Source organism: Schistocerca nitens, chromosome 10, assembly GCF_023898315.1.
Source record: "Schistocerca nitens isolate TAMUIC-IGC-003100 chromosome 10, iqSchNite1.1, whole genome shotgun sequence".
NCBI lineage: Eukaryota > Metazoa > Arthropoda > Insecta > Orthoptera > Acrididae > Schistocerca > Schistocerca nitens.
In genome coordinates this window covers 32,709,230-32,781,318 of record NC_064623.1, presented here as the reverse complement: position 1 = coordinate 32,781,318, position 72,089 = coordinate 32,709,230, and the positions used below count along the sequence as shown (strand labels likewise).

At 42.0% G+C, this 72,089-nt stretch overlaps 1 long non-coding RNA gene across 1 annotated transcript; it reads right to left on the bottom strand.

Annotated features, from left to right (window-relative positions):
• Window positions 1-27,840: 27,840 nt before the first annotated feature.
• Window positions 27,841-52,926, bottom strand: LOC126210292 (uncharacterized). The gene is made up of 3 exons (XR_007540646.1): window positions 52,866-52,926; window positions 35,613-35,829; window positions 27,841-28,901 (listed from the first exon to the last, which is right to left on the bottom strand). It is a non-coding gene; the product is annotated as an uncharacterized LOC126210292 (long non-coding RNA).
• Window positions 52,927-72,089: the final 19,163 nt, after the last annotated feature.

Here is a 72,089-nt window from a genome sequence, read left to right as displayed (position 1 = left end):
GTTTGCACTTACAGATGCAAGGATGTTCTATACCAGCCATTTAGAAATTTACTGTGGAAAGCAAGTGGATAGGCCTTATCTCTGTGATAACACACCTCATGCTATTGTCAAAAGAATGGTGAAATGCATATCCAAATCTGGCAGAAAAGTAACATGTGATAATTGGTTCACATCAATTCCACTTGCGGCTGACTTGTTGGAAAATGAAAAGCTAACAATGGTTGGAACAATTCGAAAAATTGACAGTAGCAAAAGATCGTCCTGTGGAATCCAGCATTTTTGCATTTAGGAAGTACATGACACTGGTTTCATATAAACCTAAGAAAGACAAGGTTATTCTGGTACTGTCTACTTTACATGATGATGACAGTATTGGCAGTGATTCGGAAATAATAACATTTTACAAAGAGACTAAATCTGGTGTGGATAGAGTTGATGAGATGAAACGTAAATACTCTGTGACAAGAATTACCAGAAGATGGCCATTTATAATTTTTTCCTCTCTTCTAAATATTGCTGGAATCAATGGATAAATAATTTACAAGAGCAATTCGGATTCAATAATTCCCAGAGAAGACTATCTAAAAGTTCTTGCCAAAGAACTGTTGCAAGATTATATGACAATGAAGGTCAATCATCTAAGTACACCGGTGAACATCAAGAATCGTATCAAGGAAATTTTGGGATTACCAATAGCTGAAGCTCTTCCTAGACCTCCACAAACAACAGCTCGAGGAAGATGCAACTTCTGTGATAGGAAAAAAAAAACCAGACCGACGAGATTTTCCTGCAATGTATGCAATAAATTTGTATGCCTGGAACATGTCGGTGCATATCTGTGCAGTGAAAGTGGCAACCACCACGAGTGATTTACTCGAATTGACAGTGAGGCTGTAAAACTATAGTTTTCTGAAAAAGTTTCTGAACTAATTTACTTAAGATAAGTGTTAGTTAATATTCATTTGGAAAAACAGTGAAAAAAAAGAATGATCGTAAATTTCAGCGTGTACAATAAATGTTCTTATTGGTTTACAGGTAAATTATGAGTTAAAATATTTTATGTCCACTACTGATGCTGAAATACATTGTGTTCACGAATTCATTGTTTTATTTATGTTGTCCAGACTCGAGTATATTACATTTGCCAACTGTAATGTCAGAATTGTTCATGAAAATGGAATAACACACAACGCGGACTCTCAGTGTAGTGGAAGTAAAGAAATCGAGCGTGTAGCGGAGGGTTAAAATTACCTAGAAGCATGGTGCGCTGTGCGGTTGCACCGTCTGCAAATACCTGAGACCAGCGCTGTCTGCTGTTTTAGAATAAACCTACGTGTCATTAATGCCAGGTTCTCATTCAAAATAGCCGAAAATTCGTTTGTACTGCATGTAAGGTTTTGTAATCAGTGAGTTACCAAACTTCCTACAGACCATTGTTCGAACCACTGTAACTGCCGCCGTGGGACGCTCTCAGGCGGAGACGTTCGGCTCAGGTAGAGAACTTCTCGTGCCGTGACGCACGTACACAAAAAGATTTATACTGCAGAATGCATGCAAACATTTTCGACGAAAAAGCTGACGAACAGCGTGTGAAGGCAGCCGAAGGAAACACGTCCAGCGACTCCAGATCGGCTTTTATAGCCAAGAAGAACGCGGGAACTGCTTTCCAGTAAAATTTTGAATTAGAGAAAGGGATGATATGCGGTCCTGGAACTGCAGACTAAACGTACGAGGGGCGTTTGACAAGTCCGTGCAAAACAAAACCTACTTACGTGTTTGCGGTAAACCTTTTTTATTTTTCGACATAGTCTCATTTTAGACTTATACACTTCGTCCAACGCTGTTCTTATTTGTTGATCCCTTCCGAATAATAGGAATTGTCCAAGTCTGCAAAATACCTATTAGTTGCTGCAATCACCTCCTTGTTTGAATAAAATCTTTGTCCCACCAGCACTTTCTTCAAATTGGGGAACAAATAGTAGTGCGAGGGAGCCAAGTCTGGAGAATAGGGGGGACGTGAAACGAGTTGGAATGCTATTTCCATTAATTTTGCGACCAAAATTGCAGGTGTGTTTGCTGGTGTATTGTCGTGATGGAAAAGGACTTTTTTGTGGTCCAGTCGCCGGCGTTTTTCTTGCAGCTCGGTTTTCAGACGGTCCAATAACGATGAATAATATGCACCTGTAATAGTTTTACCCTTTTCCACATAGTCGATGAGGATTATCCCTTGCGAATCCCAAAAGACAGTCGCCATAACCTTTCTGAGCGAAGGAATGGTCTTCGCCATTTTTGGTGCAGCTTCTCCCTTGGTAACCCATTGTTTAGATTGTTGTTTGGTCTCAGGAGCATAGTAATGTATCCATGTTTCGTCCACAGTGACGAAACGACGTTTAAACTCCTGCAGATTCTTCCTGAACAGCTGCAAACAATCCTTGCAACACTTCACAGGATTCCGCTTTTGAACAAGCGTGAGCAATCGCGGAAGCCATCTTGCGTTCATTCGAGATGCCCACAGCACTAGCAATCTCACGCACCTTCATTCTTCTGTCATCCATCACCACATCATGGATTTTATAAATGATTTCTGGAGTCGTAACCTCCACAGGGCGTCCAGAACGTCCAGCATCACTTGTGCCCTTATGACCACTCCGAAAATTTTGAAACCACTTATAACCTGTTCTAATCTAAGGTGCAGAGTCACTGTAATGTTTATCAAGCTCCTCTTTAGTCTAAAAAATGGCTCTGAGCGCTATGGGACTTAACATCTGTGGTCATCAGTCCCCTAGAAGTTAGAACTACTTTATTATTATTATTCTGGATTTACAATGTGAGTACATTTTTCCAGCACCTATTCTAGATTACAGTAAGTCACTAATTATTGTTCTCCACTCTTCTCTATTTGTCCATAAATCTTCAGGAATGTTGTTCTTCCTCATTGCTGACTGAACTCCCTGTATCCATGTATCAGGTGGTCGTCCCCTTTTTCTTCTTCCAATTGGTACCCAGTCGATTATGCATTTTGGTAGCCTTTCCTGTTCCATTCGTTTGATGTGTCCATACCATTTAAGTTGTTTGTGCTCGATGAAATCAATAACTAACCTAAGGACATTACCCACATCCATGCCCGAGGCAGGATTCGAACCTGCGACCGTAGCTGTCACGCGGTTCCAGACTGAAGCGCCTAGAACCGCACGGCCACACCGGCCGGCTCCTTTTTAGTCTCCTGAGGATTTTTGCCTTTCATGAAGTAATGTTTAATCACCACATGAAATTCTTTTTCGACCATGTTTTGACGATCACTCGACTTCCTTGATTCACACGAATGCCAAACGCAAAGAAATAGACCAATATGGCTGAAACTTGGTGTGAGCTCTTTCCAAAGATGCTACTTACTAAAAATTACCTCGATTCGCGCCAGTGTTGCCATCTCTCGGGCTTTGCACGGACTTTTCAAACGCCCCTCGTAAGTAACGAGAACATTTTGTGACAAATTTGGGTCAAAATTGGTCAAAACATAATATTTGGTTCTCCGTATTGGACTAGCCACTTTGAATTTTGAAAATCTAACTTCAGATTTGTGTTCAGCGACATCAAAAATAAATAATAACATGTAGTTTCTATGCAAACTGAACTAATTACACATATAAAAGTTTTCCCTAAATTTCAAACAGGTTTTTCTCGAGAAACGATTTTTCAAAACTGGTTCATCCTATTAACTCCTACCTTTCACCCTCGAAAATTAGTTTTTCTAGGAGCTTATACCTATAAAATAAGAGGTATTTGTTGTAAAGCCATAAAGAGTTAAACAAACTCCCAAACATCTAACTGAGAGTCCTAGTTAGCACAAAACCGTTAAAATTAAGGTTATTTCGTTGTCGTCAGTTATGAGCTTCCATAAATTTAATGTTGTATCAACTGATGTCCATTTTTTATTTCGGATAACTCCCGAGGGGCTACACTGCGCGCAGCCTGCGTACTTCAAACTCGCAGGCCCTTGATCAAGCAATAATTACAGGCGCCATTTTCTGCTATTGAAAATCTAGAATAAAGTTCAAAATATGATCAGTCAAAATCCAGTAATGGAATCTCTGTATGTCTTTTCAATGACTCAAAAAAATTTTCAAACTTTGCCTATTTCTTGTTAATTTGAATGGGAACCTGGCCTTAAACCCACACGCGAGCGACATATGGCAGCAATCGGTCGCATGCGTTATCGCCTGCAATCGCTCGCTTGCCACGACAACCCACCCACAAACGATCTGCCTAGCAAATGCAGTCAGTACCATGAACGTCGCTGTGTCGAGAAGTCCTGCTATGGAAAATGAACTGCCATGTTTAGCAGCGGTTGCAGTTGATTTCCGAATTTCCACGACTTGCTTGGAAAACAGAAATTTAAAACAGACGAGAATTATAAGTTCTTAAAGAGTTTTGAAATGCGTTTCTTGGGAACTGTAGGTTACTTTACAGAATAGATCACATTTTCAACTGACACCAAAAGTGTTGTGTAAATCTGTCAGAGTGCCAGTGCAATTCGTTTCACGTTTATTAGTCCTCAATTCCTTGTTTCACTTTGTAACACGTCCGGGGGTATAAATGGGTGGTGACCCTTAAACTGGTAGTCGTTTCGACCGTGCGCCCCGTCCACACCACGTACCTGATAATCCCGCGGGGGTCGTACTGTTCTGCTCCACAATGCTGCTGGCTTGTCAGAAACTATCTATCGAAATATGCAAGCGGGTTCAGGGGAGCCACTCAACGTTAAAACACAACACTGTCCTACGTCTGGTATCAACATCTATATTCTGACACGATAACAAATCACAGGTTGCGCTGCTTACATTCTAAGTCATAAGTTTTGATGTCAACTTCTACGTGATTGTCTGTCCACCAAACCACTCGGACGAGCGTACGCGTAACCGAACACGGCGAGGATGATTGTTGATGATGCGAAAGCCGAACAATCGGAGTTCTTACGCTCGCCACGCATACACAGATTTCTTTTGGTACCAGTCCTCCTTGACACTAGTAATCATATAACACTGTTCGTAGAGTTAATCTTTCAGTTCTCAGTTCTCACTTGTACGAGCGTGCGCGTAACCGTCGCGGCGCGGCTGATTGTTGATGATGCGGAAACGCGGTAACCGAACGCACGTTCTCACAAGACACAAGCACTTGAATGCTCTCTTTGGTGGTAAATTACGAGGTGCGGCTAGAAAAAAACCGGACTGATGCTGGAAAAAACATTTATTTACAATTATTTACAATTTCATGTTATCTCCTTCAATGTACTCTCCTCCTCGGTCTCTACACCGCTCCATACGAATTTTCCACTGTTCATAGCAATGCTGCAGATCATTTTCGGTAAGTCCATACATTAATTCCGTCGCTTTTTCTTTTACTGCTTCAACAGTCTCAAATCTAGTTACTTTCAAAGCTGACTTGACTTTAAGGAAAAGAAAAAAGTCACAGGAGGCCAAATCAGGTGAGTAGGGTGGATGATCTAAGATGGGAATGTTGTGTTTTGCCAAAAACGTCTTCACTGACAACGCACTGTGAGCTGGGGCATTGTCTTGGTGAAGGATCCATGACTTTTTTCTCCACAAATCGTTCCGTTTTCTCCGTACTCGCTCACGTAGGGTAGCCAGGACGCTAATGTAGTAATGCTGATTCACTGTTTGTCCCTCTGGTACCCAATCAATGTGCACAATCCCTTTGATGTAAAAAAAAAAAACAATCATCATTGCCTTGAATTTCGATTTTGACATTCGTGCTTTTTTTGTCGTGGAGAACCAAGAGTTTTCCAATGCATCGATTGGCGTTTAGTTTCGGGATCGTAAGTAAAAAACCACGATTCATCGCAAGTAATAACATTTTGTAAGAAGGTGGGATCACTTTCAAAGTTTTCCAGGATGTCAGAACAAATCATTCTTCGGCGTTCCTTCTGTTCAATTGTGAGACACTTTGGAACCATTTTTGAACACACTTTGTTCATGTTGAAACTTTCATGAAGAATCTGCCTAACACTTTCCTTGTCAACTCCTGTTAACTCAGACACTGCTCTGATTGTTAAACGGCGATCTTGTCGAACAAGTTTACCGATTTTTTCAATGTTTGCATCAGTTTTTGCTGACAATGGTCTGCCAGTGCGAGTGTCATCACTGGTGTCTTCGCGGCCATCTTTAAATCGTTTAAACCACTCAAACACTTGTGTTCGCGATAAACAATCATCGCCGTACACTTGTTGTAACATTACAAACGTTTCACTTGCAGATTTTCCTAGTTTGAAACAAAATTTGATGTTAACACGCTGTTCTTTCTGTACACTCAACATTTTCCGACGCACAGACAAAACGTCAACTACTTAAAACAGACGTCACGGGCAGACTGAGTGCAGGAGGCAGATGAAACTCGAGCAGTAGGCGGAGCGAGAGTCACGTGACAGGCCACGCGACTTTCAGCCTTATTGCATTCGTTTTATTGTTTCACCAGTACTAGTCCGGTTTTTTTCTAGCCACACCTCGTATATCGCTGATCGACATTAGTTCATTCTGAGAGGCCGAACACGGCGCGGATGGTTGATACTGTACGGTACGACACGCAATGAGACGATACACAAATACGTTATCAGTAGCACTGCTCATTTTTAAATTACTTCTTGACGCACTTTCCTCTGAATCATTTGCATATTTTATCACTTTGCTGTAATTGCACTTGTAACAACACTTCAACTTCCATTCTCACAATGCCTCTCACATGCAGAGCTACCCACAACACAACATAACAGTTCCGTGTGCCGTGCTCGACTCTCTACAGACGCGGCTACTCGCAAAGATACTCCACAACTAATCCAGCGATATGACAGTACGCTTACAAATTTATTGTTTAATTGCAAGTTTGTAGGCCTACACAATGTACTAGGCGCTTCAGTCCGGAACCGCGCGCTCCTGCTACGGTCGCAGGTTCGAATCCTGCTTCGGGCATGGATGTGTGTGATGTCCTTACGTTAGTTAGGTTTAAGTAGTTCTAAGTCCAGGGGACAGATAACTTCATATGTTACGACCCATTTTTTAGGGAAAGAGACGATTTGTTGTAAGACTGTTGCAGCCTTATCAGCATACTTTTATAATAAAGAAATCACGAGCCCCACGCATTATCAATTACCATTGGAATTAACAGTATTAGTAACGCACATTATTGTTGTAAATGTTATCGACCATAGTTATACCCATAGATGGCCACTTATCTCTCTTTTAATCAGTACTTTTGGATTTTAATAATTTTAATGTAAATACTAAATCCAGAATGAGATTTTCACTCTGCAGCGGAGTGTGCGCTGATACGAAACTTCCTGCCAGATTAAAACTGTGTGCCCGACCGAGACTCGAACTCGGGACCTTTGCCTTTCGCGGGCAATTGCTCTACCATCTGAGCTACCGAAGCACGACTCAAGCCCAGTACTCACAGCTTTATTTCTGCCAGTATCTCGTCTCCTACCTTCCAAACTTTACAGAAGCTCTCCTGCGAACCTTACAGAACTAGCACTCCTGAAAGAAAGGATACTGCGGAGACATGGCTTAGCCACAGCCTGGGGGATGTTTCCAGAATGCGATTTTCACTCTGCAGCGGAGTGTGCGCTGATATGAAACTTCCTGGCAGATTAAAACTGTGTGCCCGACCGAGACTCGAACTCGGGACCTTTGCCTTTCGCGGGCAAGTGCTCTACCATCTGAGCTACCGAAGCCATGTCTCCGCAGTATCCTTTCTTTCAGGAGTGCTAGTTCTGTAAGGTTCGCAGGAGAGCTTCTGTAAAGTTTGGAAGGTAGGAGACGAGATACTGGCAGAAGTAAAGCTGTGAGTACCGGGCGTGAGTCGTGCTTCGGTAGCTCAGATAGTAGAGCACTTGCCCGCGAAAGGCAAAGGTCCCGAGTTCGAGTCTCGGTCTGGCACACAGTTTTAATCTGCCAGGAAGTTAAATACTAAATGGTTCCCAAATTGTTCTCTACAACACAGATTTGTTACTGATGCAACTACTGCACATTTTATATACACTAAACCTACTTCCTTTTAAATGGCTGACAAACTATTCTCTATAAGGGAAAGAGAGCCGGCAGCTGTAGCCGAGCGGTTCTAGGCGCTTCAGTCCGGAACCGCGCTGCTGTTACGGTCGCAGGTTCGAATCCTGCCTCGAGCATGGATGTGTGTGATGTCCTAAGGTTAGTTAGGTTTAAATAGTTCTAAGTCTAGGGGACTGATGACCTCAGATGTTAAGTCCCACAGTGCTTAGAGCCATTTGAAGTAGGTCAGTGAAACTACCACTACGAGCTAAATGGTTGTACGTCCAAGAGTTTTCACAGAACGTGCGGTTCGGAGGCTTGTCTGCTCTGTAAAGTAGGATAGAAGGTGATCTGTGGCCTCTCTTCCGAAAAAGCAAAAGCTGGTTAAATGGCTCTGAGCACTATGGGACTTAACTGCTGAGGTCATCAGTCCCCTAGAACTTAGAACTACTTAAACCTAACTAACCTAAGGACATCACACACATCCATGCCCGAGGTAGGATTCGAACCTGCGACCGCAGCGGTCGCGCGGTTCCAGACTGTAGCGCCTAGAACCGGTCGGTCACTCCGGCCGGCGAAGACTACGCTTCCCCGACAACGATATCGTCTTTTGGCAGTATAACTCTCTGTGTCTCGTGGGGAGTCGTTACACAGGGGTTGCGGAGCATTACAGTGAACGCACATTGATGTCTCGACGACCAAATTCGCCTGATGTAAATCCTATGGAATCCACCTTGATCGCTATCGAGCACCATCACCGGGTACGCATGTCAGCGGCCCGTTATTTACGCGAATTACATGACCTGTGCTTAGACATCTAATTGGCTAAATGGCTCTGAGCACTATGAGACTTAACTTCTAAGGTCATCAGTCCCCTAGAACTTAAACCTAACTAACCTGAGGACATCACACACATCCATGCCCGAGGCAAGATTCGAACCTCTGACCGAAGCGGTCGCGCGGTTCCAGACTGTAGCGCCTAGAAACGCTCGGCCACCCTGGCCGGCAGACATCTAATTCCAAATACCTCTACAAACCTACCAACAAACTTAGGATCCCTGTTGCGTAGAATCAGTGAATGACGAACAAGCTATTAACCCTGAGTACTGCAGACGTGATATCCCGCGGCGCTCCACTTTGCCACAGGACGTTGTTCGCCGCTGAAGTGTGCTTTCCCGTGGGCCATGCAGACGGCATTCGCCGCGCGGCCTGGCCGGTGCTTTAGTCCTGATGACGGCTTATACCGCAGCCGGTTCCACTGCCTGTGGGCCTGCGGACGCCAATAGCCGCTCAGGAATGCATGCCAGTCCGTCGGAATTTCTTTTGTCCCGTGCACTCCTGGGATGGATGTACCGTATTTATTGTTCTGTGCCGCTGTCCCTGCTATCTGGCAAACACTCTGCTAGGGATTTCGCAGTTGCTGTTTCATGTGAACATCTGCCGTTTCATCTGGATTTTTAGAGTGCTGTCACTTTTGAGTTTCACAGACAAATGGCACATCGGCGTCGTTGCACTGACGAAGAGATCTGAAGATACTGACAAGGAGTGACAATGACAGTGAGTGTGGCATCTTCAATGAATGTAATGATGATGAAGGTTCATCAGAAGAATCTCTTAGTAATAACCGCCACGTACTTCACCTACTAGAGCTCGCCAGGACAGTTCTTCATCAGATTTTGAATGTGAAGACGAATCGATCCATAAAAGGCCACGCCATAATGAGAATGAGAAATTTGATTGGCAAAAACGTGATTTCAGTCCAGCACTTCATGCATTTGATGACTCATCTTCAGGACATAATTGCCAACTAGCGCCTGATTCAAATGTTCTAACCTTTTTCATGCTATTTCTATCAGAAGATCTGTTGAAATTTGTAGCACTTGAAACAAACAGTTTTTTCACTTTCACCATGGCAAATACGTTGGAATCAGTTCGTTCTCAAGTATCCATCTGGATTGATACAGGTTTTGAGGAAATGTATAGCTTCATTGGTATTTGGCTCCACATGGCTCGTGTTTAAAAGTTGAGAATAAAGGAATATTGGTCCAGAGATGTACTTCTGAGTACTCCAATTTTTGGCGAAGTTATGTCCCGTGACCGTTTTATGTTACTTTTGAGAATCTTGCATTTTAGTGACAACTCGGCCAATCCTGGAGCTGACAGTTTGTTTAAAATTAGGAAAATAATTGATACAGTTCGTGTGGCGTTCCGCAGTTCATTTAATGCATACAGAAAACTCTGTTGATGAAAGTTGTGGTGTCACCGCCAGACACCACACCTGCTAGGTGGTAGCCTTTAAATCGGCCGCGGTCCGTTAGTATACGTCGGACCCGCGTGTCGCCACTATCAGTGATTGCAGACCGAGCGCCGCCACACGGAAGGTCCAGTGTAGAGAGACTCCCTAGCTCTCGCCCCAGCTGTACAGCCGACTTCGCTAGCGATGGTTCACTGTCTACACACGCTCTCATTTGCAGAGACGACAGTTTAGCATAGCCTTCAACTACGTCATTTGCTACGACCTAGCAAGGCGCCATATTCAGTTACTATAATTACTATCTTCAAGAATGTATTCTGAACAGATAATATCGTGAATCATGTACCGTCAAGAGCGACGTTCATCAGTAATGGATTAAAGTTAAGTATCAAACTAATTACGTCCGCTTTCTGAATTCTCATTCCTCGTCATGTTCCAGACCTCACGTCAGTATAGTTCTTCCCTCCTCACGCCAGCCTGCGTGAGCTAAAACCCGTGCATTTCGGCCTCCACTCGTAACACGGTGTTGGCTCTTCTGTTAACACAAAAAAGCCTATTATTGTTCAAAGGTCGTTATCTTTTAAACAATACATTCCCTCGAAATGAAGTAGATTTGGAATCAAACATTTGTGTTGTGCTACTGTAAAAATGGATACGTCTTGGATTACTTTGTATACAAAGGCACAACAACAGAAATTGAAGTCCATAATTTGGGGAAATCTGGTGATATTGTGGCAACACTAATGAAGCCATACCTTGAACGTGGACATACTCTGTATGTCGACACTTGGTATACAAGTCCAGCCTTGTTCCTCTGGCTACACAACCAGAGAACAGCAGCATGCGGTACTGTACGTAGGAACAGGCGCAACTTTCCGAAGCTACAAAAGAAATTGAAACGAGGAGAAACTGAGTTTATGTGGACTGATTCAATGCTTGCCATCAAGTGGTGCAACAAGACAGAAGTGTTCATGCTGACTACCTGCAACACTACAGAAATGCGTGACACCGGAAGGACAAACAGGATGACTGGCGAAAAAGTAATGAAGCCGCAATGTGTTGTTGATTACATTGCAAATATGGGAGCAGTAGACCACTCCGATATGCTATTAAGCTCTGTTGTATCTGTGCATAAATCTTTTAAATGGTACAAAAAGTTTTTTTCATGTTGTGGACCTTTGTGTTTTGAATGCTCACACTCTTCACAGATCTGTGACAGGGAGCAAAATATCATTAGCAGATTTTCATTTATGTCTGGTACGAGAACTTGTGGAAAAATTTGCTACAGAACGGAGAAGAGATAGAAAGGAAGACGCTCTGATAACGAGAATCCTCTTCGCTTTACTGGGAGGCACTTTCCACATGTCATTCCAAGTGAGCAGTAGATGTGCAGTCTGCTCGAAACAGAATGTGCGTCGAGAAACGAAATATGACTGCAACACATGCAATGTATCTTTGTGCGCTGACCCATGTTTTAAAACATACCGCACAAATAAGAACTTTTAGCCAAGTTGTTAACAGCTGGAAGATGATATGAAGTTCTTACTTCTGAAAAAATTTCTTAAAAATTAAAAAAATAAAAATAATTACAAAAATTTAAAAAAATATTTTTAACTTCGCCATTGCCGGTCCAAAGCCCGGATGAGAAAGAAGGATGGGAAATATAACTGTGAAAAAACACGGAATTATATAAGCTTGAAGAGCCTCTCCAGATGAATAACTTTGTTGACAAATACCTTATGTACGAATATGTGAAACATCCAGTCTGTGCTGACAAACACAGACTGGATGCTTCAAATGTTCGTACAGAAGGTGCAAAAGTAAAAACTTAGTACAAATTTATGGTTTCTTCCATAACTTCTTGGTAGAAGTTAAACCTTAAACTTAGTGCAAGTATCAGTAATCAAACAAAAAATTCTAGCATTATTATTACTACAAAATTGTAGCCTGGGTTGCGGTAAAATATATTTAAGTGGCGACTAGTTTTTCAAACCACCATGTAAAACAAAGACTGTGACAACCACATTATAGCTGTTAATAAAACCATGGTAGATGGATAGTTATCGATATTCTATGGTTTTATTAACAGCTATGATGTGGCTGTCACATTCCTTTTTGACATGGTTCTTTGAAAAAGGGCTTCCCCCGAAACTACTCGCCGCTTAAATAAATATCTTTTACCGCAACCCAGCCTACAATTTTCTAGTAATATTCAGTAACGGATTGCTGTCCTATTTTTCCAGGACACTGGATATGTGAAAAAATTCTAGGCCTGCACTTGGAAAGGGCGCCTCGGCACACGTTGGTCAATTGCACATACGCGCCCATTTCTGAAGCACGAAAGGTCATTAGGAAATAAAGCTGACTTTTAATTAGGTACTTTAGGGACTTGAGTATTTCCTTATCTAATTCTTAAACAAAATTTATAAATCATTGTTTATTTCTACTGTACAATAACAATTGCGTCCCGTATAAAAACAATTCAGAAATGTTGAATTTTTTATTCTGAAGTTTCCTTGGGGATAATTTATTTGGTTAATGCTCTCAAAATATGGTGATTAGCTTCAAAAGTGTGTCTCGGCAACCAGACACTTCCCTCGAAGGTTGTTTGAGGGCGAATTATTGCGCTACTACAGAATAATGTCAACGCTCGGTCGTTACGGATTCTACAGCGTTTCCATCGTAAGCTGCGTACAAAAATCTGATAGTTAAGTATCAGCATGCCAATTAAACGCAGATGTATACTGAGACCTTATGATGATTCTCAAGCACTAATTGCAAATGAAAGAAAGCCTTTCATGAGGAGTTTTATATGTTAGCAGCATAAGCAGTTTCAGTGTACGTTAGGTCTGTTGAGCAATTCATCTGCAGATTCAAAGCAACGGAATAAGTATTCAGATATGCTACGTTTACCAGGTGTAATGGTATGAAATGAGCGTTTATTTGTGAAAATGAAACACCAATTTTGAATTGAAAAGTAAAAACATTTTATTCAAAGTACTGACCATTGCTTTCTACACATTTTGACCACCTTTCTGGCAATTTGTGGACACCACGCCAATAGAAATGTTCGCCTTTTGAAGCAAACCAATCAGACACCCAATTTTCGACTTCTTCATAGGAATCGATGTGTTCCTCAGCCAATGCGTGTCCCATTGATGAAAACAAATGGTAGTCGGAAGGAGCCAAGTCAGGTGAATACGGCGGGTGGGGTAGCAGCTCCCAGCCAAGTGTTTCGATTGTATCCTGAACCAGTTTTGCTTTGTGTGCAGGTGCATTGTCGTGTAAAAAAAATACTTTGTCATGTCTTCTGGCCCATTATGGTCTTTTTTTCGATCAATGCATACTTCAAATTGATCATTTGTTGCCTGTAGCGATTAGTATTCACAGTTTCACCGGGTTTTAGAAGCTCATGATGCACCACACCTTTCTGATCCCACCAAACACAGAGCATTGTCTTCTTACCGAATCGATCTGGTTTTGCAGTCGATGTTGATGGTTTTGAGTACTGCTCGAGCGTTTGGGATCCCTATCAGGTCGGATTGAGGGAGGACATAGAAGCAATTCAGAGGCGGACTGCTAGATTTTGTTACTGGTAGGTTTGATCATCACGCGAGTGTTACGTAAATGCTTCAGGAGCTCGGATGGGAGTCTCTGGATTGCGGAGTATGTATGTAGATGTAGATGAAGATGTCCCGGATTAACCCATGATTTTTCCCGTTTAGGATTCTTAAAATGAATCCATTTTTCATCGCCAGTAACAATTCGATGCAAAATTGATTTTCTTTCATGTCTTTGAAGCAAAATTTGACAAATGGTTTTTCGGTTTTCCACCTGTCTTTCATTCAATTCATGTGGCACCCATTTTCCTCACTTTTGGATCTTCCCCATAGCTTTCAAACGGTCAGAAATTGTTTGTTGAGCAACATTTATCATTTCTCCCATTTGCTTCTGACTCAAAGTATCATCTTCATCCAATATTGCTTGCAATTCGGTGCCTTCGAACTTTTTTGGTGGTCTTCCACGTTCTTCATTCCTTACATCAAAATCATTATTTCTGAACCTTTGAAACCATCTTTTGCTTGTTGCTTCTGATAGAACGCGATCACCATATGCCTCGATAAGCATTCGATGCGACTCTGCACCACTTTTTTTTTTTTTCAAATGAAAACAAAAAATTAATGCTTTCCGCAAATCATCACTTTCAGGTACAAAATTCGACATTGTTAGCACGATGAAAACATATGATGTTGTTTGTTCCATGACTTGATGTATACTAAATACCTTTGACAGATGTCATACAAAAAAAAAAAAAAAAAATTAATGCTCGTTCACAACAAATGTTCCCTATCGACACATTTGTATCTTAACGCTCATTTCATACCGGTACACCTGGTATTTGTAACGTCGGCGATCACACAGACTGCGAGACTGTCACGATCGCCGTGGTTCCAGACAGGGGCGGATCTAGGATCTCGGTCAGGGGGGGGGGGGGGCAAATTTTTTGGTACCTAGCTTCCAAAAAATTAATTCCATATAAAAACATTATATACGCACACACACACACACACACACACACACACACACACACACACACACACACATATATATATATATATATATATATATATATATATATTCTGCTTTTAGTTTAATTGTGTATCGCTATGTGTTAAGTGTGTTTAATGAAATAACTTACTGCATTACCTAAAAAGTATTCTTCAAATACGACACGTACACTTGAAAAACTCCGTGTTTGTCTGCTAATGTAAAACGTTCGTTTCCATTCTTAAATCTTCGAAATTAGTTCACCAATTGCTTTCATATCACAGAATGTTGCCATCGAATTCGCTCATGTGTTTATACGCAGCAATGACGATACGACTGCGGAAAGTTGTAATAGGGTATTTGCCTGCGTTCAGGAAATCATCTTATATTGTTAATTACGTCAGTATCTGTTTGAATCTGCTGACCGTAACATTTATATTCTTACTGTATGAGAGAATGGATTGTGAATGAATCCACAGACGTTACTTTGGTGTACATTATTACATTTGGCTAGTTAATGTTTGTTCACATTCCGCATCAAAAGTGAGAAGAAAGCCAAAATGGGGGAGAAGCGTTCATCCAGATCGAAAACATGCAATTGCAGAATAAAAGGGACTGTCGTAAGGTTCTCACTATTTGCAACTAATGAGAATATTTTCAAGTATTCTTTCGGTGTTCATCGCTTAATTATCAACACCATCTCTTTGCAAAATGCCACTAGAAACAAAACCTTACATTCGCACTGCAGGGAAAGTGCTAAAAAAGGGACACAGATCGCTCATGCCTCAGCGAATATTATCATTTTATTCGTAAGTATAGTTGTTTCTTCTTTAGTTTATTCACTAAATGGAAGAGGCTTCAAGGTCTCTTATTTGAATTGTTACATCAAACTGCGTGCCATTGTTTACATCTTCGACTTCAAGTAAAACATACTAGATAGGCCGCCGTAATCAGGCGCTAAAGCAGTCTAAACATAAAAGATCGGTCACGCTCCAGGGGGGTGGGGGGGTGGGAGGGAGATTGCCCCCATTGCCCTCCCCCCCACCCCCCCACGCTGGATCCGCCCCTGGTTCCAGAAATACTCAGACCAGGGTGAGAATGGCCGGGCAGAGAGCTCAGGCACACACAGTAGTCCGCAGAAGTGGCTGCCAGCCCAGGTACACAGATTAGGGGGCCCTAAGGGCAGACTTGACACGCAGGTGGTCACAATGTTGTGTATATAGCACAAGCTTCAAAATGCTGATCAGCACAAAATTGGAGGGCGTATATTGTATTACGTCTTCTCATAAAGGGCAACTCTGGCCTCCACTTATCTTCTCAAAGTAGTTTCTGTGGCCCCTGGATAACTACACTACTGGCCGTCTCCCCACACTGCCATAGGATGCTGCACCTGGCAGTCTCCACGCCTCCCTCTAGCGCCTACGTGCTTCCTTGAAAGGAAGGCGACGATGATGACGGCATATCTATATACACTACTGGCCATTAAAATTGCAACACCAAGAAGAAATGCAGATGATAAACGGGTATTCATTGGACAGGTATATTATACTAGAACTGACATGTGATTACATTTTCACGCAATTTGGGTGCATAGATCCTGAGAAATCAGTACCCAGAACAACCACCTCTGGCCGTAATAACGGCCTTTATACGCCTGGGCATTGAGTCAAACAGAGCTTGGATAGCGTGTACAGGTACAGATGCCCATGCAGCTTCAACACGATACTACAGTTCAACAAGAGTAGCGACTGGCGTATTGTGACGAGCCAGTTGCTCGGCCACCATTGACCAGACATTTTGAATTGGTGAGAGATCTGGAGAATGTGCTGGCCAGGGCAGCAGTCGAACATTTTCTGTATCCAGAAACGCCCATACAGGACCTGCAACATGCGGTCGTGCATTATCGTGCTGAAATGTAGGGCTTCGCAGGGATCGAATGAAGGGTAGAGCCACGGGTCGTAACACATCTGAAATGTAACGTCCACTGTTCAAAGTGCCGTCAATGTGAACGAGAGGTGACCAAGACGTGTAACCCATGGCACCTCGTACCATCACGTTACGTGATACGCCAATACGGCGATGACAAATACATGCTTCCATTGTGCATTCACCACGACGTCGCCAAACACGGATGCGACAATCATGATGCTGTAAACAGAACCTGGATTCGTCCGAAAAAATGACGTTTCGTCATTCGTGCACCCAGGAGTACACCATTGCAGGCGGTCCTGTCTGTGATGCAGCGTCGAAGGTAACCGCAGCCATGGTCTCCGAGCTGATAGGCCATGCTGCTGCAAACGTTGTCGAACTGTTCGTGCAGATGGTTGTTGTCTTGCAAACGTCCCCATCTGTTGACTCAGGGATCAAGACATGGCTGACGATCCGTTACAGCCATGCGGATAAGATGCCTGTCATCTCGACTGCTAGTGATATGAGACCGTTGGGATCCATCAAAAATGTTCAAATGTGTGTGAAATCTTATGGGACTTAACTGGTAAGATCATCAGTCCCTAAGCTTACACACTACTTAACCTAAATTATTCTAAGGACAAACACACACACCCATGCCCGAGGGAGGACTCGAACCTCCACCGGGACCAGTCGCACAGTCCATGACTGCAGCGCCCCACACCGCTCGGCTAATCCCGCGCGGCTGGGATCCATCAAGGCATTCCGTATTGTCTTCCTGAACCTACCGATTCCATATTCTGCTAACAGTCAGAGTGGATCTCGACCAACGTGAGCAGCAATGTCGCGATACGATAAGCCGCAAGCGCGATAGGCTACAATCCGACCTTTATCAAAGTCGTAAACGTGATGGTACGCATTTCTCCTCCTTACACGAGGCATCACAACATCGTTTCACCAGGCAACGCCGGTCAACTGCTGTTTGTGTATGAGAAATCGGTTGGAAACTTTCCTCATGTCAGCACGTTGTAGGTGTCGCCACCGGCGTCAACCTTGTGTGAATGCTCTGAAAAGCTAATCATTTGCTTATCACAGCTTCTTCTTCCTGTCGCTTAAATTTCGCGTCTGTAGGACGTCATCTTCGCGGTGTACCAATTTTAATAGCCAGTAGTGTGTAAATTCTAACATAAAATTCTTAACATGGACAAAGCGAAACGAAACAAAACTTCACAGCCACTCCTACTGTCACACACCGCTGCCAACCAGCCGGGCGGACATATCGTGTGCATAAATCGCAGGCGATCCATCAGATGGCCTGGGATTTCCATGCGAGCAGCGTTCAGCGACCAATCGGTGCGATTGGCCCACACACGTGCGATCTACAGAGCGATAGGGTCGCCCTAGAAACGAATTGCTGCGATCCGTCTCTCGTCTGTGGGGCCCTTTAGAGATAAGTACAGAGTTTTCGTCTTTTTTATGTTTATCGCGACGAAATTGTTTTCACTTTCCACTTTTCTTTAAACTTCTGATATAAGAATTTGGAGACCAGAGGAAAACTTAACATTAGACCAATCAAGTTTAAAAGCGAAACCGACCAAATTTCAATATGTTGCAATACCGACAGACTTTATTTGCTAGGTAAACATGGCTTTCGCCATTCTGGCTATTCTCGCTTTATTACTATTAGTGTTTATTTATTATATTTCCTTTCATGTTCTTTGGTAATGCTCACCATAGTATTTACCATGGAGGTAAAAATGTATCTACCTCCATGGTATTTACATTTCTTTCCAAAAGGAACTTTGGTTATTGTGGATGACACATGCGGGCTATGTATGTCTGTGATGACAACACAGAGTGTATTTAGATATTTATATTCTATGAATGACGCAAGACGGTAATGCTCCTTTCACAACAATTTCAGCAAACGTGATGTCATTTTGACGTCACGCGCATGATATAGAGTTTGTGACAAGGGAAAATATGAATCTTATTGCTCCTCGATTCACTCGCAGCAATTTCAGCTGTACTCTAAGGTTCCTGTATAACAACACACTCGGATTCGAAAATAAAGAGCCAAATATTTGTGAAACGGCAGAATATGTATTTTATTGCAGCTCGTTTCATCCGCAGCAATTAAAACTGTACTCTTAGGTTCTTGCCTAACCAGACACTCGGAAGTCGCCACATATTCGCAAACAAACAGCGAAATTTTTGTGACAAGGAAGAATATAAATCTTATCGCTGCTCGTTTCACTCGCAGAAATTTAAGCTGTCCTCTTAGGTTCCTGCCTAACCACACACCCGGAAATCGCTAAATATTTTTTTTTCATTCTTTGTTCTCAATTCGGACGGAATGCAAATAACATTGAATATTGCAGAACATACTTGTATTATATTTATAAGAAAGCCCCAGAAAGCGTTAACAACGATGAAAAAAAAATTTGCATGCGGTGGGATGCGATTCTACACTAGTACTTAGCCATATGATGTTTGTCTCCTGTATTGGTTATCATATTCTCTCTTGAAGACTTATAACATTCATAGTTGTTGTTGTTGGTTTTTTTTTTTTTTTTTTTTTTTTTCATCAGTCTTCTGACTGGTTTGACGCGGTTCGCCATGAATTTCTCTCCTGAGCCAACCTCTTCATCTCAGAGCAGCACTTGCAACCTACGTCCACAATTATTTGATGGATGTATTCCAATCTCTGTCTTCCTCTACAGTTTTTGCACTCTACAGCTCTCACTAGTACCATATAAGACATTTCCTGATGTCTTAACAGATATCCTCTCCCGTCTCCTTTTCAGTGTTCTCCACATATTCCTTTCCCCTTCAGTTCTGTGCAGAACCTCCTCATTCCTTACCTTATCAGTTCACCTAATTTTCAACATTCGCCTGTAGCACCACATCTCAAGTGCTTCGATTCTCATCTGCTCCGGTTTTCCCACAGTCCATGTTTCACTATCATACAGACGTACATTCTCAGAAATTTCTTCCTCAAATTAAGGCCTATGTTTGACACTACTAGACTTCTCTTGGCCATAAATGCCATTTTTGACAATGCTAGACTGCTTTTGATGGCCTCCTTGCTCCGGCCGTCATTGGTTACTTCGCTACCTAGGTATCACAATTCATTACCTTCTTCTACTTCGTGACCATCAATCCTAACAAGTTTTTCGTTGCTCTCATTTGTGCTACTTCTCATTACTTTCGTCTTCCTTCGTTTTAATCTCAGTCAATATTCTGCACTCAATAGGTTGTTCATTCGATTCAGCAGATAATGTAATTCTTCTTCACTTTCACTCAGGATAGGAATGTCATCAGCGAATCGTATCATTGATATCCTTTCGCCTTGAATTTTAGGTTCACTCCTGAATCTTTCTTTTATTTCCATCACTGCCTCTTCGATGTACAGATAGAACAGTAGGCGCGAAAGACTACATCCCTGTACACACCCTTTTGAATCCAAGCACTTTGTTCTTGGTCGTCCACTCTTATTATTCCCTCTTGGTTCTTGTGCATACTGAATATTACCCATCTCCCCCTATAGTTTACCACTACTTTTTCCCAAAATTTCGAACACCTTGCCCCATTTTACATTGTTGAAAGCTATTTGCAGATCGACAAATCCTAAGAACGTGTCTTGATTTTTCTATATCCTTGCTTCCATTACCACCCGCAACGTCAGAATTGCCTCTCTGGTGGCTTTTTCGAGTTAGTGATCATGAAGTATTATTGTACTTATGGAAGCACTAAATGATGGAGAAGGCATTCTTCTTTAACAGTTACATAATAGTAAAGCTGGAACATCCTATTCGTAAGAAAAAGCTTGACAAAAATTTCTTTATCAACTTATCAATCGTTATTTAGTAAACAAAGATAAAGTTCTGTGAGTGCTTCACATACAGTGTTTCCCAGTCCAACTATGTCCTATATCTGGTCAAAGAAGCTTTTTGGAAGAATTTATCGAGTAAATATTTGTATCCAGTAACATCTGATGCAAAATTAGCCATAATGCTAAGGGAAGAAAAGTCAAAATACTTTGGAAACAATAGTAGTTTATTTAACATTTATTCTGTTGCGAACTGTGGTGTCCCATGTACCTACCAACTACAAACTAAAGTAGAACAGCCTCATTCTCACTTCAGCTAGAATATTCCATCGTGTTCTAGACACTAAAGTAATTTTGCATTAAAATTTGGTATGTTTTGCACAACTAGATATGAAATTATCTCACCTGTCTCAACACTTACCAAGCTGAGTCTGTTGCAGCTACAGAGACACATAGTCGAGTACCTCATAATGCAATCAACTGAAGAGCAAACTATGTCGCATTTTCAGCAAGGTGTAGTTTCGTAGACAACTAGAGTAACACATTTGAATAAATGAATACCTTTACAACAAAGAGAAGCAAGCGATACTATAGCCAAGACATAATTTCCTTTTCGATGTTACCTATAATTCCACATCTACGTCTATAATCTGCAGACCAGCGATAACTGCATGGCAGAGGGTGTGTCCTATTGTACCAGTTTTAAGGGATTTTTCCGTTCTATTCACCTCCAGAGCATGAGAAGAATCATTGTGTAAAAGCCTCTGTGTGTGCTATAATTAGTCTAATCTTGTCCTCACGATCCCTATCGGAGCGATAAGTAGATGGTTCTAGTATACTCCTAGAATCATCATTCACAGTCGGTTCTTGAAACATTGTAACTGGGCTTTCTCGGTACAGTTTACGTCTGTTTTCAAGAGTCTGAGTGTTCGATATGAGTTTACCCAGTTCCAACTATGACTCATTGATACTGCCACCATGAGATACTACGTCTTTTCGGTTTGTGAAGGACACAGTTTTACATTTCAGAATATTTAAAGCAAGTAACTAATCTGCACACCAAGATCTAAATGAATATTTGTGCAGCTTCTCTGGCCGTACTACACTACGAATCACTGCATCATTTGTGCAAATCTTAGGTTACTATTAATATTGTCCATGAGGTCATTAATGTATAACATGAACAGCAAGGATCCCAGCGCAGTTCCCTGGGGCACACTTGAAGTTGCTTCTACAGCTGTCGATAACTCTCTATTCCAGATACCTTTTTTGCGTCGTTTACCAAAAAAAAAGTCATCAGACCAGTCACAAATTTCACTTGATACCCAATTCGATGATATTTTTGATAGAGAGTGTAGGTGTGGTACCGAGTCAAATGCTTTTCAGAAATCGAGAGATACTATATCTACCTAATTACCTCGAGCCCTAGCTTTGCATATGTCACGTGAGAAAAGTGCAAATGAGTTTTTACATGATCGATGTTTTTGCAGTGCATGCTGGTTGACATGGGACAGGTCATTCTTTTCCAGATATTTCATTATTTTTGAGTCAGAATATGTTCTAAGATTCTGCAACAGATGGATGTGAAGGTGTAAGAAGGTCGTTTAGATTTTTATGTTGGTGGCGCCACGTAGCGCTCTGTATGAAAATCGCTGACTGCGCTGTGTGCAGTCTGTGGCTGGTTGGACTCACTGTTGGAATATTCGCTATTGTAGTGTTGGGCAGCGGCAGCTGGATGTGAACAGCGCGTAGCGTTGCGTAGTTGGAGGTGAGCCGCCAGCAGCGGTGGATGTGGGGAGAGAGATACTAAGAGTTTTGAGAGGTTGGACGATCTGGATATGTGTCTGTCAGAAAAAGGAAATTTCTAAGACTGGATGCCATGAACGTTTGAACACTATTAAGGTAAATACATTGTTTCTTCTCTATCAAAATCTATCATTTGCTAACTATGCCTATCAGTAGTTAGTGCCTCAGTAGTTAGAATCTTTTATTTAGCTGTTAGTATTTGCGCTCGCTGTATTGTAGTAATTCGAGTAACGAAGATTTTTGTGAGGTAAGTGAGTCATGAAGGGTATAGGTTATTGTTAGTCAGGGCCATTCTTTTGCAGGGATTATTGAAAGTCAGATTGCGTTGCGCTAAAATATTGTGCGTCAGTTTAGTGATGATCAGAATAAGTAAAGAGAAAACTGTCTGAGTACGTTTAGTTTTGCTCAGCTGTTTGAAAATCAAATAACGTAAGAGTTTTTCGGCACTGTCATTCTTAATTTTCTAAGGGGACGTTTCAAAGGACATTTGACGGTACTTTTTTGGATCACTTCTGATACCCTTCTTGTACTCATACATGGATGTTATTAATGCTTTCTTCCAACTATTGGGCAGTGCTTTTTCTTCAAGAGATCTACGATATACATAGTTAAAATAGGGCATACTTCAGGTGCAAATTTCGTATAGAATCTGATAGGTGTTCCATTGGACCCTAAAACCTCGCCAGTTTTAAAGAGCAGGTAAACTCGTTACTGAGTGCAAAAGTTGAGCAAAAAACCTTTTTTTGTTGCATTGACAAAACCTTGCCATAGTCATTTCTCACAGAATCGGAGGTATTGCTTTAAATTGTGTTACAAAACAATTCTATGGAATAGCATCTTCGGTTGTTAAGGTTAGAAGCAAGCAGGGAAGTAATTCATTTCGAAATCATGAATCCGATTTCAACAATGGTGGCGGTTCTCCCTCATTTTTTCTAGATGTTGCTTTCAGTTTTCAACACATTGTTACTTACATGCTTGCAGTATATCTTCCAGTTGCTTTAAAATGTAATGTACACTTATTGATTTCCATTATTTGATACTGTTCTGTAGTTACTATCTTTTATGTAAGATATTGCATGTGTGATTATTAAAATGTTTTGCAAACGTATTTATCGTTATGATTCAGTTCAGCAGCTGTAACCCTCCTTCCTTCAGCCTACTTTAAAAAGTTCTTATATTCTCCATCGCCAGTATCATACAAGAAGTTGTACTTACTCACCTGTTCGATAAGTTTTCTGTCTCCATCTTTTCCACTGCGTCCACTGCACACTCACTGATCCGTCAGACCTGCCTCCCCAGCTGTTAAGAGTGAGAACGTAACAGAAAAAAAAGAAAAAAAAGTGCCTGCAGTGGTACACAGCAGCAGGCCGCGTTCTGTACAACCAGGCCTTAATTCCTTTTCTAACCTGTATACACATATACACACTGTTACACAGAACACATTGTTAGTGTAGTTACTTTTGATACTCGATCCTACCATAAAATATCACAATTACACATAAACTTACCCAGAAACATATAGACAACATTAATATGTCTACACTTCTCTATATGGGGTGATAGAGCTACCCCTAGCAATGTCTTTCTATGCAACACAGAATGTTGTATCAGGTCTTCAGAAACCACATGTGAGATTTTCACATTCTCGATGCCAGCTGTTAGTCCTTCAGAAAAAAATGTACGGGACCTTTTTGTAGGAAATTTAATGTATTTAAATTTGGTACTGGGATACGTTTTCGCTGGAGGCCACGGTTTTCGAGTAATTAAAAAAATTTACCTTCAAATGCATCTCCATCCCCATACTCACCCTCGCTGGTAGGGATTTCTAGCACTCTCTACAACCACTGTAGAAAAATTTCCAGTTACAGGAACTATTTTCTATACTTTACCGTTTTTTTTTGTCTCAGTTGATTGGGCTGTTATGTGACATTGTTAATTTAAACGTGCCTGTGAAGGTAATGAAAGAAAAACGCCTTTTGTAAAATTCACAAAACTATTAAGTAAAATTTACATAATCGTCAATTTTAGCATTTGTAAGTGAGCAACTAAGCCAGTGGCTTATTAATCCCAATCAATGAAGACCAAAAGAAAAAAGGTCAATGTGAGAAATAAATGGCGCAGTAGCAAAGTTTTATACAGTAATAGGAGGGAGTGGCACGAACAACATACTAGAAATACTAACTGATGTGGGCTGAGTGTGGGAGTGGGGATGCATTTGTAGGTCAGTTCTGTGTGTTATGCTTGAATAACTCGAAAGCTAGGGCCTCCAGTGAAAATTTATCCTGGTACAAAATTTAACCACATTGCATTTCCTACAAAAAGAGTGATATTCATTTTTTCTGTAGGACTAAGTTGGTGCGAAGCGACCAAAAGGATATGAAAATCTCGCACGTCACTTTTGAAGATCAGATATAACCTTGCAAGTTGTATAAAACGACAACAGTAGAGGAAGCTCAGTCACCCTATACACACAGTTATTTACAAAATACTTCTAAAAGCATTTCTTCAAGTCGTGCTTTGCTTAAAAGATCTTTCATTTGATTGGTCCCAGGATATGGGAGCAAGTACATACCAGTTTGTGGTACATTAATGATTTCATATGGTCCTGTGTGTAAAATTTACAATTATTTATTTCTTTTGCTTAGAACCATTTAGTGACCCCAGTTGACTTCTCTGGCTCCAGTATTATAATTTCTACTAATAACGACATGATTGTTAGAGTAGATGCACCAAATAGCTGCTTATAATAAGTACTCTTTATCTACGACAGACAGTTTCGGCTTTATCGCCATGTTCAAGTGCATGCAATTACAATTTTTGTGAGAACAGGTATGGATGCCAATTTCATTCATATTAAAGTAACTGTCTTGTACTCACGTCAAGATTGATGCGACTTTCATATTGCGTCGTTAGTGGTCTGTTTTGTAACTTGCACTGGCATCCATACGTGTTCTCACCAAAATTCTAATTGCAGGTACTTGAAAATGGCGATAAAGCCGAAACAGTCTGTCGTAAACAAAGAATACTTGTTATGAGCAGCTATGTGGTGTATCTACTCTAACAATCATGTCTTAATCAGAAATATTACGCTGTTGGCCCTAAAGAAGAAAAATTATAATTTCCACATTCTTATTAATGTTTTTATCTTACGATAGGTTGAAAAAATCTTTTTTTTTTCTTCTCCTACGAATGGCAGGCCTCTATAATCTCTTGGAATCGGGCAGGGCACGAAAAAGTGTACCATATGCGTTACGATTATATTTACATCCCTGGAGTACACCAGGCCTTTCTTCAAATATTTTTGGATAGCTAAACAAACCACTTGTTGTACTTCACACTGACGACTATTTAAGTATGTAGAGGCTTCAGCCTTCCGTTTTATCTCTTCCTCAATACGGTAACTGTAGCTTGTTCTGGTAGCTGTTCATGGGGGAACAACAGGGTGATGGACGAAAATATTGCTCAAATTCAGGATTTTTTTCCTCCGTATCTGAATGTAGCAGACAAGTGCGGTTTGCTGGAATAAATAAAGTATACATTAAAGTTTTTATTGGTATTTTTCATTGAAAATATTAATATCTTCATTGTAACTGGTATTTTCCCGAGGCAGCTCTGAATGGAAGTAGATAGATGGTCGTTGCTGTAACTCCGGTCGTGGTTATCTGAAATATAAAATTAACATATCACCCTGATCCTTTCAGATGTAATTTTAGTTCACTGTAGGGATTTGAAAAAAAAAAAAGTTTGGTGAAATAATAGATATCGGTATTTGTAAAAATGGCCATTTTTGGACCCTCTTTTTTGACCAGAAAAATCTAACAGTCAACAAAATCGGCTACGCTGATTGTAGCGTGGGCGACGACATCTATGCCGAAAAACAGTTTTGAGAAAAACACGTTTAAAATTTGACAAGTATTTATCATACAAAAAAGGGCCAGGCTTGAAACTCACAGGATATCATCGATGCCTGGTCCATAATAACTATCGCCCCATCTAGTGGATGGCCGCTTTCTGCTACTTTGACATGATAAATCCTCATTTTCGTCCTCAGAGCCCTTTTCGTCACTGAGCGCATTTCAACACCGATATTGATTTGAAAGGAACTCGCCACGTGCATTAATGTAGTATGGCACACATTGAATACACAGAGGGACAAATCTGAAGCAATGCTGACAATTTCGCTTCGGCTGGACGCTATTTTCGGAGCGTATCTTAAAGTGATACTATTGAAACTTTGGTTCACATTTTGAGTAAAACTGTCCAAACAGCGCTCCAGCAAGTCAGGTTTATTCAAATCAGTATGAATAGGGGTGAAGGCTTCGATAACGACTTGTGGCAATGGCGTTTCATTTTTATCACTTTGAAATTCACCATTTGCTTTAACTTCAAACACTCACAGAATCGTTACTTTTTGGAGTTCACGCATTATATTTTGGGGAATAATGCTTCAATGTATATACATTTGAATTCCGTAACTAAAAAATTTCGAGTTTTTCCAATTGTCATCCTGTCGTTCCCCCCTTAACGATGCATATCAACTCTCTGCCTAACATTTCGATTTTCAGGCTTTGATAGTATTTGCCATGCTCTATGTTCATTTTAATAAATCTATCTCCACGTTTATACTATTAATCACTAACAGGCATTTCCCCTGAGAAACGTTGACTGTTGCATTCCTGTCTATTATGCAATCCACACTCAAGTGAATTTACCAGCAGGGTCGTGCATGGAATCTTTATATTTCCTAGCCTCACTGGAAGGCAACCTTGACTCTACTTTCCAAGACCTAGTGCCTAATGCTCCCAGTATTCTGCAGTTACTAACCGGTAAGACAGGTACATCAATCTCTGGATCACCTTCATAACTCCCTGTTTCCAAATAACTTTTGTTAAGGTATTATCTAGCGTAGAATATTATCTAACATAGCATATTATGTCATAGACAGGTGCCTCGTATAACAAAGCACGAATCATCCCTAATGTTGCTATCTTTATCTCTCCTCTTCCGTTACAGGGCCTATACAGTCATTTTTCGTTTTCATGAATGGATGTAGACGACTGATTTATGTCCTCCACTTGCCACTGTTAGGCTCTGCACCCCACCAGTTCCGATTAGCCTGGATATTCTGTGGTGAGTTTTGGCACTGAATATGGCTATTATGAATTACCTAGCCAAGGTTATATCCCACATCCTCTTCGATTAAGTCTCTTTAATCCTAGATGGATAAAAATTCCTACAAATTCACATCTGAAATTGCGACAAATTTCTCTCAGATGTGCATTTGCAACTTTAGCTTCAATATTCACAACACATCTCTGTCTGACATTGTATTAAGTTTGTACCTAGTGTTGTAATTCTTTTTCACTAACAGAAAGGTGAAAGGCGGCACAGCCTTACACTACACAATTTACCATGCAGTGATGTACAAGGGATGTTCAGTACATAAAACAACACTTTTTTCTGAGAGCAGCTTGGTTTTATTCAAGATTCCAATACACCATATTATTCCCTGCTCTTTGGCTACAAAACCTTATTTTTAAACATAATTTCTGTGCAATGTGACAGCCTTACGCCATCGTACTGGGAAGGTCAGCATCATGCATGGTACTACACTACCGGTCGATGTAGGATCCGCCATCTTACTGCGTCAGTAACGTCCCCATCATCCACATACTGTTTCCTGTGGAGTGCATCCTTCATTGGGCCAAACAGTTGGAAGTCAGAAGGTACTTGGTCTGGGCTGCAGGGTGGATGAGGAAGAACAGTCCAATGAAGTCATATCAGCTCCTATATGTTATGCAAACTTGTGTAAGGCCTTGCATTGTCATGAAGAATAAGTTTGATAGCATTGTTGTGGTGGTAAACACGCTGCAGTCGTTTCTCCACTTTCCTGAGGGTAGAACAGTGCACTTCAGACTTGATTGTTACACCATGAGGGAGGACATCAAACAGAGTGTGTCAGCAGTATCAACAGACACTTACAGTTGTGCAGCAAGCTGTTAATAGTGATCAGTCGATCACCCCAACTGAAAAGTGTCTACACGTTCCAACATTGCTGAAGTTGCAGCTGTGTGCAACCAGCCAACACATTGGATTTTGGATAGGTTTGCATAACCCTGTCAGTGAGCAGCTGCTGGTCCACCAACTTCCTTGAAGTGTAGTACATGGACAGTGGTTCCAGCTCCAGGTCCATCATTACGGGGTGTAATAACCATGCCAGAACCAGAAAGAGTATCATCTTGCCAGCCAGCAGTGACTTGGTAGCTTCGACACCCGAAACCAGGTCCCACAGATGGTATTCTAGCTGTCCCTGTTCAGGCTGATGTTGACATCCATGCATTCTTTCAGCCATCGTTGTTATTGTCACATGATTGGCGTGTGTCAACGAAGCAGCTATATTTCTTCAATGATACAATTTCGAGATGACATTTAGTTTGTACCTGGGTTACCAACTCAGACAACAGTCGTGGTCCCCTTCTCTATAATCGGCTATAGTCACCTGTAAATGATTGAAACAGATTAGTTAAATTCAAATCTTATGCAGGATTATTCCAGATATAACGAAATTCAACTCTCATAAATTTTCTTGCGATTATTGAATCATACACATCTGATTATAACATTAAAAAATCGTGTTACTTTACAAATTAATTATTTTTGGTGCATAATTCCATGAGTTCATATGAATCAGTTTTCACTTCTGATTTCCTTTCCAGAAACCAAGACTGACGCTGATAAGACATACTGGCAGTAAGGAATACCATTTTATTCTGAGTGAAATAATAAGTTTTTTTTGAGGGACATCTATCATCAGCTACTGGCGCTGCGATACTGAATGCTGACTGGATAAATGTGGAGCAGTAAGAAAATGTATGATGAGATAAAAGAAATTATTCAGGTAGTGAATGGAGACGAAAATTTAATAGTCATGGGTGACTGGAATCCGAGAGTAGGAAACGGGAGAGAAGGAAACATAATAGGTGAATACGGATTAGGGGAAAGAAATGAAAGAGGAAGCCGTCTGGTAGAATTTTGCACAGAGCATAACTTAATCATAGCTAACACTTGGTTCAAGAATAAGAAAAGAAGGTTGTAACATGGAAGAATCCTGGAAATACTAGAAGGTATCAGATAGATTATATAATGGTAAAACAGAGATTTAGGAACCAGGTATTAAATTGTAAGACATTTCCAGGGGCTGATGTGGACTCTGACCACAATCTCTTGGCTATGAGCTGTAGATTAAAACGGAAGAAACTGCATAAAGGTGGGAATTTAAGGAGATGGGATCTGGACAAACTGATTAAACCAGAGGTTGTACAGAGTTTCAGGGAGAGCATAAGGGAACAATTGTCACAAATGGGGGAAAGAAATACAGTAGAAGAAGAATGGGTAACTCTGAGGGATGAAGTAGTGAAGGCAGCAGAGGATCAAGTAGGTAAAAAGACGAGGGCTAGAAGAAATCCTTGGGTAACAGAAGAAATATTGAATTTAATTGATGAAAGGAGAAAATATAAAAATGCAGTAAATGAAGCAGGCAAAAAGGAATACAAACGTCTCAACAATGAGATCGACAGGAAGCGCAAAATGGCTAAGCAGGGATGGCTAGAGGACAAATGTAAGGATGTAGAGGCTTATCTCACTGGGGGTAAGATAGATACTGCCTACAGGAAAATTAGAGAGACCTTTGGAGAAAAGAGAACCACTTGTATGAATATCAAGAGCTCAGATGGAAACCCAGTTCTAAGCAAAGAAGAGAAAGCAGAAAGGTGGAAGCAGTATATAGAGGGTCTATACATGGGCAATGTACTTGAGGACAATATTACGGAAATGGAAGAGGATGCAGATGAAGATGAAATGGGAGATACGATACTGCGTGAAGAGTTCGACAGATCACTGAAAGACCTGAGTTGAAACAAGGCCACGGGAGTAGACAACATTCTATTAGAACTACTGACGGCCTTGGGAGAGCGTCCTGACAAAACTCTACCATCTGGTGAGCAAAATGTATGAGACAGGCGAAATACCCTCAGACTTCAAGAAGAATATAATAATTCCAATCCCAAAGAAAGCCGGTGTTGACAAATGTGAAAATTACCGAACAATCAGTTTAACAAGCCACAGCTGCAAAATACTAACACGAATTCTTTACAGACGAATGGAAAAAACTAGTAGAAGCCAACCTTAGGGAAGATCAGTTTGGATTCCGTAGAAGTATTGGAACAAGTGAGGCAATACTGACCTTATGGCTTATCTTAGAAGAAAATTTAAGGAAAGGCAAACCTACATTTCTAGCATTCGTAGACTTAGAGAAAGCTTTTGACAATGTTGACTGGAATACTCTCTTTCAATTCTAAAGGTGGCAGGGGTAAAATACAGGGAGCGAAAGGCTATTTACAATTTGTACAGAAACCAGATGGTAGTTATAAGAGTCGAGGGACATGAAAGGGAAGCAGCGGTTGGGAAGGGAGTGAGAGAGTTGTAGCCTCTCCCCAATGTTATTCAATCTGTATATTGAGCAAGCAGTAAAGGCAACAAAAGAAAAATTCGGAGTAGGTATTAAAATCCATGGAGAAGAAATAAAAACTTTGAGGTTCGCCGATGACATTGTAATTCTGTCAGAGACAGCAAAGGACTTGGAAGAGCAGTTGAACGGAATGGACAGTGTCTTGAAAGGACGATATAACATGAACATCAACAAAGTCAAAACAAGGATAATGGAATGTAGTCGAATTGGGTCGGGTGATGCTGAGGGAATTAGATTAGGAAATGAGACACCTAAAGTAGTAAAGGAGTTTTGCTATTTGGGGAGCAAAGTAACTGATGATGGTCGAAGTAGAGAGGATGGCAAGAAAAGCGTTTCTGAAGAAGAGAAATTTGTTAACATCGAGTATTGATTTAAGTGTCAGGAAGTCGTTTCTAAAAGTATTTGTATGGAGTGTAGCCATGTATGGAAGTGTAACATGGACGAGAACTAGTTTGGACAAGAAGAGAATAGAAGCTTTCGAAATGTGGTGCTACAGAAGAATGCTGAAGATTAGATGGGTAGATCGCATAAGTAATGAGGAGGTATTGAATAGAATTGGGGAGAAGAGGAGTTTGTGACAAGTTGACAAGAAGAAGGGACCGGTTGGTAGGGAATGTTCTGAGGCATCAAGGGATCACAAATTTAGCATTGGAGGGCAGTGTGGAGGGTAAAAATCATAGAGGGAGACCAAGAGATGTATACACTAAGCGGATTCAGAAGGACGTAGGTTGCAGTAAGTACGGGGAGATGAAGAAGCTTGCACAGGATAGAGTAGCATGGAGAGCTGCATCAAACCAGTCTCAGGACTGAAGACCACAACAACAACACAAGAAAAATAAGTACTAGTATGCAGGACAGAGACAAATGGGGAATCATTACATCGGTGATACAGGCTGCAATGTGGACAATTCACTGATAGGTGGTTTTCACAAACAGCAGATTGTTATGGCTCAGCATGTGGGAATGAGAATCTCTGAATCAGCGAAACCGGTTAGTTGTTCATTTTCTACTGTCCTATCTCTGTAAAGTGGTTGAGAGACAGTGAAAACCTATCGAACAATGGTATTGCCGCTACGTCCATACTGTGCAATAAGAAGCGATGCTGCGAGTATTAACTGTTCCTTATGCCTGTACTGTGGCTCCTTGACCACTCCCTTTTTCCCAGGACAGGAAAAGTTGTCACCCAATTTCTCCTTGTATGAGATAACGAGACATTTATGGCTTCAAAAAGTAACCAGTTGTATGCTTCAGAGAAGAAGATTCTATGTAATGCAGAAAGATAAAGAGAGCCACTGGGAAAACCAAAAGAATGGACAATCTCAAGACATTGCACTGTCACCAATTTCTCTACAACTTCTATATGGATGATCCGTCTGTTCTTCCAGATACAAATGTGACAGTCCAATGGGGAAACTGTGAGGAAGCTGTAGTCAAAGTAAGGACCATACATGAAAAGTTGGGAAAGTATTATGGTATGAAACACCTCAGGCCCACTCCAATATGTGCTTTCCACTTTAAAATGTAGACGCTAAAATAACGTTGAGTATTAAGTGGAGAGGATCGGAAATTCACCATGCTGACACTATAAAATACCTGGGATTACTCTGCACCACACTATGTTTTACAACGATGAGGTTTCAAAGAAAAAATCAGCAGTAGAGGAAATATCTTAAGAAATCTGACAGGTTTTGTGTGGGGAGCACACCCCTAAATTCTCCAGTCAGATATGTTGGGACTCTTAATTCTGTACGACAATATGGAGCACCATTCTGAGGAGCATTGGTCCACACTAGGTAGGTGAATATGGCCTTAAACGAGGCAGTCCGCTTAGTTATGGGGTGCCTTAGACCAACTCCATTCCCAAAGGTCTACTCCTTGGCCAGCATTGCATCTCCACCCATAAGACGCAGAGTGGCGGTGGAAATACAACGGAAGGAGAAGACTGAAAACGCAAAACACTTGATATCCAATTAGATGCCTGCAGCATGTCTCCTTAATTCCAGGTTTTTCTCCTTTTTTTGCAGCAAAAACATTAACATTTGACGTCAAACCAGATGTTAAGACATGTTTTAATATAGCGAAGATCTCCTGAGCAAGGAGCTCATCACTCCAAGGCAAGGCATTAGCTGCAGTTACCACCTACCCTATAGTACTTGGAAAAGCTTTAATAGATTAAGAAGTTTCAAGATGCAGAACAAACGAAGTCTCTTGGGGGTGTGAGCAGGAAGTTACTTGCAGCTGCGAAGCAATTCTGCCAGTTACCTACCAGTACGCCAAAACACGGATTAATTATGTAATCAATAAGATTTTTTAAAAAATACCACTGTAAAGGCTGTAAAGGTTGCGGAATTTGGAGAAGAAAAGTATGATGTCTTCCTTCATACGAAGTCTTTGCTGTTTACTTCCAAGAACCCCCTCTCTTTGCCGAAATGTTTACAAATCTATGCAACCATTTCGGCAAAGAGAGGATTTCTCAGAAGGTTTCTTGTGATCCTGTTGAGACCACTGATGGTTGGGATGCTTCCCCTCGGCCAGTGGTGTGTGAAGAAATCTTCTAGATCCCATTTGCTGAAATGCTCCAGAGAGTCTGCCGAAACATCAGTCTGAGCCTCCATGATATGCACAGTTGCTGCCCTTATCACCAGAATCCTGCCCTGCTTTGGTGACAGCAGAGGCAACACCTCAAGAAACTTGTTTACGTAATATGGGCACACTTCATCAAAGCTGTCCACGAAAGAGAGAACTCGTGGGGACTGTAGCAAGGTGTGGTGAAACACAGTGCATTCCAGGCTGCCCAGTTCGTCCTTCTTAAGACTGTCCCTCGTACGATGCCTTCTGAAGCACTCACACCACAGCCACTATTACCGAAAACTGTATAAAACAACAGATTAACTCTTAACAGACACCAGGTATACTCTATTTGTTGTACTTGCTTCCCCATGTCGCAGCATCTCCGACTTGCTCACTCCTGGTCTCCCTTCACAGCTACTGCAATACTGGCGGTGTAATGCTTCAAGCCGCTCTTCCACCTGCTCTCTTGCCTACTATAGTTCGTATCTGTGGGTATGCAAGAGAGCAGGAGAGAAAGCAGCCCAAGAATTCGTCTGTCAGCAGCCACTGGTGCACATGTTTCCTGGGCGTGAAGTATGTGGGCAGAGGTTCCAGCTGCTGGAAAACATAAGAAGGGGCAGAATGATAGGACATGTGTTAAGGTATTAGGGAATCACTTCTATGATACTAAAGGGAGCTGTGGAGGGTAAAAGGTGTAGTGGAAGAAGAGATTGGAAGACATCCAGATATATATATATATATATATATATATATATATATATATATATATATATATATATATATATATATATAAAATACAGTCTTAGAAAAAAAAACAACGCACCATGAATAGGGAATTACCCATATGACACAGAAGTCAGTAGATGTGATGTACATGTACAGACAAACAAATAATTACAATTTCAGAAAAAAATTGATCATCTATACAAGAGAAAAGGCTTCACAACCTGAGCAAGGCCCTATGCAAGTAGTTATTCGGCTTGGCATTGATTGATAAGAGTTGTTGGATGTCCTCCTGAGATGTATGGTGCCAAATTCTGACCAATTGAAGCGTTAGATCGTTAAAATCCCGAATTGGTGGAGGGTCCTGACCATAGTGCTCCAAATGTTACCAATTGGGTTGAGATCTGGCGACCATTATCTTGCTGAAATGAAAGCCCATGATGACTTGCTACGAAGGACAACAGAATGGGGTGTAGAATGTAATGTTTTGCTGTAAGGGTGCTGTGCATCACAACCTACAAAGTCCTGCTATGGAAGGAAATGGGACAGCAGACCATTACTCCTGGTTGTCGAGCCATATGGCAGACGATAGTCAGGTCAGTATCTGATTGCTGTCCAGAGTCTGCAGACATCTTTGCTGCTAACTGGAGCTCAGTTGGATGAGCAAATCACCACTGAAGATAATTCTACTCCAGTCAATGAGATTCCAGCCTGAAGACGCCCCAGTCATCAGTAGGATACCAACCTCACACTCGCCAGTCATATGGCCTGAAAACCAGCAGTGATGATCTGGGGAGCCATTTCTTTTCAGAGCAGGACCTCTCTCCGGTCCTCGCCTGCAGTGGCACCCTTGCAGCACAGTGGTATGCGGACGATAATCTATGCCCTGTCTTGTTGCTCTTCATGGAAAGCACCCGCACAAGGCGAGAGTTCCTGCTGCTTGTCTTCATGCTTGCCCAACAATAACTTGGCCAGCAAGGTCGTCAGACCCTCCCCAGTTGTGAACAGTTGGGGCATTATGAGTAGGGCCTTCCAACCAATCGGGATTTTAATGAACCAACCTGCCAATTTGACAGAATTTGGCACGATATCCCTCATGAGGACATCCAACAACTCTACCAATCAATGTCAAGCGGAATAACTGCTTGCTTAAGGGCTAGAGCTGGACCAAAACATTACTGACTTGCCAAATTTACGAAACTCTTCCCCTCTTGAATAAATCATCGAATTTTTGAAATTGTAATCATATGTTTGTCTATACAAGTACACCTCATCTACTGATTTCGGTCGCATATGGATAATTCCTTCGTTCTGTGACTACCAGAGAAAAGATTAAGTGTACAATGAAAAAATTAATCTCTTCCATACTGCCATCACTCTAAAACGTACCAGCCCTCAGCAAAATGGCCCCAACAGTGGAGAATCTGGTTTCGCAGCTCTCTGAACCTGTCCACAGTGACCATGATGTGCGTATCATGTGTCATTGCTTGGTGGATCTTTGCAGCAGAGAGAGCAGCTGTTGTCCTTTCTTGAGGACTCAGTCGCGTCAGGTTGCAGGACTACATGTAACCCCCAACATCGCTGTGTGGTGGTCTCCATCGTCACTCTGCACAACACAATCAATAGAAGAAAAATTACACTCAAAATATTTAGTGAACGTTTATAACCGTGTCTCATATTGCACAATGAATTTAAATATTAGAACGATTAATGTTATTCATCGATTAATTATCTGCTCACACAGACAACACAACAATACATCGTCCTAGAGGAAGTAAGCAGATCTTTAAACTGGGGAAATGGAGAGGGGGAAACGTATTGAAGGAACACAGCAGATCATCAGCTACATCATACTCCGCAAGCCACCTAATGGTGTGTGGCGGAGGGTAGTTCTGATACCACCAACAGATTTCCCCCCCGCTTATGTACCAATCGTCTTTGCATGGTTGAGACATGCGGACTGTTTGTGTGCGGCAAGAGGCGTCTGGAGGTGCTGGATACGGGTGGAAAACATCTAGTCGGCACCAAAGCTTGAAAACAGAAGAAATTCTTGGAAGAACCGCTGAAAAAGGTCTATGCTACCAGTACTATGCAAAAACACTACATTTTTAATGTATTTTTTATTTTTATTTGATGGCAAACATTGAACCACATTAGTCAATATTATGAACTAGGTTCTTCTGTTTTTTGTTGGCCCAATACTTTTTTCATCGTTTCAGATCATGCCCTTCTGTCCTCATCCGAAATCACCCTTCCCATCTCTGTTTGTTAATTTTTATTGGCAGTGTGATATGTTTGAAGTATCTTGAATGCGTCTGTCTTGCCTTTTAAATCCTCCATCGCAATCTGTAATCGTGTCCTCCTTGACCTCTGTGATCCATCAAATGCCGCTCTTCCTATTCCGTAACTTCTCAAATATTCTCCTGCTAGTTCTATTCTTTGCTGTCCTCATCGAGTGTTCTACGAAAGAGGTTTCTTTTTTCACTGTACCTTTCACTGGTTCTACTTCTTTATAAACTATTTTATTCAAGCTGTTCTCCAATTCTTGTCTTTTTGGTATTTTTTATTTATACATGTTCTGATTAACCGTTTTTCTATTTTGAATAGTCTCTCTGTTGCCACAAAGTTGGTTGTTTTAAATATAGTTTCGCTAGCATATGTTGTTTGCGACTGTGTGACTTCTGTAGTGTTTCAGTTTCGTGGACAATGAGAGCCATTTTTTGTTATATGCGTTCTTGGTAACATGATGTGCATTAACCAATTTGTTTATTCTACTCTGCCATGGTGTCTCATTCAGGTTTTTTGTTGTTATTTCTCCCAAGTATTTAAAGTTCTCAATAATGGTTATGTCATGTTCTACATGCATGATGTGACAGTTTTTGGCGCATCTCATTGTTTATAACGTCATCTCTCCTGCACTACGAGTCGTACAACAATATAACTTTGCACTTACATTCAGGGATATGTGTGCATACTGTCTATAAACTTTGTCTCGAATACAGTTAGCAGTAATGAAGTAATAAATTATAACGCCATGCGTCTTGCGCTACTTTTACTGCATAAACAGAGGTCAAGCAGAAAGCGATAAACCTTTTCCTTTCGTCGTTTTGTGACAATTCTCAGCAAGTAAAAAAAATATGGCCAAGTTTTGAAATTATGTATAAAGTTTGTTGCAAGTCGTTAAGTGCTCTCATTTTGAAATATTGAATGAATAAATTCTAGGAATTCACACATCGCGGGCTACGCTTCTTTTTCACCCCTCCTTTCGGCGCTCATGGGTTTGGATTTCTTACCCCCACAGCGATGTGGCAAATTATATAACGGTCTAAGGAAAAGGCTTGGCAAATATTTTGTCTGGAGTGTGGCACTATATGGGGCAGAAACATGGATGCTGAGACGAGAGGATGAAAAAAGGTTAGAAGCAGTTGATATGTGGATGTGGAGGAGAATGGAGAGGATAAGCTGGATCGAAAGAGTTAGTAATGAAAGAGTATTGGAAAGGGTTGGTGAGAGAAGATGTCTGCTGAAGGTTGTAAGAGAAAGGAAAAAGAACTGGTTGGGACATTCATTGAGAAGGGAGTGCTTGCTAGTAGATGCTTTGAAAGGATTGGTTTGTGGGAGAAGACTGAGAGGAAGAAGGAGATACAAATTGATAGATGACATAAAGGGAAGAGGAAATTATGCAGACCTGAAGAGGATGGCTGAAGACCGGACAGCCTGGAGAACTACCATGTGAAAACCTGCCTTATGGCAGAACACTGATGATGATGATGATGATGATGATGACAGCGATTGTTGCACGACAGTAAGGTGCATGTGTACCAACTTTGGTTGAAATCAGTCCAGTGGATTAAGAGGAGATGTGGAACACACACACACACACACACACACACACACACAGACACACACACACACACACATTTTTATAATATGTATGGATTACATATTGGTCGCTCACTGGCGCACTGCCAATATACATAATTACCACTGTTAATGGTTCACATAGACATTGTTAAAGTAGTTTCACAGTCACTAAACTGTTTACTTCGATTTGGTTGTGTTGTGGAGGTTTTCGTGCTGTTGTTTCGTGAGAGGGAGAGACTTGAGATTGTAAAATCCAGAAAACCAACACTTTATACTGCATCGTAAAAAACTGTTTTCCGCAAAATGTGTAGCTGAGTATACGAACCGATGTTAAGTGTATTAAATCATAATTTCGTTCAAGATAAAGTTCTCTATTGGGTCGTATGTGCTTACAACAAAGATTCGGCTGTTACGTTCGTAAAATCATGTTTTTCGAAACTCTAGTACGGGTTGCTCAAAAAGTCTATCCGCAATGCCGTATGATTATTAGCCGCGCGTGCCGTATGCCGCAGTGAATATACCGAAATGAAACTCAGTAAAGTACTAATTATTAATTTGTTGAATATTCATTTTCACTTACAAATTATCACATTAATTGTTGAAAGAGTCCCCCCTGTAACCGAGGCAGGCGAACAATCATACGGCACGCGCAGGTAACAATCATACGGCACCGCGGAGAGACTTTTTGAACACCCCGTGATGTGTCGGCAGCTGGGCCAACACCTTGTAGATAGAGGTGGCTTAAAAGGCACGCTAGACTAACGCAGACGGGCGTGAAGTACTGGAACAGGATACGTAATTAATGCTATGAAGAAAAGTACGTAGCTGGTATAATACTTATCTTTAATCAATCATTGTGGTACATCGCACAACGGATACTTTAATTACAATCACTGTAAGGCTAATGGCGCCTTGCTAGTTCGTAGCCATTAACTTAGCTGAAGGCTATTCTGTCTCTCGGCTAATGAGAGAGAAAGGTTTCGTACGTCTAGTCGCTAGCTCTGTCGTCCGTACAACTGGGCTGAGTTCGAGTCAGTCTCTCGAGACCTGCCTTGTGGTGGCGCTAGGTTTCCGATCACACAGTGGCGACACGCGGGTCCGACATGTACTCCAGGACCGCGGCCGATTTAAGCTACCACCTAGCACGTGTGGTGTCTGGCTGTGACACCACACCCCGTATAAGTACAGTATGAGTCGGGGACGACTCCATAACTTGGCAGTTTGGCCGACAGAGAATAATGTAGCTACAAGTATCGATTTTGATGACGCACTTGTTCAAAATTTGCGACAAGAAAAGCTACAACGAAGAGATTCTAAGCTACATGTTAAAGTCACCCATCACTAGAAAGATAGTTGGTTATTTGCACTGATTTATTAATAATCATTTAAACTGTGCTATTTATAAAAACGCGTTTTACTTATTTACATCTACTAACAAAAACTATTTACAAGTCAGTTAACATTATCCTTAGTCAACTCGACCACTTGTCTCAGAGAATAAAACAATTAATGTAGATGTAACGCAATTTCGAGAATACATTTTTCTAGGTGACATACGAGGGTCACACCAAAAGAAATGCACACTATTTTTTTTAAAAAAATCCATCTTTTATTCTACATGTCTGAAAGTTTTACAGTGTGTAGATGCATTCTTTAGGAACAATATTTTCATTTCTCCACATAATTTCCATCTCTCTCAACTGCCTTACGCCATCTTGGAACCAGCACCTGTATACCCGCACGGTAAAATTCTGGACCAACCTGTTGGAGTCACTGCTTGGCAGCGTGCACAAGGAAGTCATCATCTTCCAACCTTGTTCCACGAAGAGAGTCTTTCAGTTTCCGAAAGAGATGATAGTCACATGGAGCCAGGTCAGGACTGTAAGGCGGGTGTTTCAGTGTTGTCCATCCGAGTTTTGTGATCGCTTCCACGGTTTTTTGACTGACATGTGGCCGTGCATTGTCGTGCAACAGCAACACATCCTGCTTTTGCCGATGTGGTCGAACACGACTCAGTCGAGCTTGAAGTTTCTTCAGTGTCGTCACATATGCATCAGAATTCGTTAACCCTCTGCACATTGTCTGGAGTGTGTGCAGTACGAAGCCTGCCACTGCGAGGACAGTCCTTAATATTGCGGTGCCCGCTTTCATCACGTAGCCTGCTTGTCCACCGACTAACTGTACTGCGATCGACAGCAGCATCTCCATACACCTTTTTCAACTTCTTGTGGATGTTTCCCACTGTCTCGTTTCCAGAGCACAGGAATTCTCTATGACAACACTTTGCTTCTGACGAACGTCAAGTGTAGCAGCCACCTTGAAGACATGCTGCGACGGCTCCACTCACGGGAACAGGTTGAACTAAGTTTGAAAACAAGCGGGAAGGATTATCTACACACTGTATAACTTTCAGACATGCAGAATGAAAACTGTATTTTTACAAAAATAGTGTGCATTTCTTTGGAGTGACCCTCGTATTTAAACGGTTAACGTTGCAGGATCACAGGTAAATGTAGGCGCGAGGTAAGCCATTGCAAATGTGAAATACTGGTACATTAATAACAGGTGTAATCGCCAGAATGTTGAAATCAGGCATTCGAACGTACATGAACCGTGTTGTACAGTTGAAGCATATCAAATGTGAGATTGAATTCCACGCCTGTTGCATTTCGTCGGTCAATGCAGGGACGGTCAGCGCTAGTTGCGGATGGCGCTGGAGTTGCGTCCGATGTTGTCCCATATATGCTCGCTTGAAGACAGATCTGGTGGTCGAACAGGTCAAAAGCAACGTGTCAATATTCCGCAGAGCATTGTGACGGTACGTCACATAAATGGACATTTGGAGAGAGGGAAAGGAAGTTTTTGTTATGAGACGTGTGAATTATAAATTATTTCAAGACTGGGTACGTGTGCGCGATGTATAACAAATAGTAAAGAACGTAACTTATCAAAACACAAATATCGATGAAATTAACAAAACATTGTTTCTTTGGTATAATCTCTGTGTAACATAGGCCATGAAGATCAGGTACAATGCTTTGATTGAACTAGCTCTCCTGTTTTGTTTCGTCTAGCGGTAGGCCGCCATTGTAGTGCTGTCTGATAATTAACGTAAGTTTTATCTGTATTTTGAAAAATATTATAGAAATTGTCATTGGAAAGTGTTTATTATTGACTTAGTTGTCACATCTCATGATTGCAACCATTAATTATAGTTAACAAAGTTTTTACAGGACTTCGCAGTACAGGGAGCTCATCTCCCCTAGCAGGATTTAGTCGGTCATTACGCTGACTGTATTATTTAATTGAAATATCGTTTCATAATATTAAATGTAAATGCGAGAGACTTCTCAATTTTGATCTTTCATTAATTTCAAAGTTAAAAAGAGTGAAAATAGATTTCGTTCATTAATATTCTACTCTTTTTAACTTTGAAATTAATGAAAGATCAAAATTGAGAAGTCTCTCGCATTTACATTTAATATTACAGTCAGCGTAATGGCCGACTAAATCATGCTAGGGGAGATGAACTCCCTGTACTGCGAAGTTCTATAAAAACTTTGTTAATTATAATTAATGGTTGCAATCATGAGAGGTGACAACTAAGTCAATAATACACACTTTCTAATTACAATTTCTATTATCTTTTTCAAAATACATATAAAACTTACGTTAATTATCAGACAGCACTACAATGGCGGCCTACCGCTAGACGAAACAAAACAGGAGAGCTAGTTCAATCAAAGCATTGTCTCTGATCTTCATGGCCTATGTTACACAGAGATTATACCAAAGAAACAATGTTTTGTTAATTTCATCGATATTTGTGTTTTGATACTAATAACTTACGTTCCTTACTATTTGTTATAAATCGCGCACACGTACACAGTCTCGAAATAATTTATAATTCACACGTCTCATAACAAAAACTTCCTTTCCCTCTTTCCAAATGTCCATTTATGTGACGTACCGTCACAGCATGCTAAGATACAACAGCGGTATGCAGAGAAGCGTTATCCTGTTGGAAAACACCCCGTGGAATGCTGTTCATGAATGGCAGCACAGCAGGTCGAATCACGTGACTGATGTACAAATTTGCAGTCAGTATGCGTGGGATAACCTCGAGAGTGTTCCTGCTGTCATACGAAATCACACTCCAGACCATAAGTCCAGGTGTCGGTCCACTGGTCTTTCACGCAGGTTGGTTGCATGCCGTCAACTGGCCGGCTCCTAACCAACACTCGGCCATTACCGGCACCGACAGTACCAGCTTTCATCAGAAAGCACAACAGACCACCAGCCTACCCTCCACAGGTCTATCGCTTGACACTACGCAAGTTGCAAATTGCGCTGATTTGGAATCCACGCTATAGGGCGTCTGGCGTCTGGCTCGTAGCTTGTAACAGTTCGTTGTGTCACAGTGGTGCCAACTGCTGCTCAAATTGTTGCTGCAGATGCAGTACAGTCATACGCCGAACACGGTGGTCTTCCCTCTCGGCATTGCCACATGGCCGTCCGGAGCCTTGTCTCCTTGCGACCGCTGCCAGCAATCACGTACAGTGGCTACATTTCTGCCAGGTATCCGTGCAATATCGCAGAAATACACTACTGGCCATTAAAATTACTACACCACGAAGATGACGTGCTACAGACGCGAAATTTAACCGACAGGAAGAAGATGCTGTCATGTGCAAATGATTAGCTTTTCAGAGCATTCACACGAGGTTGGCGCCGGTGGCGACACCTACAAAGTGCTGACATAAGGAAAGTTTCCAACCGATCTCTCATGCACAAACAGCAGTTGACCGGCGTTGCCTGGTGAAACGTTGTTGTGATGCCTCGTGTAAGGAGGAGAAATGGGTACCATCACGTTTCCGCCTTTGACAAATATCGGATTGTAGCCTACTGCGATTGCGGTTTATCGTATAGCGACATTGCTGCTCGCGTTGCTCGAGATCCAATGACTGTTAGCAGAATATGGAATCGGTGGGTTCAGGAGGGTAATACGGAACGCCGTGCTGGATCCCAGCGGCCTCGTATCACTAGCAGTCGAGATGACAGGCATCTTATACGCATGGCTGTAACGGATGTGCAGCCACGTCTCGATCCCTGAGTCAACAGATGGGGACGTTTGCAAGATAACAACCATCTGCACAAACAGTTCGACGACGTTTGCAGCAGCATGGACTGTCAGCTCGGAGACCGTGGCTTCGGTTACCCTTGACGCTGCATCACAGACAGGAGCGCCTGCGATGGTGTACTCACTCAACTGCGAACCTGGGTGCACGAATGGCAAAACGTCATTTTTTCGGATGAATCCAGGTTCTGTTTACAGCATCATGATGGTCGCATCCGTGTTTGGCGACATCGCGGTGAACGCACATTGGAAGCGTGTGTTCGTCATCGCCATACTGGCGTATCGGCCGACGTGATGGTATGGGGTGCCACTGGTTACACGTCTCGGCCACCTCTCGTTCGCATTGACGGCACTTTGAACAGTGGACGTTACATTTCAGATGTGTTACGACCCGTGGCTCTACCCTTCACTCGATCCCTGCGAAACCCTACATTTCGGTAGCATAATGCACGACCGCATGTTGCAGGTCCTGTACGGACCTCTCTGGATACAGAAAATGTTCGACTGCTGCCCTGGCCAGCACATTCTCCAGATCTCTCACCAATTGAAAACGTCTGGTCAATGGTGGCCGATCAACTGGCTCGTCACAATACACCAGTCACTACTCTTGATGAACTGTGGTATTGTGTTGAAGCTGCATGGGCAGCTGTACCTGTACACGCCATCCAAGCTCTGATTTACTCAATGCCCAGGCGTATCAAGGCCGTTATTACGACCTTGATACGCGTGGGCATGCAAATAGCGTGACAATGTAATCACATGTCAGTTCTAGTATAATATATTTGTCCAATGAATAGCTGTTTATTATCCCCGCGAGGGGTCTCCCGGCCTCCAATGCCATACGCTCGTTATTATTATCTGCATTTGCTCTTGGTGTAGCGATTTTAATGGCCAGTAGTATAACATCCAGCTCCTGATAGCCCTATTACACGATCTCGTTGAAACTCAGATGTTGATAATGGCGTCTGACATCATCATTCATGTAGAAACACGCCTACCAACTCCTTCTTGGTGTTCTGATTTTTTCTTCCGTCAGTGTGTCTGACGTGTTTATTGCGATGGCGGCGCTGTGGATTTACTTGCAAAATACCACACCGCGCGTAAAACCACCTAGTTACGCCTCTGCAATGCGTCATACCACGTCAGAGAATACGGAAACGGAAAATGTGAAGGACCAGAGCTTGACAATAGGTTTTACAACTTGACAGAACAGTGTCGCGTGGTGCCGTCATCAAATGTGGCAGTCAGGTATCGCAAACGGGATATGGTGAATGAGGTTCGGGGTCTGCTTGCAAACATTTGTGATCAGTTTCTTGCCAATACTTTGGCTCTAGATGAAAGTGTAGAGATCACCCGACTACGCTTTCGTATCAGAACGTAAACAGTGAACATGAGGTCAGGGAAGAGCTCCCTTCCTTAGGAGCAATGAAAAACACAACTCTATGTGACATCTGTAGCAGCGTTTAAGAAAATGCAGAAAACGTGCTTTTAGTCCGAAATTAAGTACGTTCTATGTCCACAGGCGGAGCACCATCTGTGTTGTGAGTAAGTCACGATTCTTAGCGCAACTGTATGAGGAAATAAAAAGGTTACAGGGCCCGATTAAATAAGGTGTGTTCGCTGTGTAATTCAACAGGAGTGTTTACGTCTTGAGAATGCCACTTTGAAAAGTGTAATGAGTGCTACTGTGGTAAAGCACGCGGACAGGTGCACCGAATGTGGACGCTCTAGCAAAAGGGAAAAAGACCAAGACGATCGATAGCGAGGGAGTTAATCAAATATCGTTACGTTCAAATGTTTCAAATGGCTCTGAGCACTATGGGACTTAACTTCTGAGGTCATCAGTCCCCTAGAAGTTAGAACTACTTAAACGTAACTAACCTAAGGACATGACACACATCCATGCCCGAGGCAGGTATCGAACCTGCGACCGCAGTGGTCGCGCGGTTCCAGACTGTGGCGCCTAGAACCACTCGGCCACCTCGGCCGGCTCATCGTTACGTGTCTAATGTCTCATTAGTAAAACGAGAAATACAGAAAGGCCCTTTAAATGAGCAGTAGACTATTTTTCGATGTTTTAAAAACGTTTATATGAAACAGATAAGGGGAAAAGAAAGGGAAGAGATAGGCGGAAGTTCGAGACTTGCAAGCGCACAGGGCATTGTGGTAATGCAATGGCGGAAACTGAAAACTTCCTGTGAGAAAGTCTGAGAGACGCTGTCTGCGAGGACACGCCAACTACACCCGATGATCTTCAACGTCGTACTACTGCAGCCTGCTCGGACATCTCCACTGAAATGCTAGCACGTGTGTAGTAGTTGTTCCGTACCAGACTTGAAGCGCGTATTGCCGCTGCTGGCGGTCATTTTGAACTCCACCTGTGATGGTCAATTGTCTCGTTACTGGTCAGAATCTACATAACTAATGTATGCTCTTGTGGTGTTCCTTAGTGTGTGCTACCACAGGCAATGACAAGTGTCGATGTGTGAACTTTTCAAAATACCGTATCTCGTAAACTACTCGCACTAAAAGCCTGCAACAAACACCAGTGACATTCTCATTTACCTTATCTTTGGTCTGTTAATGTCAATAGACATCTCTCCATTTAGAAAGTTGTATGTTTGCACAAAAAATATACTACTGGCCATTAAAATTGCTACACCTAGAAGAAATGCAGATGATAAACGGGTATTCATTGGACAAATATATTATACTAGAACTCACATGTGATTACATTTTCACGCAATTTGGGTGCATAGATCCTGAGAAATCAGTACCCAGAACAACCACCTCTGGCCGTAATAACGGCCTTGATACGCCTGGGCAAACAGAGCTTGGATGGCGTGTACAGGTACAGCTGCCCATGCAGCTTCCACACGATACCACAGTTCATCAAGAGTACTGACTGGCGTATTGTGATGAGCCAGTTGCTCGGCCACCATTGACCAGACGTTTTCAATTGGTGAGAGATCTGGAGAATGTGCTGGCCAGCGCAGCAGTCGAACATTTTCTGTATCCAGAAAGGCCCGTACAGGACCTAAAACATGCGGTCGTGCATTATCCTACTGAAATGTACGGTTTCGCGGGGATCGAATGAAGTGTAGAGCCACGGGTCGTAACACATCTGAAATGTAACGACCACTGTTCAAAGTGCCGTCAATGCGAACAAGAGGTGACCGAGACGCGTAACCAATGGCACCCCATACCATCACGCCGGGTGATACGCCAGTATGGCGATGACGAATATGCGCTTCAAATGTGCGTTCACCGCGATGTCGCCAAACACGGATGCGAGCATCACGATGCTGTAAACAGAACCCGAATTCATCCGAAATAATGACGTTTTGCCATTCGTGCACCCAGGTTCGTCGTTGAGTACACCATCGCAGGCGCTCCTGTCTGTGATGCAGTGTCAAGGGTAACCGCAGCCATGGTCTCCGAGCCTATAGTCCATGCTGCTGCAAACGTCGTCGAACTGTTCGTGCAGATGGTTGTTGTCTTGCAAGCGTCCCCATCTGTTGACTCAGGGATCGAGACGTGGCTGCACGATCCGTTACAGACCAGGCAACGCCGGTCAACTGCTGTGTGTGTATGAGGAATCGGTTGGAAACTTTCCTCATGTCAGCACGTTGTAGGTGTCGCCACCGGCGCCAACCTTGTGTCAATATTCTGAAAAGCTAATCATTTGCGTATTACAGCATCTTCTTCTTGTCGGTTAAATTTCGCGTCTGTAGCACATCTTCGTGGTGTAGCAATTTTAATGGCCAGTAGTGTACATTTTATAAGTATTATGACAATGTGTTGACTGGCTAACAATACGAGCTCCTGATCACCGACCCATTATGTGAAAACCGTACTATCTGCGGTCCAAGTTTATTTGACTGGTGTGTGTTCTGTCGGACCCTGGCAGGTAGTGTCTGCAACCCTTGCCTGGTCGCTCCAGTACAGTGTTAACAAATAGTTGTGAGACACAGTCCACAGCTGGAAACAACTGGTTATTGAATGTAAACGTTTTTCTACACCCAGAGTCTCAGCGCAGCTTGAATTTAATTTAAGTATGACACTTCAAATATTTTTATCGTTTATGTTCAAGAACTGTACCTACATGTGCTACATTTTCAATGTTATGGAAAAATTGTGGAAACAATGCTAACTATTACTGTTAAGGGACATCAAAGTAAGAAAATGGTCTTGTTATTTCTATAGAACATTCTTTCAGTAGTACGCTGTCGCTGAAGCATTTCTTATCGCCTGTAAATTTTAAGCAAAGCGCGTACGATGTGGTTGAACTTTTTTCTTTTAAGACTCGATGGTTCTCATCCACTGAAGTGCATCGCCCGTCTTGAAAGTAACGCCCACGTGTGGCTTCTTGGAGCGAAAAGAAATGTCGAGCAACATTATATCGTTGATTTAAACATTTTTTAACTTGCTCATACTGAGCAATATTGGACGATCTGTAACTATTCATCTTGCAGGAAGACAACTTCTCGGTCAATATCGCATTTGTCAAACCTTTGCACGTCATGCGTGTATCTATATTCCTGTTGTATCTAACTCTTTTAGGGACTCAGTGAATTTTCCTTGTCGCTGCTGCCACATTATTACTTTCGTTTTGAGATTTCTCTTTGCAATGGTCGTTGAGAGTCCACAAACATACGCAGAGCTCGGACTACGTATCATTTTGTATATCTTACAACCTTTTTCGTGCAGATGACCTCCTTCACGGCTACAAGTATATACCAAAGACAATGATGTTGAAGTGTTTTATGAAGGATTGCCTCTTCGTCACCTCCATAATGAGCTACTTCGTCTACTAGGTTTCTACTATGCAAGCATATTGTTGATAAATGCTACAGTGCGATTATTTTGTCTGATGTACAGAATTGGACATTGAAGTAGACTTAGGTTGCAGTCTCAAGGACATTCTTTCTTTCGACTTAGTGCTTTACCTCTACATGGCTTCATATGCTATTTGTGTCTAGAAAATATTTTAGTTTTTACCTGCTACAAATAAATTGTTCTGCACCGCATATTTATTGAAATTACAAATTTACATTTGCGACTGACATAGGCTGCAGTCTTAACATGTCTTTTTTTGACTTATTATTTTACGTCTGTATGATTGCGTATACTCTCGCTGTTCTAGAATATGTCTTAGGTTCTACCACCTACAAAAATTTTTGCACTTTACACCAGTTACCACATTATTAGTATCACATATTTATATTTTCAACTAACAATGGTTGCGTCGTAAAGTTGCTTTTGCTGTTACAAAATTTTACAATTGTATACCAGTTACCATAATTTGCAACTGATTAATTTATGAACGACTTCTAGCGGCACTAAATGTCAATGTTTTCTAGCAACTTTCCCCACACGTTAGCGCAGCACCGATCCTCTATCAGTGATGTACTCTGTTATTTGTAGTATGGAACAGATGCAATTGGCGAAACATATTGTACATGCTGGTTTTACCTTTGCCATACCAATGCATCTTATGTCAACTATCCAGCTAAGTAAGATATGGAGCACATTTATATCGCAAAATGGACGCTTGTATTAACCTTTACTGAGACTGTGTAATAACAATTGACTCTCTGCATTATATTTATGAGATTCTACGCAATTTTTCATAATCTAACATCTCTCTCTGCCCGAACAGGTCTAGGAAGAACCAACGTCACCAACCGTCATCCTCTCACCCCAGGGGCGTCACTGGTTGCGGATATGGACGGGCATGTGGTCAGCACAACGCTCTTCCGGCCGTATATCAGTTTTCGTGACCGGAACCGCTACTCCTCAATCAGGTTGCTCCTCAGTTTACCTCACAAGGGCTGAATGCACACCGCTTGCCAACAGCGCTCGGCAGACAGAACGGTCACCCATCCAAGTGCTAGCCCAGCCCGACAGTGCTTATCTGCGGTGATCTGACGGGAACCCGTGTTTACCACTGCGGCAAAGCTGTTGGCATAATCTAACATGCTTTACACTTTTCGTACACTATTCACAGATCAGATGATGGCAACGCTGTTTACCAAAACCGGTCGTCGTAAACAAAGGTTTTACAAAAGCGATCATGGCTGAGAAGTTGCATTCCTTCAAGTTGGTTAAACATTCTTTTACGTATAAACATCAACGTTCTTCATCGGAATTATGTAAAAAAAAAAAAAAAAAGAAAAGAAACAAATACCTATCTCCTACTCCTAAATGAAAACACGATTTTTCAGTATTCTTCCTTTTCGAAATTCTGAAGAATCGCAATAGAAATCTAGCCACTGTAATAGACTAGAATCTAAACCAGAACAGCAGCCACAGTAATACCTAAAATGCCAACCAGGGGCGATAGGAGGAGAGTATAAGAGGATATGTCGTCTAAGAGGATCAGCGAAACAGCTATGTCTTTTCTAAGTCTGAGACCGGGTAAATGCCCAACAGCCGATGCTTCGAGTAAATAGTGGAAGAGACGTTGATCCTGCGACTGCTGATAAGCGCCGAGGCCCTGACCGCACCTTGCGAGCAGACCTGGAAGGGGCGGGGGGGGAAGGGGGGGGGCACCATGGAGGGGAACGGCTAGCGAGCCACGCTTCGCCACGTCTGTTGCCTCTCGTGTTGGCAAAAGCGATAACCTCTAGCGGAAGCAGAGGGCACTGTGTTATCAGGGACCGGTGGAAGGCACCACGTTATTCTCGGTGGAATAACTGTTAAAACTTGAAAAGAATACACTGAAATACCAAGCATAAAGTATTTACTGGTCATAGGCCACAAAAATGATCAATTATGAAAAAAAAAAACAATTTCTTGATTCCAGAATGAATGGAGCACATGTACCTACGATACAAGTTTTATTGCATAAATTTCAATAAATGGCTTGGGATTGTTGGTTTATTCAGGAACTATTTACAGTTTTTGAACCTGTATGATAAAATATGTTAATTGTTATACTTATTCTAAATTCACGCTGTGATGACTCTGGGTGTAGAAAAAAAAAATGTTTAAATTCAACTGCCAGTTGTCCACAGCAGTGGAGTGCGTCTCACTATACTACTCTTCGACTAGAAGAATAGAGATACGACAATCCTTAAATAAGTACAACAAAACTGTTCATTGTTGTCAAAAGATCAATAAAAGGCCAGGAAGTTTCAATTTCTTGATTGTTAATGGAAATGAATTAACCCATTAATGACTGACGTTCATTAATGGTACTAGTGACTGGACTAGCCTTTTATTGATCTTTTGATAACAATGAACAGTTTTGTTGTACTTATTTAAGGATTGTCGTATCTCTATTCTTCTAGTCGAAGAGTAGTATAGTGAGACGCACTCCACTGCTGTGGACAACTGGCAGTTGAATTTAAACATTTTTTTTCTACACCCAGAGTCATAACAGCGTGAATTTAGAATAAGTATAACAATTAACATATTTTATCATAGAGGTTCAAAAACTGTAAATAGTTCCTGAATAAACCAACAATCCCAAGCCATTTATTGAAATTTATGCAATAAAACTTGTATCGTAGGTACATGTGCTCCATTTTCAGCGCTATGAAAAACAATGGTAACCACTAATGAGAGCACTGGAATAATTTTTTCTTCTATAATATTCTGACAAGATTTAATCTGTTGATTTTTCTTAGAGAACAAAGTTTTGGGGCAACGGATTGAGAGAGAAAATCATATACCCCAAAATTTCCCCTCTTTAAAAGAAGAAGGAAATGGAGAAAAATGAAGGAGGTACTGATTATTCTGCCATACAAAAGAAAAGTCGCAAGTTTCTGTGTATATGGCATCAAATACAAGTGCCATGAACCAAGCGAGTAGAGGTGAAAGATATTCTCATTTTCAAGACACCACATCAATGTTCTTTGACCTACCATCCTAACAATGCAACAAGCACGTGTATGGAACTGATCAAATCGACCAGAATGTGAATGAACACGGGACAAATATCCATCACAGTAAATGGTACTCGCCTGTTTTCAGTTGATTATTGGATGTCATTGCCGTCCAGAGTGACCGAGCGGTTGTAGCCGCTTCAGTGTGGAACCGCGCGACCGCTACAGTACCAGGTTCGAATCCTGCCTCGGGCATGGATGTGTGTGATGTCCTTAGGTTAGTTAGGTTTAAGTAGTTCTAAGTTCTAGGGGACTCATGACCTCAGATGTTAAGTCCCGTAGTGCTCAGAGCCATTCGAACCATTTTTTTGGATGTCATTGCACAGAGAGCCTGGATATTCTCCCACAAAAACGGAAATACAAGCCCTCATGCAAATTTTCGAAGGGAGAGTATGCAGGTGTGCTGGAGGAGGTATGTGACGTCACCGGAAGCATCTGCTCGAACTCTCCACACCAGTATTGCAGCAAGCGAGCAGTAAACTGTATGACGACATCAGCCAATACACAGCGCAAGAAATGTAATGTGACACTGTGTGTTTAATGTTCTGCTGCTTATCATAACAAGTAATTTGTTTCTTGTTTTCGTTTTCTAATTTGTACTCTAATTTATTTCATTCAGTGCAAAAATATGTAACCTTTCCGTACAAACTATGTTTTGCTCTCAGTAGTGCTTAGCGTTACATATTGTTAAAGCTTAAAAGGTAAAAAATTGCGTTTTCACTTTAAATGCTTCTTTTTCAATGTTGTAATCCAGGTAAAAGTAATAAATATAAAAACAAAAATAAGAATTAACTTGGGCACTAATGAGTGAATGTCGACACTCTCTCTGGTGTAATATTACTTTAAAGGTACGTAGATATCCTTAGTAATCATGTTTTAAAGAAAATATAAAACAAAGGACTTAGTTCAGGTGTTAAAATTGAACCTACACACACCTTATAATGTTCGTTATGCTATTGCAATATACAGTGTAGAAAGTAGAGTACAAATATAAGTGAAGCTAAACTTTTTTTTTTTCATTCCGAGCAGAATGCTATTCTTTTATTTTCTGCCATCATTTTGCAGGCATTATTTGAATAATAATATGAGATAGATATCAGTGAGAAAGATAAAATTATTCCGATAGAGACAGGATTACACTGTAGCAGTGCAGGGTTTACTTTTCTTGTGAAAGTGATGCCTTTCAGCTTTATTAGCGAACTTATAAAAGAATAAATCACCTTTCCACATTTCACATTGATGATAACTGATCGAGCCCAGTGCACTAAATTACTTTACTGGCACAGAACGAAGGCATACGGTTTTTTAAAAGTTCTCTCTCCGCGAATATGTATGAAAACATTGTTTCTCTTTTATTCCACTGTCATTTACAAGACATTTTGATCTGGAGTCGAGCCGGAAAAGTGAAATCACGCAGTCTGGTTTCACAATGTCATCAACTGTTATTCGTAACGCAGATGTAGTTACACAGGTAAATGAAATGAGAGTCCTATTAAACAATGACGTATTCATCCAGTGAAAGATAAGAGGTACGTATGTTCATTAGCGTTATTTTTCTTTCTATTGAGGCTTTCTCTGTACACGTTTTGTGGCGGACGCCTCTTAGATTTCGTAATATCCTGCAGCTTGTTGTCTAGGCGACAAGTCTCTGAATATTAAATCTGCGATTCAGTTTACGAGTACTCATTAGACGTATAAGCAGATACATAAGGACATAGAATGAAGTAATGTAGCATGCAGCGGACTTACAATTTTGTGAGAAGCCGGTCTTGCCATGTGGCACTGACGTCGCAGACTCACGCTATTCCTGTTCGAGATAGCGTCAGCGGAAACACTCTGCGCATGCGCGGTGTCGTTCACTCTTGCGTGGTCTCGAGCCGAAGGTCAGTTAACGACTGCTGGCTCATTGCGTCATACTAGCTTAGATCGAGGCCCACGTGACAGATAGGCCGCAGACAGAGCTCTTATATAACATGCGGAATCGTCCGCCACGTTTTCCCCATCTCTGAGGATTCAGTAATGTTTGCCTTGTGGGTGGTTAACCTATTAACGCAACTTTTTACCGTATTTGTTACTAAATACTTCATGCTGAATGAGTGAAGTAATTATAATTTTTATAGAGATATTTAGAATGGCCTTTTCATATAACAGAAAAATTGGAATGTTATATTACATTGCCCCCGTGTGGGGTTTGCTAGTCCCCCATCGGGCGCCTCCCCAGGTGGCGGATAGGTGGATGCTCTCTAGATATAGAGGGTACCGGGGAAATAAAATACCCGGGGTGGACCAAAACTAGCACGGGCAGGCGAGGCTCGCTCAGCCGCGGTGAAGGCAACCCTCCTAGGGATAAAGTACCCCCTAGGTTCTCCATGTTGGGGTTTGTGAAGAGGGCTACCAACCCACTCATGTAAAAATACGAAACGGTCAGGATACTCAATACCAGCCTCGGAAACAGGACAGGATTTACTGCAACAAAAACTGGCAAAGCTACAAGGATTTCTTTTGGATCAAGGAATATTAGAAGCCTGTATCGTCCTGGAACTGCCCAAATACTAGCAAACGAATTACGAAAATATAGAGTGCAACTGGTAGCTCTCCAAGAAGTAAGATGGCAGGGAACAAGTTCACTGAAAATAGCAGACGGGACAATAATGTATAGAGATTGCGGTCAGCGCCATGAATTTGGAACCGGTTTCTACATTCATAAATCAATAGATGACTCAGTAGGGGAGTTCAAACATGTTAATAACCGTATATCATACATAACTATACAGACGCAGTGGTTAGACATTACATTTGTAAATGCACACACACCAGCAGAAGATAAGGATGACAACACGAAAGAAGAATTCTACAGCCAACTGGAACAAACGTACAACTTATTAAGTAGGCACAATGTGAAAATAGTGTTAGGAGATTTTAACGCCAAAGTAGGAAAGGAAGAAATCTACAAGCCAACCATCGGCAATTTTAGCTTACACGAGGAAAGTTCAGAGAATGGGGTTCAACTTATAAACTTCGTAATGACAAATGGCCTTACGATAAGGAGCACAAAATTTCAACATAAACGCATTCATTTAGGAACATGGATATCACCAGATGGAAAGGTATCATGTAGCTATCCAGAAACGATTCCAAAACAGCATTAAAGATATCAGAACCTTTAGGGGAGCGGATTGTGACACAGACCACATGTTAATAATATCCAAAATTAAAGTGAAACTCAAAAGGAAAGTAAATAGAAATAGAGAAGAAATTACAAGATATAACATAGGAAACCTGGCGAAAGTAGATATAAAAGAAAATTTTACAAAAGAAATTAAAAGCAACCTAACAAAACCGGGACTGACCAATGCAGAACCACAGGATGTCGAAAGCAGATGGAGACACCTGAAGGGCTGTATTCAAGAAGCAGCTTCCAAAATCATAGGTGAAAGACAACGACCTAATAAAATTTGGTTTAACACAGAGCGTCAAGAAAAAGTGCTGGAAAGAAGAAATGCGAGGAATGGATGAATTAAAGAAAGGGACAATATGACATTGAAGGAAAGATACTATAAACTCCGCCAAGAAACGCAAAGAACCCTAAGACAAGAGAAAAGGGAATACTATAACAATATGATCAGAGAAGCAGAGGATGATTTCCAACATCACAGGACAAGGCAGATGTATCAAAATATTAAAAAAATCCTTTGGTAAATTCAGTAAAAGGGAACAGTTTATAAAGGATCAGTATGGGAAAATATTGACCAACAAAAGTGACATACAAAACAGATGGAACACATACTTTTCACAACTTCTCGACTGCAATGACCCACACTCTTACTTTAAATTGGAAAAACCTGATACAATTGATACAGCTGATACAGTTACTACCCCATCAGTAAATGAAATAGAGCAAGCAATAAAGAAATTAAAGAATAACTAGGCTTGTGGCGAGGACAAGTTATACGCTGAGTTATTAAAGAATGGAGGCCCACAACTGGAATTAGGAATACAGGCGTTTATAGAAACAGTTTGGGAGACAGAAACCATTCCTGCAATTGTGTGCCCCATATTTAAGAAGAATGATCCACTAGTCTGTGATAACTACAGAGGAATTGCCTTACTGGATGTCACCTACAAAATCTTATCGAGCTGCCTATTAAACAGGCTGATACCAGTAACAGAAGAACTGATTGGGGACTACCAATGCGGTTTCCGCAGAAACAGACCCACATTAGATCACTTATTCACCCTAAGACAAGTAACTGAGAAGGCGTGGGAATTCAGTGTAGATGTCCACATATTATTCGTAGATCTTAAAAAGGCCTATGATAGCATACACCGACAGACACTCCTAAATATAATGAAGGAATTTAAAATACCATCAAAATTAATCAGATTAGTTAAAATGTGTATAGATGAAACATTATGTCGCATAAAGGCACCGGTAGGAGAAACTGAAGATTTTAAGGTGTACACTGGACTGAGACAAGGGGATGCCATTTCACCTATTTTATTTAACCTTGTCCTAGAGAAGATTGACAGAGAATTTTCTAAAACCAGTCCACAATGGATCCAGCTACAGGATGTGAACATTACAAGACTTGCCTTTGCAGATGATGTGGCACTAACAAGTAGTTTCAAAAGAGAATTAATCAGAATGATGCAAAATTACTACAAAATTGCTGAGAAAACAGGATTACATGTTAATGAAGAAAAGACAGAATACTTGCCCATAAGTAAGAAAACCAGAGAAGATGCACCTCTGACTGTAGATGGATTCAATTTCAAGACTGTTGACCACTTCAGGTACCTAGGAAGTCTTTTTAGTTATAACAACAGAACAGATATAGAAATAGATGCCCGTTTATCAACAGCAAACAAGACACTTTTTAGTTTCATCAAAATTCTAAGAAAAAGATCACTTAGCTGTAACTTCAAAATCCGCTTATATCAATCGACCATTATACCTGTGATGTTATATGGATGTGAAACATTAATATTTAGAAAGAAAGATGAGGAAAAACTGTCAATATTTCAAAGAAAACTACTAAGGAAAATTTTTGTACCTGTATACGAGGAAAATACAGGGCTATTACAAATGATTGAAGCGATTTCATAAATTCACTGTAGCTCCATTCATTGACATATGGTCACGACACACTACAGGTACGTAGAAAAACTCGTAAAGTTTTGTTCGGCTGAAGCCGCACTTCAGGTTTCTGCCGCCAGAGCGCTCGAGAGCGCAGTGAGACAAAATGGCGATAGGAGCCGAGAAAGCGTATGTCGTGCTTGAAATGCACTCACATCAGTCAGTCATAACAGTGCAACGACACTTCAGGACGAAGTTCAACAAAGATCCACCAACTGCTAACTCCATTCGGCGATGGTATGCGCAGTTTAAAGCTTCTGGATGCCTCTGTAAGGGGAAATCAACGGGTCGGCCTGCAGTGAGCGAAGAAACGGTTGAACGCGTACGGGCAAGTTTCACGCGTAGCCCGCGGAAGTCGACGAATAAAGCAAGCAGGGAGCTAAGCGTACCACAGCCGACGGTTTGGAAAATCTTACGGAAAAGGCTAAAGCAGAAGCCGTACCGTTTACAATTGCTACAAGCCCTGACACCCGATGACAAAGTCAAACGCTTTGAATTTTCGGCGCGGTTGCAACAGCTCATGGAAGAGGATGCGTTCAGTGCGAAACTTGTTTTCAGTGATGAAGCAACATTTTTTCTTAATGGTGAAGTGAACAGACACAATGTGCGAATCTGGGCGGTAGAGAATCCTCACGCATTCGTGCAGCAAATTCGCAATTCACCAAAAGTCAACGTGTTTTGTGCAATCTCACGGTTTAAAGTTTACGGCCCCTTTTTCTTCTGCGAAAAAAACGTTACAGGACACGTGCATCTGGACATGCTGGAAAATTGGCTCATGCCACAACTGGAGACCGACAGCGTCAACTTCATCTTTCAACAGGATGGTGCTCCACCGCACTTCCATCATGATGTTCGGCATTTCTTAAACAGGAGATTGGAAAACCGACGGATCGGTCGTGGTGGAGATCATGATCAGCAATTCATGTCATGGCCTCCACGCTCTCCCGACTTAACCCCATGCGATTTCTTTCTGTGGGGTTATGTGAAAGATTCAGTGTTTAAACCTCCTCTACCAAGAAACGTGCCAGAACTGCGAGCTCGCATGCTTTCGAACTCATTGATAGGGACATGCTGCGCCGAGTGTGGGAGGAACTTGATTATCGGCTTGATGTCTGCCGAATCACTAAAGGGGCACACAGCGAACATTTGTGAATGCCTAAAAAAACTTTTTGGGTTTTTGTATGTGTGTGCAAAGCATTGTGAAAATATGTCAAATAATAAAGTTATTGTAGAGCTGTGAAATCGCTTCAATCATTAGTAATAACCCTGTAACATATAATGGAGAATAAGAAGAAATGAAGAATTAAGAGGGCTGTACAAACACCTTAACATCATCGAAGTGCTCAAGAGGAGAAGGCTGAATTGGGCAGGCCATATAGCAAGAATGACGGAGAATAGACTACCTAGAATGGCATTCAGCAGAGCCGTAGATGGAACGAGAGGAAGAGGGAGACCCAGAATCAGGTGGGGGGGATAACATTCGGGAGGACACAACTAGGATGAACAGCAACAGCAGCTGGACAAACAGCGCTTTGGACAAGAGGCTCATAGAGCAGGCGTATGGTCGATAAGGACTTTTCCACGTGTAAAGTAAAGTAAAGTAAGTAAAGTAATATTACATGGCCACAGAAGTATTGGCTCGGAACTAGCATTGCTGTTTGTAAGTATTGAATGTAATGAGTTAAGAACCTCGTACTAGTGTCTTCAAATATGAGTGTTATGCAGTAACAACTCCTGTGGCTATTTATTAGTTTTGCCTGTATGCAGGGTGTTTCTGTAGTGACGGTCAATATTCAGGAATGACAAGAACGATCACTAGAAACAATAAAGTAAACAAGGGCTCTAAAATGCGTACCTTAAGAGCTGTGAGCAATTCTTGATCTTCGATTCTGTGAAACAAATCTCTTCTACTGCAAGCTCTTTGCTTTCCATATTTTGGGAAGTAGTAGTGTGGACCACAACAAGAAAAAATATCCAGTAAACATGTGCTCTAAAATGCATACCTTAAAAGTTATGAGCAATTGTTCATTAAAAGATTTGTGTTTCAAATTAGCGAAGATGAACTAATGCTCATAGCTCTTAAGGTATGCATTTTAGAGCACTTGTTTACTGGACCTTTTTCTTGTTTTGGTCCATACTACCACTTACTAAAATATGGAAAGCAAAAAGCTTGCAGTATAAGAGATTTGTTTCAGAGTATCGAAGATCAAGAATTGCTCATAGTTCTTAAGGTAATGTTTGCTTGATTTTTTTCTTTCAAATCCCCGTCATGTCCTTGAATGTTGACCATCACTTCTGAAACACCCTGTATAGCCACTTGTAAAAGATCTTTGAATTTTTCTCCAGTCAGTTGACAGTTTTTGGTTGGACAGATGACATCACAGTTACAGGTAGTCTGCGTAAACCAGTAATGTTGGCCACTGATGCGTCGTCGTATGTATTATTCGTGATAACCCCTTCAGTATGAACTAAGGCCTGAAGATAATGCACTGAAGAGCCGAAACTGGTAGCTACACAATAAATGACATCTTAAGGGGAGGTTTACCATCTTTGGCCCGAAAAAAGCATGTTCTTTGAGAAATTTTTTCTCCGGATGTGTTATAGATATCAATGTCAAATTTGGTCAAAATGTTTATTCATATTTCCTCTATGCACTGAAATTTTTACGACCGAAAATGTCGAAGAGCAAAGGCGGAAGTGCCGTCGGAACGAAACAAAATTTCGATGCAGGCCTCCACGTGCGGTATGTCACAGGTCAGCCGGCTCGTCTGAAATCAAAATTGAGTTGACGTTAGCGAAGTATATAAGATTCTTTAGGAGTTGTACCTCGCATAAGTTATTTGGACGGTAGGTAATAAAATGGCGGCCATCTGATAAAAATAGGGTTTTTTTCATCAAAAATGTTCAAATGTGTATGAAATCTTATGGGACTAAACTGCTAAGGTCATCAGACCCTAAGCTTACACTCTACTTAACCTAAATTATCCTAAGGACAAACACACACACCCATGCCCGAGGGAGGACTCGAACCTCCGCCGGGACCAGCCGCACAGTCCATGACTGCAGCGCCTTAGACCGCTCGGTTAATCCCTCGCGGCTTTCTTTTTTTTTTTTTTTTCATCGATTTTTCACTTCATCGAACAAGTAAAAATATTTATAGTTGATGGATCGGAATAAAAGGGGTAAAACGTCTAGACAATTTAGTTAGCTTCGTCGGAAACAAAGAGTCATGCCAATCGGTTCAGTAGATTTGAAGTTACTATACCGCGCGATAAAAAAAAGTCATTTCGAGAAAAACGCGTCTGAAGTTTTGACTACATATAAATGCAATATTATGCATCTTACGTTCAATCTGCTATTCCGGGTCCATAAACTGGTCCTTCCTCTTCCTCATAGGGGGCGTTCTGCTCGATCTGGGCCATCCTGCGCTGCTCCAGAGCCGCTCGTACGGCCTGTGTCAAGCGGTTTTCGGCCGCTTGAATCCGGGGGTCGTCCGAATTCTTGGCGAACTGCGTCGAGTAGAGTCCCAGGGTGACGTCCATCGTTGTCGTTGTCTTCAGAATTGCTGAATACCCTTCGTTGAAGCTGCTCAGTGCCAGGACAGTCGCAATCTCCACAGTCTTCACACCAGAATGCAAATGCTTGGGGGCTAACTTCCAGGCACACTCGCTCAGACTTTCATTTGAATTTTGTGTTTCCTCCCAAGCACCGGTACAAAAACTCGTCCTCCGAAAGAAAAAAACTGGTGCGTGAAAAAGGCCGATTTCAGGGAGGTGCATTTTTTTGTTCAACCGCGAATAGCAAACATTTCCGTTCTGTATTCGGAAAAACCGTTTCAGTGACAGAGTCTAAACACTTTTATGAATCCAAAAATGGAATTAAAGAAATCGATTTTTCAAGCAAAAGATAGTAAATCTCCCCTTAAGGACGGCTGTAAGTGTTTAATTTTCTTACTCTTATGAAAGAGGTGTTTATTTTGCATTCAAAATGAGGTACTTTAAGAAATAGCACTTTCTTACTGTAGAGAAGTGGGGGAAAGTATAGTTTCATCTTACAGTGAAACGAGTTTTTATGAATAGTTTCATCTATCATTCAACCAGTATTCATTTTATGTACTTCATGACCTATGTTACTTGTTGATCTTTTTTTTTTTTGTATTTCAATTCCCCATCGGGGTGGGCTGGCAGCAGTATATACGCTGCTCTTCAGCCGAAAGACATAGAACAAACAATAGAAGACAGTGAAAAATGTACAAAGGAGAGAATATGGGGAACATAGATATAAAAAAGGGGGAACATCATGGAAGGCAATAGACAAAAAAAGGGGCGACTGTAAAATGGATATAAAAAACTGTTTAAAAGTAGCACACACAAAAAGCCACACACTGCGACAATTAAAAGAACCCAAGGCACAGTATGACTGGAGCATAAAAAGTATCGACGGATGGCGTAGCACATAACAAACACTGACGGCGAACTTCAAGGCAGTACACAATTAAAATCACACCTCTTGACTCACAGGAGAAACAGCACTAAACACCACACTGATGTGCCACACTGACGATGATTAAAACGGAGGATCTGCCAGGTGCAAGGAGATGAGGGAGACCTGAAGAAGGGAGGGAGGGAGGGGAAGAGATGGGGGAGATGAGCGGGGGGCGCGCTGAAGAGGGACAGGTAGGGAGAGATGTGGGAAGGAAAGAGGCAAGTATGGGGTGCAGGGTCTCACGGGGGAGGGAAGGAGGAAAATCCGCTGGGAGAAGGAGGGGAGAGGAAAAAGGGGGCCCTGGGGAGGGGGAGGGGAACAAGGCCAGGTTATATTTGGAAGGAAGGGTAGATGTCACGGCGAAGTTCGTCATCCGGGAGGGGGAGGTGCTGGAAATTGCCCTGATGAAGGAGATGGATGGTGTGGAGGTGGAGAGAGGGAGGGATACAGCGATAGAGGCGCAGCAACGGGTGGGGGGTGGAGAGAAAGGAGGAAACCAGAGAGAGTGGGGGGGATCAAGCCTGCGGACAATGTAAAGGATGCGGAGATGTTCCTGGAGGAACAGGAGGAGGTGGGGGAAGGGGATCAATTCATACAGGAGCCGTGTGGGGGAAAGAAGGCGGATACGGAAGGCAAGGCAGAGCGCATGGCGTTTAAGGATTTGGAGGGCCTTGTAAACGCGGGTGGGGGCGGAGATCCAGGCAACGCTGACATAACAGAGGATAGGACGGATGAGGGATTTGTAGGTGCGGAGGATGGTAGAAGGATGCAATCCCCATGTCCGGCCAGACAGGAGTTTCAGAAGGCGGAGGCGGGAATGGGCTTTCTGCTGGACGGTCAGGAGATGAGGGGTCCAGGTCAGGTGTCGGTCTAGGGTGAGGTCAAGGTATCTCAGGGTGGGGGTGAGCTGGATGGGATGACCATAAAGGGTGAGGTAGAAATCACGGAGGCGAAAAGAGCGAGTGGTGCGGCCTCTGATGATTGCCTGGGTTTTGGAGGGGTTGAGATGGAGGAACCAATGGTTACACCAAGTGGTGAACTGGTTAAGGTGGGTTTGGAGGGTACATTGGGACCGTTGAAGGGTAGGATAGAGAGCCAGGAAGGCAGTGTCATCAGCATACTGGAGAAGGTGGACTGGTGGGGGTGGTTTGGGCATATCAGCCGTATGCAAGATATAAAGGCGGGGGAGAGGACAGAACCCTGGGGGACGCCAGCCATGGGATAAGGACGGTGCGAGAGGAAGGAAGCGACCAGATGGACAAAATTGATAGGCAAGGTGTAGGTTTGGAGTTTAAAGAGGAGACCGGGATGCCATACATGGTCATAGGCATTTTGGAGGTCAAGGGAAACAAAAATGGCGGAGCGACGGGAGTTGAGCTGGAGGGATAGAAGGTGAACGAGGTTTAGGAGTTGGTCTTCAGCAGAGAAGGAGGGTCGGAAGCCACACTGGGTAAGAGGGAGTAGATGGTGTTGAGTAAGGTGCTGATGGATACGGTGGGAGAGAATGGATTCAAAGACCTTACTGAAGATGGAGATGAGGCAGATTGGGACGATAGGAAGAGGCGGCAGAAGGGGGTTTGTTGGGTTTGAGGAATAAGAGGACGCGGGAGGTCTTCCACAGATCAGGGTAGAAGCCAGTAGAGAGGATGACATTGTAGAGATGGGCGAGGACAGTCAGGAAGGAATAGGGGCTTTCTCGAAGGTGGCAGTAGGCGACACAGTCGTGACCAGGGGCCGTGTTGCGTTTGGACCGGAGGATAAGTTTAATGTCTTGTGCTGTGATGGGAGTGTTTATGTCGGAGGGGGGCAACTGCCCCAAGTACTAGAGACTAGGAGCAAGTGGAGCGACTGAGGTATTGGCACGTTCCATGACGGTGGGGAAAAGAGAATAATCAAAGTGGGGATCATCTGGGATGGAGAAGACCTCGGAAAGGTGGGAAGCGAAGTGGCTGGCCTTACCGGGGTTGTCAGGAAGCGGGCGGTCGTTATGGAGAAGGGGTTGCTTGTTGAGTTGTGGTAGAAACTTAATTCTTTGAAAGTTGCGTTACTTGTGCGGGTTCTCTCACAATGACCAATCTGCTATAAAAATATCTTGAGAACGAAGTCTTTCGCGACGGCACTTATGTGTAAAATATTCTCGTTTTTCTTGCCACGTCAATTCGGGATAAAATCTCAAGCTTTCGACGATAGTCTCCATCGTCATCGTCAGGAGAAACTGTCTTCACTGCTGCTGTGGTGGCGTTTTTAGCCTGTGGACGGCTTCTGATTGGTCGGCTTGTGATTGGTTGGCTTGTGATTGGTCGGGGATTACGTACTGCTGTCTCAGACGGTGTCAATGTGTGCGCCGGTGGCGCCACCGCTTCCGTTGGAACGTAAACCTTGGAAGGAACGTCTCTGCTGCTTCTCTGCATCAAGCACTCGTTTCCACGCACCGCTCAGATAGTACCCGCTATCACGGTTAAAGTTGTTCTCGCTCATTCTTATTTCAACAGCCTTCTTAATAACAGAATCCCAGTATGTGGAGGCGCGGGACAGAATTTTTGTTTCATCGAACAGTATTTTATGTCCGTTCGTGGGGCTGTGCTCCGCAATTGCCGCTTTCTCTAGTTCTCTATTTTTTTATATGGCGTTGGTGTTCTGCACAGCGGTCGGAAACGGTACGAATTGTCTGACCTATATAATTGCATCCACACTCACAAGGGATATTATAAACTCCAGAGACTGTCCTTAACAGAGCGCATCATCTCCTTAATTTTCTTACCCCGTTTACCCTGGACTCTTCCTACGTTGCCAGATATAGCGCCACAAAAAGGAAGAACCGCAATGGCTGTTTCATCCTGTGAGTTTCCTTTTTTGGAGAACGCTGCCTTTATATCGCGTGCACCATTGCCACTCTTTCGGAACTGTACTTCAGATGGTTAATTTCGGACTTCAAGTGCTCCTCGTCAGAAACAGTTTTTGCTCTATATACCAACGTGTTCGAAACGGCTCTCTTCTGAGCAGGATGATGGAAACTCTGTGCATTCAGGTATAAATCGGTATGCATCGGCTCACTCAACCGCCGATCAGACTGGATCAGATTACCTACGTTTTCAGTGTTTTCAACCGTTTTTGATGTTGAATGACGTCCCGTTATAAACAGTCTTCCCCATACGTTTCTTTTAGCAAAAGATAGGTTTAAGTAGCAGTTCCACGTGGAACTTCACAAGAATTCGTTACTCTATTGTTACACATAACAAAATAACAGCTCTTACACAAAAGAAGGCCACATCCACGATGTTTTGTCTACAAACGCGAAAGATGCTGCCTTCGACTGAGAAGGCTTTATGTTTCACAGCTATTGGTGGTTGGTTCATCTTTGGCACATGCATACCTATTCTATGACAGAATCAGTCCCATTATTTTATAACCACACCTCATTTGTGCTTGCTGGTTACAGCCAAATAAAATATACCAGCCCATTTCTGCAGAATAATGTCTCTCAGTCTTGCTTCAATTGTGGTGTGTTTTTTTCTTTTTTTTCCCCTGATCTAGTTACTGTGAGATGCTCTCAATCGGGCTCCAGTAGGGCCATTGAGTTGAAGTTTTGAGTCTGTTTGGTGTTTTGTAGGCGATCTTTAACCTAGCAGCTGCAGAAGTATGCTTGTTGTTGTTGTTGTTGTTGTTGTGTTCAGTCCTGAGACTGGTTTGATGCAGCTCTCCATGCTACTCTATCCTGTGCAAGCTTCTTCATCTCCCAGTACCTACTGCAACCTACATCCTTCTGAATCTGCTTAGTGTATTGATCTCTTGGTCTCCCTCTACGATTTTTACCCTCCACGCTGCCCTCCAATGCTAAATTTGTGATCCCTTGATGCCTCAAAACATGTCCTACCAACTGATCCCTTCTTCTAGTCAAGTTGTGCCACAAACTTCTCTTCTCCCCAATCCTATTCAATACCTCCTCATTAGTTACGTGATGTACCCACCTTATCTTCAGCATTCTTCTGTAGCACCACATTTCGAAAGCTTCTATTCCCTTCTTGTCCAAACTGGTTATCGTCCATGTTTCACTTCCATACATGGTATGCTTGGATTAGATTATATCAGATTAGATTCAGTTTTCGTTCCACAGACCCCAAATGAGATGATTCTCGTGGATATGGAACATTCCCGAAAATATGACATAAAATATTTGAATATAATACACACTACCCAGGTCATTTGTCATGAGATTGTCAAAATACATGAATACATTACAGCAAACTGGAACTGCTAATATTTACAAAATTCTGTTTGCCTCCCATTCGGAAAGTGGTTGCACTCAGCGACTGTTATGTGACATAAATTATAGACTGCAGCAATCAGTCGTCCTTTTTTAGATTTTATTACGCAAATCCAGATTTCGGCTAGTAGCCAACCATTCTCATTGAACTATTTTTTATTCTCAATGCATGAGGGACTTACATGCATTCTCAATGCACTATTTTCTATTCTCGATCCATGTAAGTCCCTCATGCATTGAGAATAAAAAATAGTGCATTGAGAATGGCTAGCTACTAGCCGAAATCTGGATTTGCGTAATAAAATCTAAAAAAGGACGACTGATTGCTGCGCTCTACAATTTATAAATGTACAAAATTAATACAGTCAGAATGAAACGTAGTTATGCACTTTTAATAAATTTATCATACACAAAATACCTACTCTTGACTTGTGCCCAAGTGCTGTCAAATCTGAAATTTAACAGACATTTTTACTTAAGCTGGCCTAACAGTCCCTGTATGAAGATATTCATCTCTGGAGTAGAAGGAGTTGCGTAATAAAAAGTCTTTCAAACTCTGTTTAAACTTTGCTTTATCTGAAACCAAGTTTTTAATAGTTGCTGGCAATTTATTGAAAAATAAATTTCTTGAATATTGGTCCCCTTTATGGACAAAGTTAAGTGATTTTAGGTCTTTTTGTACATTGTTCTTACTCGTAGTATTGAGAGTATGTATTGATCTAATGCTTGGAAATAGAGGTATATTACTTGCAACAAATTTCATTAAGCAATGAATGTACTGTGCAGCAGTGGTTAGAACACAAAGTTATTTGAACAGGTTTCTACATGGTGTTCCTCAATTTACACCACTAATGATAGTTGTTACACACTTTTGCACAGTTTGACGAACTATCACATAATATGATCCCGGATGACATGATAGAACGAAAGCGCTTTTTTCCAGCGGTGGGACATTCCGCCTTGTTCCAGACTCAAGAAGAATAACAGAACGCTGCAGAAACAATCCTCAATATCTTCTGTGTCTCTTTTTCGTACAGCCCTTAGGGCCCTGCCACACTGGGATGCCACGGCAGGTCTGCTGGTAGAGAAGCCATGCAGAAGCGTTGGACGTAATGGAGCCTTCCGCTCCTGGCATCTACACTATGTGATCATAAGTACCCGGACACCTGGCTGAAAATGACTTACAAGTTCGTGGCATCCTCTATCGGTAACGCTGCAATTAAATGTGGCGTTGGCCCACCCTTAGCCTTGATGACAGCTTCCACTCTCGCAGGCATACGTTCAATCAGGTGCTGGAAGGTTTCTTCAGGAATGGCACCCCATTATTCACGGAGTGCTGCACTGAGGAGAGGTATCGATGTCGGTTGGTAAGGCTTGGCACGAAGTCGGCGTTCCAAAACATCCCAAAGGTGTTCTATAGGATTCAGGTCAGGAGTCTGTGCAGGTCAGACCACTACAGGGATGTTATTGTCGTGTAACCACTCCGCCACAGGCCGTGCATTACGAACAGATGCTCGATCATGTTGAAAGATGTAGTCGCCATCCACGAATTTCTCTTCAACTGTGGGAAGCAAGAAGTTGCTTAAAACATCAATGTAGGCCTGTGCTGTGATAGTGCCACGCAAAACAACAAGTGGTGCAAGCGCCCTCCATGAAAAACACGACCACACCATAACACCACCGCCTCCAAATTTTACTGTTGGCGCTACACACGATGGCAGATGACTTTCACCGGGCATTCGCCATACCCACACCCTGCCATCGGATCGCCACAGTGTGTGCCGACATTTGTCACTACACGCGACGTTTTTCCACTGTTTAATCGTCCATTGTTTACGCTCCCCGCACAAAACGAGGCGTCGTTTGGCATTTACAGGCGTGGTGTGTGGGTTATGAGCAGCCGCTCGACCATGAAATCCAAGTTTTCTCACCTCCCGCCTAACTGTCATAGTACTTCCAGAGGATGCTGATGCGGTTTGGAGTTCCTCTGTGATGGTCTGGATAGATGTCTGCCTATTACACATGGCGACACTCTTCAAACAGTTGGCGGTGTCAGTCAGTCAACAGACGAAGTCGGCCTGTACGGTTTTGTGCTGTACGTGTCTCTTCGCGTTTCCAGTTCACTACCACATCGGAAACAGTGGACCTAGGGATGTTTAGGAACGTGAAAATCTCGTATACACACATATGACACAAGTGACTCCCAATCACCTGACCATGTCTGAAGTCCGTGAGTTCCGCGGAGCTCCCCACTGTGCTCTCTCACTTTGTCTATTGAGATCGCTGATATGGAGTACCTGACAGTAGGTGGCAGCACAATGAACCTAATATGAAAAACGTATGTATTTTGGTGGGTGTCCGGATACTTTGGATCACTTACAATGGCAGGCCGCCAATTGTGAAATTCAGATTCGATTCATACTGCGCATAATAAAAGCTCATGGCCAGAGGTGTTATGTGGCAAAGCACCAAGATGCACTTCTCAGCCGTTGTCGAGAAAATTGACAGTTAAAAGAAACTGTTCCCGTAAAATACTCTCTACGATTAATAACTTTCCACAGCGTCGTGGCGCAGCGGTAAGCGCTCGGGTTTGTAATCCGAAGGTCGCCGGATCGAATCTCGCATCATGCAACTTTTTTTTTTTAGTATTTGTTTTTTGTAATTCAAATGTGTACACACACACACACACACACACACACATATATATATATATATATATATATATATATATATATATATATATATATATATATAATTCCCGGCAATCAGTTGCAACAATTATGCATGCAATAAGTTGTTGAAAGTCGTTTGTCGTGGAAAAACTGGCGACTTCGAACATCATTATGTTTTCCGCAAACAAAGTTGTATTTCACAAATGTTATTAATTGTCTTCATAATGTTAACCACGTATAGTTAACGGAAGACGTAGAAACGATATTCCGAAACGAATACGTATAGCGTAAGTCAAACGTTCGAATTAGAGTAGAGACCCCACGAACACAAATTCGATGTGGCAGGTATGAAATATAAACTCCGTTACTCGCTCGTTACACTTGAAGGACAGATGTTGAATGGGCCGCAACGAGCCGCCGCATAACAGCGTAGTTGCCTGCTAACTTCGAAAGAAGGCAGATGCGGTCCAAATGGCTCTGAGCACTATGGGACTCAACATCTTAGGTCATAAGTCCCCTAGAACTTAGAACTACTTAAACCTAAATAACCTAAGGACATCACACACACCCATGCCCGAGGCAGGATTCGAACCTGCGACCGTAACAGTCCTGCGGTTCCGGACTGCAGCGCCAGAACCGCTAGACCACCGCGGCCGGCTGCAGATGCGGTCCCTAGCGCACCTTATAACATCGTCGAAAATCAGTGCGGACGGGAGAGCTTTGGTACACCCTGTTAAAAAAACGGAAAAATGGAGGCGGTACAATTGGGGAGCGATCCGCCTTCACCAACATGCATAAGCAATTCATTAATAGTTTATATATGAATTACAAAAAAAAAAAACAAATAATAAAAAAAATTGTATTGCGCGAGATTCGATCCGGCTACCTTCGGATTACGAACACGAGCGCTTACCGCTGCGCCACGACGCTGTAGAAAACTGTTAATCGTAGAGAGTATTTCACCGCAATTACAACTGTCGATTTTCTCGACAACGGCTGAGAAGTGCATCTTGGTTCTTTGCCACACTACACCTCTGGCCATGAGCTTTTATTATGCGCAGTATGAATCGAATCTGAATTTCACAATTGCCGGCCTCCCCTTGTTAGTGTATTTCAGTGCGGCAGCTCTGCCGGCAGAGCGGCCGCTGGGAGGTTCAGCCGGCAGGCGTGCCAACCTGGCGGCGCTGCCAGTGGGACACAGGCCGGCTTACGGCAACGCTACCTGCAGAGAAGGCCTGTGCGACTGAGCAGCCCGCCTAGCAAGTCCCATTATTCACAGAGCAGGTTGGAATCCTTACACCTTATTTCCAAGACTGGAAAGTTGCACAGGTCACACCAATATTCAAGAAAGCTAGTAGGAGTAATCCACTAAACTACAGGCCCATATCATTAACGTCGATATACAGCAGGATTTTAGAACATATACTGTGTTCGAACATTATGAATTACCCCGAAGAAAACGGTCTATTGACACACACTCAACATGGGTTTAGAAAACACCATTCCTATGAAGCACAACTAGTTCTTTATTCACATGAAGTGCGGAGTGCTACTAACAAGGGATTTCAGATCGATTCCGTATTCCTGGATTTCCGGAAGGCTTTTGACACTGTTCCACACAAGCGGCTCGTAGTGAAATTGCGTGCTTATGGAATATCGTCTCATTTATGTGACTCGATTTGCGATTTCCGTTCAGAGAGGTCACAGTTCGTAGTAATTGACGCAAAGTCATCGAGTAAAACAGAAGTGATTTCAGTTGTTCCCCAAGGTAGTGTTATAGGCCCTTTACTGTTCCTTATCTATATAAACGATTTTGGAGACAATCTGAACAGCCGTTTTCGGTTGTTTGCAGATTATGCTGTCGTTTATCGACGAATAAAGTCATCAGAAGATCAAAACAAACTGCAAAACGATTTAGAAAAAAAATATCTGAATGGTGCGAAAATTGGCAGTTGACCCTAAATAACGAAAAGTGTGAGGTCATCCACATGAGTACTACAAGGAACTCGTTAAATTTCTGTTACACGATAAATCAGTCTAATCTAAAAGCCGTAAATTCAACTAGTTACCTAGGTATTACAATTACGAACAACTTCAGTTGGAAAGAACACATAGAAAATGTTGTAGAGAAGGCTAACCAAAGGCTGCGTTTTATTGACAGGACACTTCGAAAATGTAACAGACCTACTAAGGAGACTGCCTACACTACGCTTGTCCGTCCTCTTTTAGAATCCTGCTGCGCGGTGTGGGATCCTTACCAGGTAGGACTGACGGAGTACATCGAAAAAGTTAAAAGAAGGGCAACACGTTCTGTATTGTCGCGAAATATGGGAGAGAGTGTCACAGAAATGATACAGGATATGGGCTGGACATCATTAAAAGAAAGGCGTTTTTCGTTCTACGGAATCTTCCCACGAAATTGCAATCACCAACTTTCTCCTCCGAATGCGAAAATAACTTGTTGAGACCGACCTACATAGGACGGAACGATCACCACGATAAAATAAGGGAAATCAGAGATCGTACGGTAAGATATAGATGTTCATTCTTTCCGCACGCTATACGAGATTGGAAAAATAGAGAATTGTGAAGGTGGTTCGATGAACCCTCTGCCAGGCACTTAAATGCGATTTGCAGAGTATCCATGCAGATGTAGATGTAGATGTAGATTGTGATTACCACATTGTTTCTCAGAGCAGTTCACTCATAAAAACCAACCCCATAAAATTTAAAATGGAAAATAATAAGTTAACCTGCTCTAGCAAGTAAGATCACGTTCCTCAACACCCATAACCTGATCGGGAAATGTAAGAGACTGATCAAGCTAGAGATAGACTGCTCTTCCTCATAACAAAGAGCATCAGTGTGTAGCAGAAAAGAGACACTAAAAACAAACGAACAGAATAGACCCAATGTAAACACCTTATCTCCGTGCAGCGTAAATTAACTAATTTTGTTACATATAAATGTGCAGTCCTTAAGTAGTGAAGTTACTGAAGTGCAATACAGGTTGGATGTAATTATGTACAGCTCTCTATGTGTAAATAAACACTGGAATAAAAGCACAGAAATAAGCTTGTTTGTATAGTATGGTTGTTCACTGCCAACAAGTTACGCTTCCGAAGCCTCTGCTAAGGCACTACGCACTCGGAAAATTCTTGTTGTACCTGTTTACTAAATCTGGCGTAGAAACACATGCAAAAAAGTTCTCCACTTTATTTTTAATAACTGCCAAATATAAATTTTTGTCATAGGGGGTATTAACCCAGAAATAAGAGAAAAAATGTTATGTGTTTCCTAAATGTGTTAAGATCAATGAATTTCTATTGCTGAAATAAAAAACTGACTAGGAACGGAGTATGCCTTGACAATTGGCAATGTGAGTAGAAAATAAGTAGAATGTGATAGCACCAAACTAGGAGTATCTGACCAGTGTGGCATAGTGCTGAAAATTGGAAATCTGCCTACTGCTAATTCTCAATAAAGGGAACACTGAAAGAATGAGAAATGACTTTAAACTAATTAAGTTGTCCAATATACTAACCAGTGAGAAGGATATTAATGAATGCTTCTTCACATTTCTTTCATAACGAAATACACACTAGACAGAAACTGACATCTTGTTTCTAAAAGATGCAAAACTTGGAACAGTCATAAACCACGACATACAAAAAATGGTACACACTGCAATACAGTAAAATCTGGATATTTTACTCATGCTGTAGGACATAACTGCTGACAGTTCTGAGAATAAGAAAAACTCAATGAGCTTAAGAAATACCTTCATTTATGAAATTAAAGCACCAAGAATCAGAGCTAATGAGAAGCACATTTTGAATTCGAAAAACAACTTTAAAGCAACCAGGAATGTGGTAAAAAGTGAAATAAACATGCGAAAGGACGAAATCATTATCCCAGTCAAATGCAAGAGTCTCAACAAGTACACTCCTGGAAATTGAAATAAGAACACCGTGAATTCATTGTCCCAGGAAGGGGAAACTTTATTGACACATTCCTGGGGTCAGATACATCACATGATCACACTGACAGAACCACAGGCACATAGACACAGGCAACAGAGCATGCACAATGTCGGCACTAGTACAGTGTATATCCACCTTTCGCAGCAATGCAGGCTGCTATTCTCCCATGGAGACGATCGTAGAGATGCTGGATGTAGTCCTGTGGAACGGCTTGCCATGCCATTTCCACCTGGCGCCTCAGTTGGACCAGCGTTCGTGCTGGACGTGTAGACCGCGTGAGGCGACGCTTCATCCAGTCCCAAACATGCTCAATGGGGGACAGATCCGGAGATCTTGCTGGCCAGGGTAGTTGACTTACACCTTCTAGAGCACGTTGGGTGGCACGGGATACATGCGGACGTGCATTGTCCTGTTGGAACAGCAAGTTCCCTT